The sequence below is a fragment of the Triticum urartu genome, chromosome 3A (assembly GCF_056163025.1).
Source record: "Triticum urartu cultivar PI428250 chromosome 3A, HENAU_Tu73, whole genome shotgun sequence".
In the NCBI taxonomy this organism is placed as follows: Eukaryota; Viridiplantae; Streptophyta; class Magnoliopsida; order Poales; family Poaceae; genus Triticum; species Triticum urartu.
In genome coordinates, this window is record NC_141875.1 from 723,541,759 (window position 1) to 723,613,847 (window position 72,089).

Sequence of the window (72,089 nt, forward strand, 5' to 3'; positions counted from 1 at the left end):
GACCACATACATCTGTATGTATGATTTCCAACAAATCTGTTGCTCTCTCCATAGTACCGGAGAACGGTGTTTTGGTCATCTTGCCCATAAGGCATGGTTCGCAAGTACCAAGTGATTCATAATCAAGTGGTTCCAAAAGTCCATCAGTATGGAGTTTCTTCATGCGTTTTACACCGATATGACCTAAACGGCAGTGCCACAAATAAGTTGCACTATCATTATCAACTCTGCATCTTTTGGCTTCAACATTATGAATATGTGTGTCACTACTATCGAGATTTAATAAGAATAGACCACTCTTCAAGGGTGCATGACCATAAAAGATATTACTCATATAAATAGAACAACCATTATTCTCTGATTTAAATGAATAACCGTCTCGCATCAAACAAGATCTAGATGTAATGTTCATGCTCAACGTCGGCACCAAATAACAATTATTTTGGTCTAATACTAATCCCGAAGGTAGATGTAGAGGTAGCATGCCGACCGCGATTACATCGACTTTGGAACCATTTCCCACGCGCATCGTCACCTCGTCCTTAGCCAATCTTCGCTTAATCCGTAGTCCCTGTCTCAAGTTGCAAATATTAGCAACAGAACCAGTATCAAATACCCAGGTGCTACTGCGCGCATTAGTAAGGTACACATCAATAACATGTATATCACATATACCTTTGTTCACCTTGCCATCCTTCTTATCTGCCAAATACTTGGGGCAGTTCCGCTTCGAGTGACCAGTCTGCTTGTAGTAGAAGCACTCAGTTTCAGGCTTAGGTCCAGATTTGGGTTTCTTCTCCTGAGCAGCAACTTGCTTGCTGTTCTTTTGAAGTTCCCCTTCTTCTTCCCTTTGCCCTTTTTCTTGAAACTAGTGGTCTTGTTGACCATCAACACTTGATGCTCCTTCTTGATTTCTACCTCCGCAACTTTCAGCATTGCGAAGAGCTCGGGAATTGTCTTATTCATCCCTTGCATATTATAGTTCATCATGAAGCTCTTGTATCTAGGTGGAAGTGATTGGAGAATTCTGTCAATGACGCAATCATCTGGAAGATTAACTCCCAATTGAATCAAGTGATTATTATACCCAGACATTTTGAGTATATGCTCACTGACAGAACTATTCTCCTCCATCTTGCAGCTATAGAACTTATTGGAGACTTCATATCTCTCAATCCGGGCATTTGCTTGAAATATTAACTTCAACTCCTGGAACATCTCATATGCTCCATGACGTTCAAAACGTCATTGAAGTCCCGATTCTAAGCCGTAAAGCATGGCACACTGAACTATCGAGTAGTCATCAGCTTTGCTTTGCCAGACGTTCATAACATCTGGTGTTGCTCCAGCAGCAGACCTGGCACCCAGCGGTGCTTCCAGGACGTAATTCTTCTGTGCAGCAATGAGGATAATCCTCAAGTTACGGACCCAGTCCGTGTAATTGCTACCATCATCTTTCAACTTTGCTTTCTCAAGGAACGCATTAAAATTCAGCGGAACAACAGCACAGGCCATCTATCTACAATCAAACATAAACAAGCAAGATACTATCAGGTACTAAGTTCATGATAAATTTAAGTTCAATTAATCATATTACTAAAGAACTCCCACTTAGATAGACATCCCTCTAATCCTCTAAGTGATCATGTGATCCAAATCAACTAAACCATGTCCGATCATCACGTGAGATGGAGTAGTTTCATTGGTGAACATCACTATGTTGATCATATCTACTATATGATTCACGCTCGACCTTTCGGTCTCCGTGTTCCGAGGCCATATCTGTATATGCTTGGCTCGTCAAGTATAACCTGAGTATTCCGCGTGTGCAACTGTTTTGCACCCGTTGTATTTTAATGTAGAGCCTATCACACCCAATCATCACGTGGTGTCTCAGCACGAAGAACTTTCGCAACGGTGCATACTCAGGGAGAACACTTCTTGATAATTAGTGAGAGATCATCTTAAAATGCTACCGTCAATCAAAGCAAGATAAGATGCATAAAAGATAAACATCACATGCAATCAATATAAGTGATATGATATGGCCATCATCATCTTGTGCTTGTGATCTCCATCTTCAAAGCACTGTCATGATCACCATCGTCACTGGGCGACACCTTGATCACCATCGTAGCATCGTTGTCGTCTCGCCAATCTTATGCTTCCACGACTATCGCTACCACTTAGTGATAAAGTAAAGCATTACAGCGCAATTGCATTGCATATAATAAAACGACAACCATATGGCTCCTGCCAGTTGCCGATAACTCGGTTACAAAACATGATCATCTCATACAATAAAATTTAGCATCATGTCTTCACCATATCACATCACAACATGCCCTGCAAAAACAAGTTATACGTCCTCTACTTTGTTGTTGCAAGTTTTACGTGGCTGCTACGGGCTTTAACCAAGAACCAATCTTACCTACGCATCAAAACCACAACGATAGTTTGTCAAGTTGGTGCTGTTTTAACCTTCGCAAGGACCGGGCGTAGCCACACTCGGTTCAACTAAAGTTCGAGAAACTGACACCCGCCAGCCACCTGTGTGCAAAGCACGTCGGTAGAACCAGTCTCGCGTAAACGTACGCGTAATGTCGGTCCGGGCCGCTTCATCCAACAATACCACCGAACCAAAGCATGACATGCTGGTAAGCAGTATGACTTATATCGCCCACAACTCACTTGTGTTCTACTCGTGCATATAACATCAACACATAAAACCTAGGCTCGGATGCCACTATTGGGTAACGTAGTAATTTCAAAAAAATTCCTACGCACACGCAAGATCATGGTGATGCATAGCAACGAGAGGGGAGAGTGTTGTCTACGTACCCTCGTAGACTAACAGCGGAAGCGTTATGACAACGCGGTTGATGTAGTCGTACGTCTTCACGGCCCGACCGATCAAGCACCGAAACTACGGCACCTCCGAGTTCTAGCACACGCTCAGCTCGATGACGATCCCCGGACTCCGATCCAGCAAAGTGTCGGGGAAGAGTTCCGTCGGCACGATGGCATGGTGATGATCTTGATGTTATACTGTCGCAGGGCTTCGCCTAAGCACCACTACAATATTATCGAGGACTATGGTGGAAGGGGGCACCGCACACGGCTAAGAAAACGATCACGAGGATCAACTTGTGTGTCTAGAGGTGCCCCCTACCCCCGTATATAAAGGAGCAAGGGGGGGGGGGTGCGGCCGTCCCTAGGAGGAGGCGCGCCGGAGGAGTCCTACTCCTACCGGGAGTAGGACTCCCCCCTTTCCCTAGTTGGATTAGGACTTGGGGGGAAGGAGGAGAGGGAAGAAAGGAAAGGGGGGGGGGTGCCGCCCCCCTCCTTGTCCAATTCGGACTTGGGGGGGGGGGGGAAGGGGCGCGCGGCAGCCCCTAGGCCTCCTCTCCTCTTCCTCCACTAGGCCCATTAAGGCCCATTAGGTTACCGGGGGGTTCCGGTAACCTCCCGGTACTCCGGTAAAATGCCGATTTCACCCGGAACACTTTTGATGTCCAAACATAGGCTTCCAATATATCAATCTTTATGTCTCGACCATTTCGAGACTCCTCGTCATGTCCGTGATCATATCCGAGACTCTGAACAAACTTCGGTACATCAAAATATATAAACTCATAATGGAAAAGTCATCGTAACGTTAAGCGTGCGGACCCTATGGGTTCGAGAACAATGTAGACATGACCGAGACACGTGTCCGGTCAATAACCAATAGCGGAACCTGGATGCTCATATTGGCTCCTACATATTCTACGAAGATCTTTATCGGTCAGACCGCATAACAACATACGTTGTTCCCTTTGTCATCGGTATGTTACTTGCCCGAGATTCGATCGTCGGTATCTCAATACCTAGTTCAATCTCGTTACCGGCAAGTCTCTTTACTCGTTTCGTAACACATCATCTTGCAACTAACTCATTAGTTGCAATGCTTGCAAGGCTTATGTGATGTGCATTACAGAGAGGGCCCAGAGATACCTCTTCGACAATCGGAGTGACAAATCCTAATCTTGAAATACGCCAACCCAACATGTACCTTTGGAGACACCTGTAGAGCTCCTTTATAATCACCCAGTTACGTTGTGACGTTTGGTAGCACACAAAGTGTTCCTCCGGTAAACGAGAGTTGCATAATCTCATAGTCATAGGAACATGTATAAGTCATGAAGAAAGCTATAGCAACATACTAAACGACCGGGTGCTAAGCTAATGGAATGGGTCATGTCAATCACATCATTCTCCTAATGATGTGATCTCGTTAATCAAATGACAACACATGTCTATGGTTAGGAAACATAACCATCTTCGATTAACGAGCTAGTCAAGTAGAGGCACACTAGTGACGTTTAGTTTGTCTATGTATTCACACGAGTATTATGTTTCCGGATAATACAATTCTAGCATGAATAATAAACATTTATCATGATATAAGGAAATAAATAATAACTTTATTATTGCCTCTAGGGCATATTTCCTTCATTCCCAACCGTACGTGTGTTGAACGCGGAGGTGCCGTCCATTCGGCGCTCGGTCATCGGTGATTTGGATCACGACCTCTCGTTGCTAGAAGACTCCATAGATTGATCTTGGTGATGCATAGAAAATTTTAAATTATGCTACATCCCCAACAGTGGTATCAGAGCTAGGTCTATGCGTAGTTTCTATCCACGAGTAGAACACAAGTTGTTGTGGGCGTTGATTTTGTCAATTTACTTGCCGTTACTAGTCTTATCTTGATTCAGCGGCATCGTGGGATGAAGCGGCCGGGACCGACCTTACACGTACGCTTACGTGAGACTGGTTCCACCGACTGACATGCACTAGTTGCATAAGGTGGCTAGCGGGTGTCTGTCTCTCCCACTTTAGTCGGATCGGATTCGATGAAAAGGGTCCTTATGAAGGGTAAATAGAAATTGGCATATCACGTGTGGTTTTGGCGTAGGTAAGAAACGTTCTTGCTAAGAAACCTATAGCAGCCACGTAAAAATTTTGCAACAACAATTAGAGGACGACTAACTTGTTTTTGCAGCATGTGTCATGTGATGTGATATGGCCAAAAGGATGTGATGAATGATATATGTGATGTATGAGATTGATCATGTTTTTGTAATAGGAATCACGACTTGCATGTTGATGAGTATGACAACCGGCAGGAGCCATAGGAGTTTTCTTAATTTATTTATGACCTGCGTGTCAATATATAATGTCATGTAATTACTTTACTTTATTGCTAAACCGTTAGCCATAGTAGTAGAAGTAATAGATGACGAGACAACTTCATGAAGACACGATGATGGAAATCATGGTGTCATGCCGGTGACGACAATGATCATGGCGCCCCAAAGATGGAGATCATAAGGAGCAAAGTGATATTGGCCATATCATGTCACTATTTGATTGCATGTGATGTTTATCATGTTTTTCATCTTATTTGCTTAGAACGACGGTAGCTTAAATAAGATGATCCCTCGTAATAATTTCAAGAAAGTGTTCCCCCTAACTGTGCACCGTTGCGAAGGTTCGTTGTTCCGAAGCACCACGTGATGATCGGCTGTGATAGATTCTAACGTTCGAATACAACGGGTGTAAGCCAGATTTACACACGCAATACACATAGGTTGACTTGACGAGCCTAGCATGTACGGACATGGCCTCGAAACACGGAAGACCAAAAGGTCGAGCATGAGTCGTATAGAAGATACGATCAACATGAAGATGTTCACCGATGTTGACTAGTCCGTCTCACGTGATGATCGGACACGGCCTAGTTGACTCGGATCATGTTTCACTTAGATGACTAGAGGGATGTCTATCTGAGTGGGAGTTCATTGAATAATTTGATTAGATGAACTTAAATATCATGAACTTAGTCTAAAATCTTTACAATATGTCTTGTAGATCAAATGGCCCACGCTAATGTTGCCCTCAACTTCAACGCGTTCCTAGAGAAAACCAAGCTGAAAGATGATGGCAGCAACTATACGGACTGGGTCCGGAACCTGAGGATCATCCTCATAGCTGCCAAGAAAGATTATGTCCTAGAAGCACCGCTAGGTGACGCACCCATCCCAGAGAACCAAGACGTTATGAACGCTTGGCAGCAGCGTGCTGATGATTACTCCCTCGTTTAGTGCGGCATGCTTTATAGCTTAGAACCGGGGCTCCAAAAGAGTTTTGAGCAACACTGAGCATATGAGATGTTCGAAGAGCTGAAAATGGTTTTCCAAGCTCATGCCCGGGTCGAGAGATATGAAGTCTCCGACAAGTTCTTCAGTTGTAAGATGGAGGAAAATAGTTCTGTTAGTGAGCACATACTCAAAATGTCTGGGTTGCACAACCGCTTGACTCAGCTGGGAGTAAATCTCCCGGATGATGCGGTCATTGATAGAATCCTTCAGTCGCTTCCACCGAGCTACAAGAGCTTTGTGATGAACTTCAATATGCAGGGGATGGAAAAGACCATTCCTGAGGTATATTCAATGCTGAAATCAGCGGAGGTGGAGATCAAAAAGGAACATCAAGTGTTGATGGTGAATAAAACCACTAAGTTTAAGAAAGGCAAGGGTAAGAAGAACTTCAAGAAGGACGGCAAGGGGGTTGCCGCGCCCGGTAAGCAAGCTGCCGGGAAGAAGCCAAAGAATGGACCCAAGCCCGAGATTGAGTGTTTTTATTGCAAGGGAAGTGGTCACTGGAAGCGGAACTACCCCAAATACTTAGCGGGCAAGAAGGCCGGCAACACTAAAGGTATATGTGATATACATGTAATTGATGTGTACCTTACCAGTACTCGTAGTAGCTCCTAGGTATTTGATACCGGTGCGGTTGCTCACATTTGTAACTCAAAGTAGGAGCTGCGGAATAAGCGGAGACTGGCAAAGGACGAGGTGACGATGCACGTCGGGAATGGTTCCAAGGTCGATGTGATCGCCGTCGGCACGCTACCTCTACATTTACCTACGGGATTAGTTTTAAACCTCAATAATTGTTATTTAGTGCCAGCTTTGAGCATGAACATTGTATCAGGATCTCGTTTAATTCGAAATGGCTACTCATTTAAATCCGAGAATAATGGTTGTTCTATTTATATGAGAGATATGTTTTATGGTCATGCCCCGCTGGTGAATGGTTTATTCTTAATGAAACTCGAGTGTAATGTTACACATATTCATAGTGTGAATACCAAAAGATGTAAGGTTGATAATGATAGTCCCACATACTTGTGGCACTGCCGCCTTGGTCACATAGGTGTCAAACGCATGAAGAAGCTCCATGCAGATGGACTTTTGGAGTCTCTTGATTACGGATCATTTGACATGTGCGAACCATGCCTCATGGGTAAAATGACCAAGACTCCGTTCTCAGGAACAATGGAGCAAGCAACCAACTTATTGGAAATCATACATACTAATGTGTGCGGTCCAATGAGTGTTGAGGCTCGCGGTGGCTATCATTATGTTCTCACCCTCACTGATGACTTGAGTAGATATGGGTATGTCTACTAAATGAAACACAAGTCTGAGACCTTTGAAAAGTTCAAGGAATTTCAGAGTGAGGTTGAGAATCAACGTGACAGGAAAATCAAGTTCTTGCGATCAGATCGTGGGGGAGAATACTTGAGTCACGAATTTGGCACACACTTAAGGAAATGTGGAATAGTTTCACAACTCACGCCGCCTGGAACACCTCAGCGTAATGGTGTGTCCGAACGTTGTAATCACACTCTATTGGATATGGTGCGATCTATGATGTCTCTTACCGATCTACCGCTGTCATTTTGGGGCTATGCTTTAGAGACTGTTGCATTCACTTTAAATAGGGCTCCGTCGAAATCCGTTGAGACGACACCGTATGAATTATGGTTTGGGAAGAAACCTAAGCTGTCGTTTCTAAAAGTTTGGGGATGCGATGCTTATGTCAAGAAACTTCAACCTGAAAAGCTCGAACCCAAGTCAGAAAAATGCGTCTTCATAGGATACCCTGAAGAAACTATTGGGTATACCTTCTACCTCAGATCCGAAGGCAAAATCTTTGTTGCCAAGAATGGATCCTTTCTAGAGAAAGAGTTTCTCTCGAAAGAAGTAAGTGGGAGGAAAGTAGAACTTGATGAAGTATTACCTCTTGAACCGGAAAGTGGCGCAACTCAGAAAAATGTTCCTGAGGTGCCTACACCGACTAGAGAGGAAGTTAATGATGATGATCATGAAACTTCAGATCAGGTTGCTACTGAACTTCGTAGGACCACAAGGACACGTTCCGCACCAGAGTGGTACCGCAACCCTGTCTTGGAAATCATGTTGTTAGACAACGGTGAACCTTCGAACTATGAGGAAGCGATGGCGGGCCCAGATTCCGACAAATGGCTAGAAGCCATGAAATCTGAGATAGGATCCATGTATGAAAACGAAGTATGGACTTTGACTGACTTGCCCGATGATCGGCGAGCCATAGAAAATAAATGGATCTTTAAAAAGAAGATAGACGCAGATGGTAATGTGACCATCTACAAGGCTCGACTCATCGCTAAGGGTTATCGACAAGTTCAAGGGGTTGACTACGATGAGACTTTCTCACCCGTAGCGAAGCTGAAGTCCGTCCGAATCATGTTAGCAATTTCCGCATTCTATGATTATGAGATATGGCAAATGGACATCAAAATGGCATTCCTTAATGGCTTTCTTAAGGAAGAATTGTATATGATGTAGCCGGAAGGTTTTGTCGATCCTAAGAATGCTAACAAGGTGTGCAAGCTCCAACGCTCAATCTATGGGCTGGTGCAAGCATCTCAGAGTTGGAACATTCGATTTGATGAGATGATCAAAGCGTTTGGGTTTACACAGACTTATGGAGAAGCCTGTGTTTACAAGAAAGTGACTGGGAGCTCCGTAGCATTTCTCATATTATATGTGGATGACATACTGTTGATGGGAAATGATATAGAATTCTTGGAAAGCATAAAGGCCTACTTGAACAAGTGTTTTTCAATGAAGGACCTTGGAGAAGCTGCTTATATATTAGGCATCAAAATCTATATAGATAGATCGATACGCCTCATTGGTCTTTCACAAAGTACGTACCTTGACAAGATATTGAAGAAGTTCAATATGGATCAGTCCAAGAAGGGGTTCTTGCATGTATTGCAAGGTGTGCAATTGAGCACGGCTCAATGCCCGACCACAGCAGAAGATAGAGAAAAGATGAGTGTCGTCCCCTATGCCTCGGCCATAGGGTCTATTATGTATGCCATGCTGTGTACCAGACCTGATGTAAACATTGCCGTAAGTTTGGTAGGAATGTACCAAAGTAATCCCGGCATGGAACACTTGACAACGGTCAAGAATATCCTGAAGTACCTGAAGAGGACTAAGGATATGTTTCTCGTTATGGAGGTGACGAAGAGCTCGTCGTAAAGGGTTACGTCGATGCTAGCTTCGACACAGATCTGGATGACTCTAATTCACAAACCGGATACATGTATATTTTCAATGGTGGGGCAGTAAGCTGGTGCAGTTGCAAGCAAAGCGTTGTGGCGGGATCTACATGTGAAGCGGAGTACATGGCAGCCTCGGAGGCAGCAAAAGAAGCAATCTGGGTGAAGGAGTTCATTACCGACCTAGGAGTCATTCCCAATGCGTCGGGCCCGATGACTCTCTTCTATGACAACACTGGAGCTATTGCCCTTGCCAAGGAGCCCAGGTTTCACAGGAAGACCAGGCATATGAAGCGTCGCTTCATCTCCATTCGTGAAAGTGTCCAAAATGGAGACATAGATATTTGTAAAGTACATACAGACCTGAATGTAGCAGATCCGTTGACTAAACCTCTCCCTAGAGCAAAACATGATCAGCACCAGAACTCTATCGGTGTTCGATTCATCACAATGTAACTAGACTATTGACTCTAGTGCAAGTGGGAGACTGTTGGAAATATGCCCTAGTGGCAATAATAAAATGGTTATTATTATATTTCCTTGTTCATGATAATTGTCTATTGTTCATGCTATAATTGTGTTATCCGGAAATCGTAATACATGTGTGAATACGTAGACCACAACACGTCCCTAGTGAGCCTCTAGTTGACTAGCTCGTTGATCAAAAGATAGTCACGGTTTCCTGACTATGGACATTAGATGTCATTGATAACGGGATCACATCATTAGGAGAATGATGTGATGGACAAGACCCAATCCTAAGCATAGCACAAGATCGTGTAGTTCGTTTGCTAGAGCTTTTCCGAATGTCAAGTATCATTTCTTAGACCATGAGATTGTGCAACTCCCGGATACCGTAGGAGTGCTTTGGGTGTGCAAACGTCACAACGTAACTGAGTGACTATAAAGGTGCACTACGGGTATCTCTGAAAGTGTCTGTTGGGTTGGCACGAATCGAGACTGGGATTTGTCACTCCGTATGACGGAGAGGTATCTCTGGGCCCACTCGGTAATGCATCATCATAATGAGCTCAATGTGACCAAGTGGTTGATCACGGGATAATGCATTACGGTATGAGTAAAGTGACTTGCCGGTAACGAGATTGAACGAGGTATTGGGATACCGACGATCGAGTCTCGGGCGAGTAACGTACCGATTGACAAAGGGAATTGTATACGGGATTGATTGAATCCTCGACACCGTGGTTCATCCGATGAGATCATCGAGGAGCATGTGGGAGCCAACATGGGTATCCAGATCCCGCTGTTGGTTATTGACTGAAGAGTCGTCTCGGTCATGTCTGCGTGTCTCCCGAACCCGTAGGGTCTACACACTTAAGGTTCGGCGATGCTAGGGTTGTTGAGATATTAGTATGCGGTAACCCGAAAGTTGTTCGGAGTCCCGGATGAGATCCCGGACGTCACGAGGAGTTCCGGAATGGTCCGGAGGTGAAGAATTGTATATAGGAAGTCCAGTTTCGGCCACCGGGAAAGTTTCGGGGGTCACCGGTATTGTACCGGGACCACCGGAAGGGTCCCGGGGGTCCACCGGGTGGGGCCACCTATCCCGGAGGGCCCCATGGGCTGAAGTGGGAGGGGAACCAGCCCCTGATGGGCTGGTGCGCCCCCCTTGGGCCTCCCCCTGCGCCTAGGGTTGGAAACCCTAGGGGTGGGGGCGCCCCACTTGACTTGGGGGGCAAGCCACCCCCCTTGGCCGCCCCCCATCTAGATGGGATCTAGATGGGCCGGCGCCCCCCTGGACCCCTATATAAAGAGGGGGGAGGGAGGGCTGCGCACCCAAGCCCCTGGCGCCTCCCTCTTCCCCCCGTAAGACCTTTCCCTCTCGTTAGAGCTTGGCGAAGCCCTGCCGAGATCCCGCTGCTTCCACCACCACGCCGTCGTGCTGCTGGATCTCCATCAACCTCTCCTTCCCCCTTGCTGGATCAAGAAGGAGGAGACGTCTTCCAACCGTACGTGTGTTGAACGCGGAGGTGCCGTCCGTTCGGCGCTCGGTCATCGGTGATTTGGATCACGACGAGTACGACTCCATCAACCCTGTTCTCTTGAATGCTTCCGCTCGCGATCTACAAGGGTATGTAGATGCACTCCTTTCCTCTCGTTGCTAGAAGACTCCATAGATTGATCATGGTGATGCGTAGAAAATTTTAAATTATGCTACGTCCCCAACAGGGGGGTCATACGATGGCGGAGGGGTGGGGAGATGGGCTCCAAGATAGGCTTTTGGTGGGTGACTGGTCGACTTTTCAATAGATGGGGCAGGAGCGAAGTGGAAAAGGTTCAAGGTGGGCAACTGAGGTAGGCTTTTCGGGGGTGTGCCGACATGACTGTAGATAGATGGACGTCCGATGAAGATGGTGTGTATGTGGGGGAGGGGCTATAGCCGGAGACGCCTTTTGGGGCGGGTCCAATGTGAGAGAGTCCAATGTGGCTCACGCCTAGACTCCCCCTGATTTCCACTCGAATTGGGGCCACGCTAGAAAATTCAAATGTTCGGACATGTCCTGATCAATTTGGTGATCTATGTTGAACGGCTCAAAGAGTCTGAACCGTCTGATTCGAACATTTGAGATTTATTTGAAGATCCTCACTGGACATGACCTTATTCGGCAAACCAGTATTTTGTCCTCTAACAAGTTGGGTCTACATGCAATGCCATTTTTTCTCCTCAAATGCAGTTGACCTGAACCGACCCCTTGTTCCCCCTTATGGTGGGGCAACCTCTCCATGGCGGTCATTCATCGTGCTTTTACTTCCACGTAGTTGGCGTGCTTTCCCTTTCCTCTCTCGTCTTCAGCTTGGTCGCATCATTGATGATTATGACCTGCATGAGAACGGTAGCCGTGGAGGTTAGGTCTTCCCTCAAGCAACTCAAAAGGATCACAGTATCAAGTCGGTCGTCATAATAACCACCAATATGGTGATCTGGTCCCAAAATGGCACTCTAACAGAGTCGCCATATGCATCTTAATCTGACATAAGTTTTGGAGCTGATGCCATATCTAGCCCACGAGCCTCCATATTTGGAGGCTGTGGGTGTTGGTTTGGAGCACGGGAAAGGGAAGTTTCAATCCGACATGTTCCTCCCGTGGACATCCAAGTCAATGGTGCTCCATTCGTATGGTTACCACTTACGCCGTGCCAATGGCGTAACTACTTATCCACCAGGAAGACCGCTAATTAATGACTACTGTCACGTTTCACACCGGTTTCCCAACCACACGCGACAACCCCCCTGGTTTCTCGCCAGAGTGTATCCATTCACGAATATATAAACCCCCACATAAGCATAACTCAGCTTTTCACTTCCCGAGAAGCATAACTTGTGCTTCATGTGGAACAACTGTTCGTTTTCATTTTTTGAGAAGTACATTTTTTTATTCACGCGGGAAGAACAATTTTTTTCGCATGATACACAGCTGTGTTCTTCAATTTTGGGATGCATAGTTTCTTTCACATGGTTTTATGAAAAAAGAAAAACTAAAAGAAAATAGATAGAAAAGCATTTTTGAATTTTTGAAAACCCCACCATTTTCTTGAATTTATGAAAATAGAAAAACTAAAAAAATAGATAGAAAAGCATTTTTGAATTTTTAAACAGGGTAGCTCATCCTTAAAAAAAAGGAATTTGAACAAAAAGCCAGTGCTAATGTATAGCACGTGCCAACCCGGGGGATGCAATTGCGCTATTTTTTCTTACGACTGTGCCCTCATAGGGGATCTTTTCACTGCATTTGTTTTGATCCGTGCGCACTTATCGGTGCTGGGTCACGGATGGGCTCGGAGGCCATCTTTTCATCCGTGTGCACTTTTCGATGCTGGTTCACGGGTTGGGCTCAGCGGCCTCTTTTATTTATGCGCTTTGGCATCTTTGGCAGCTGACAGCCGTGCATGATCCCCGTGTTGGCGATGCACTAGGCAGAATTCGGCCTAATAAACTGATCACATATTGATTAAACTTCCGGTACGGTACTATTCGTCCGGTGTATTTCTCGTCGCGCAAATGGGCCGGCCCATTTACTTCGTCCCTGTGCGTTGCCTCCTCTCCTTCCCGAGCCCCGACGACGCCTTCGGCCTTCCCACTCGCCGCCGGCGCCGCCACCGGGGTTGGCGCCGCCGGCCACTTCTATGCTCCCTCCAGTCTCGGAGTCTTTGACTGCCCACTGACTCTGCTCATCCCCTCACTGGAGTCGGCGCCTCCCTGGAGCACTCCGCCGTCTGTTCGTCGCCTCCCCCGAAACCCTATCCCGGCCGCGCCAGAGCTCTGGTGGCCGTGACGGCGTCGCCTGCGCCCGCGGAGGCTCCCTCGCCGGGACCTATGGTTCGGGCATCCGTGCTTGGTGCCCCGCGTCTCGAGGTCCCCGTCCTTCAGCAGGACGCCGGAGCTGCCCGCCGTCGTCCCCGTTGTTCAAGCAGGTGAGGCTCGGTCCAACCCCAACGTCAACCGTACCTGCTTCGATCTGGTTTCCCGACGAATTTGCTCCTGAATTGCCGTGTGTGCATGCCCTGTTCTAGCATACTTTCATTTGTATGGGAGGAGTAGCGAGATGTCGTGCTAACCACACAACAAATTCAAACATTAACAAGAAAAGAGTGGCGGAAAGATCAGGAGTACTGTATGCATTATTATAAAGTACTAGCAAAATGCCCGTGCGTTGCCACGGGCCTTTTAATTTGTTTTAATCCGATTGCACCTATAAATATAATGCATATCTTATCTCGTTCCCCACTCTGTCTATCAGCCTCCATCTCTATCCCTACCCTTCTATTTCCCACCCTCGCTACCTCTTTCTTTCTAGACCCCTCTATGTCTCCATGACACAATACCCTAATGACGAAACCCCCCCCCCTGCTATATATTATAAAGCAACAATCACTGCTTACATCCGATAAGACCGATACAAACACACACCGCCACCGCACTCAACACACATCCAAAGCAAGATACAAAGATGCCGACAAACCACCCCAACGACTACCAAGCATACTACGAATGAGCAAAAAAGAACCGCTTCTAGCCGACGGACCACCGCATGAGTGATCCACCAAAGAGAGGTGAGACGGCCAACGCCGTAGCGGGGACTCCAAAACGGTGCCTCCAAGAAGGGCAGGACCACTGATAGCCGCCATCATCTCATCCCGTGGATCAAGTTTTCACTCGGAGCAACACAAAGGGAGTGAGAGCACCACGACGGACCCTGCAAGGGGGAAACAACGTCTGCAGACGCCACCGCCGACGTGTAGTACAAAGATTGGGCAAGTGATGTACCCCGGTGCTCCGACCCCCTCCGTCGCACCCCTGCTCCGCCAACCACCCGCATCCATGCTGCCTGAGCGGCCTTGTCTGCTCTCCCGCTCCTGAGCCGCGCAAATCCGCCCAAGATCAACGCGCCTCCCACTGCCAGGGCCGCCACCTTGTACCCAGACCACCCTGAGAACATCAAAGGGGGTGGCTTTCAATAGCTCCTCCAAATCCAACCACCGCCGGAACTGACAACGACCGTCCAACCTCAAGCATCGCCAGAAAGAACCAGGCTGGGGAAAAGGGGAAGGGGAAGGACCGGCACACGACCACGACCGACACCCCCTATGCCAGCGACAGGCGACTCAACAACAGCAGAGCCCCGATCCCTCCTACCGACTTCCCCCTCCCCCCGAAGCACCCCTGCTTCGCCCCACCACGGCTACTGGCGCGGACTGGCGAGAGGCCACCAGCAGCCACATCTCCGCCGAAGAGGGGGATAGATCCACCGCCACCACCACCACCAAAGATGGGCACAAGAGAAGCCCGCCCGCGCCGCACGCTATCGTCCAGAAGCCGGGGAGGAAGGCCCGACCGGACTCCAGGACGCGCACGCACCTCCACCACCTCAGCCATGCCACCAACACTGCCCGACGTCCACGACCCCAGTTGGCCTCAGCCCTCGCCGCCAGACGGGCTGCCAGTGCCAGATCTGGCTGGATCAGACCAGATCCATGTTGCACAATTTGCCCGAAGGACGAAGCCCCGCCTCCACCGCACAGCCACCACGACACCGATATAGCATCGTCTGGGAGTCTCAGTTGTGAGACTCGGCAAGACTGTATCACAATCCCCTAATTACTGCCATGAAAGAAAAACAAAAAATCAGCATGCAATCCCCTAATGCCCTCGATTTGATTTGGTTGAAGCATGGAATCCAAAGAGAAGCGCGCTGCAGATAGGAAAGAAATAGAGCAAACAATTACCGGCGACATTACAGTAGAAGAAAACGGAGATATAAATGCCCGTGCCTTGCTACGGGTGAATGCTTGTAAATAAATCAAACAATAAATTATTTCGAAAAAATCAAGCAAGTGATTAAGCAACAATACTTGATTCGGACTTATACTTCACATCACAACACCATCATTTTCTCCATTGTAATCAGTCACATCCAATGTTCATATGTAACATGGATATGCATGAAAAAGAAGGTGATTTTACAAACTTATCAATTACTCATGGCTTGCCCTCTTAATTTGTGGTGAGACTACTCCACCAGAAATCGAGCTTAACAATGACCCCAATGATCATCCTCAATGAGTTTGGCATCTTCCTTGACAACGAGCTTCCAAAGCATGCACTTTAAAAACGATAGTGAACGTGAGCCTTGATAATAGGGAATATTTACAACACGATCCACTCTAGCCATGGGACCCAACTAAGCTTTCTTTCCATACCAGCTCCCTTGGTATTTCCCTCCTATCTCTCAGCTCCGACACCTCTGTCCCTCATTCCTTCTTTCTCCTTCCCTTCTCGCATGTCCACCACTCCTGCAGCTCCGCTGCCGCAGTTAGTTCCCCAACCTGTCTAGAACTTGATTGGTGGACAAATCTGGTGGATTGGACATAAAAACATACACATTGATTTTATCCCATATTTGAAAATTAAGAAAATAAAGTACATTCAATCGACATGATTTGATGCTACAACTGTACGCAATACCTACGCAAATGCCTAACATGAATACATGTCACTGTTCAAATGCAAACCAAAAAACCACAACATAGCATCATGCTCCCAGACAACAAGTAAGTTTGTGTTATCTTCATATATGTTCGCACCAACCATAGAATAAAAAGAAAACTGAAAATAATGCACAAACTAACAAAATTGTCTTAGCAGATAATGTTTATACAAAACAACACCAACTTCATTTATCTTTATTATGAAGACAATGGAGTTGAGAGACTGAGAGGCAAAATAATGTTGATAGGAGAGGCAAAATTAACTCAGATCTTCAATGGCAGGATTAACAGTTAGTCGTTGCCTCTCCAACTCTCATCTCCCCAAACTCCATGTTACACGATAACCACCCCACAACCTCGCGCCATGTCGTAGTCACCGAGCTCTGCAAACTCCACACCACAAGACGCTGATCCGCCTCCCTATGGGGCTCCCGCTGCTCCTTTCCCTTCAGATGCACCCTGATGCCCCCTCCATCACAACCGCAGACTCTCCTTTTTCACCCATGATACCTCTCTCGTGCCGCATCGATTTGGCCTCATGGTCGATGATCAAGCCGAGAGGGGACAGAAAAGCTCGTGCTGAGGTCTGACCGCCCACGGCGCTAGTGCGTCAGGATATGGTTGGGGCAACCTAGAGGAGAGTGTATAGGCGAATATGTGTCGCTGTACATCCACTTTGGGTGGGGTTCATAGAAGGATCAAGCTCTCATGCCTGTCGACACAACGAAATGCTTCGGATCCCTTTTACACCCACCCTCCCTCTTCCTTTTGGTAGCTCATTAGTTAATTGATACATAGACTAACTAATTATATGAATATCAATATTTAATTTCTTATTGATTTAAAATTTATATTTCAAACAATAGATAGTTTGTGTTGGCGCCGAGCCCTAGCTTATTCATTGTGCCGGTGCCCAGCTCCCTCTCGCTCTCTCATGAACGGAGGTAGAAGAAGAACCGGAGGAGACATCACAGAATTTTGCCAGCGACGAACGCCGCCACGGGCGCACCAACACCCTAATCTTTTCTCTTTTTAGCCAGCTCAAACCAAGCAGTACACGGGGGGTATTTATACAGGGAGTACGCACGCACGAACACCGTGCTCCACTCCTGTCCACACGCCCACGATCCGCTCGCCCGGCCGCGCGCCCGGCGCGCCACTACGCGCATGACACGGTCAGCTCCAACAGATCGACAACGGCTACCCTGTAACTCTCGACGACTCGGACGCAGCCACATACCGGCGTCCGACCGAACCAGAACACACGCACAGGGCGCACCCGCCATGGCTACGTACAACCTAGACACGCACGTACATGCTGGTCGACACCGACGCCGTGGCAAAGTTACAAACAACTAAACTACTGAAGTCTGTAAGCAAGTTACAAACAAGTAAGCAACATCTAGGAAGTATACATTACCTAGCTCTTAAATCTACACTATCCGTATGATGACACAATGGTTCAGCATAACTATTTTATCCTTAGCAAGCCATGATTATGTAAAAATATCAAAAAATAATTGAGCAGCAACATTGTATTGTTAGTTATAATAAGGTTTTCATATTTTTATTGGAAACTTGGTTGGTGGGAAAGGACGGAATAAAGTGTGCACACCAGCTAGTCATAGCCTATACTCATACGCATGAACAGAAGTTCACGACGTAATAGGCAACAATGAAATTATGTTTTGGTTTTGTGAAATATGGCGAACCAGCGTCTGTAACAGACCGTTGGTTTTTCTTAATTGGTTGCCCTCGTCAAGACACCCAAGGGGAACAATATGAAGGCTATATTATGCTGCAACTACATATCAGATAACAAAAGCAGTATTTACTTTACAATTGGCATATATATACAAGAACTTTCATGCATATATAATTGGAGGGATGTAGACCTTAGTTATGGATTTATGTGAATAACAATTCGAAACATATGTTAATTCTACAAGAAAACAACATACCATATGCGGACACAATATGTATATCTCTCCCCCACCCCAATATGCAGGCACATTCTGAACTTCTCATAGATTAATGTGACAAATATAACATCCATCATAAGAGTGAGATAATGTTCCGTTGTGAGGTTCAGATAGCAAGAAAACAATGTACCATATCCAAATGAGCTCAAGATAGACGCCGAAATAAAGGGAATAGCTTCAGGTGCCGAGTTGATTAAAATATTAAGACCCATGCTTCATATATATCAATTGACCATGAGTGTGTGGAATTTCGGCTGATTCACAACCATCCGTAGTGGAAGGAAGAACCAAAGGGCACTGAGGTTTCATGGACCAGCCCCTGCAACACAAGAAATCGACATCAATGACCATACAACGAATGGATCTGAAAACTCACAAAAATAAGAACTTGGAGGCAAACACAAATAGAAGAGAATAAGGAAACCAACTCTTCCGGTCCAATCGACCATGGGCGAGCCTCAAGTTGTTGAATCTATACGGCCTGACAAAAGAGGATGACATGGAGGACTAACGAAACAAACAAACGACCTGACAGGGACATGTATCACGGTGCCCTACAAACAGCAAAAAGTGAAGGTGTTTAGTTACATGCCATTATTTTCTCTTCCAACTTGTGTGGAAAACAGTGGAGAGACTATCAATTGCCATATTATTATTTTGCACTGATGTGCCTGAAGAAATTCACCTGTGGACTCGGCTTGCTTGTGACATTTTATCCAATAAAAACACAACTCATGCGAAAATCAGTAACTGGAACATGCCAACTTTTTTCAAGAAAATCAATATGACCAAGCATGACACACACACACACATGCTCAATGCCTCCTATGCAGAATTATAAACAAAAGATTGATTACAAAGATCAGTAATTTGAAGTTCGTTAAGTATGATGCCGAAATCATGAGGCGCGAATGCTTCTGTGTTCTCACTGAAATTTTCAGATACAAAGAAAAATTATGTTGCCGTACAACAAAGTTAGCCAAAATTGTAAGATATCGCTCCTCCTCCATCGACTTTTTCTATAACAAAACACCGAAATACAAACCAAAATTAGGAGAAACAAAACCAGAACCGAACAATGGGGTTAAGATCGTTGGTCCTGTCGATAGTCTCCTAAAGTTCTCCGTCTGAAATCTGAACCCAATGTCCGCTGCAAACAAAACCACATAAATCACACTTCAGTTAGAGCCAAATGTCCGCAGCAGTACTACTCTAGGAGAAACACAGGAATGAGAGGGGATATATGTCAAGCGTGTAGGCATGGGCATACTTCACGTTGGGTACTGGACGGAGACCCTATCCGCGGCGTCGATGAAGTCCAACGTGACGAGGAATTTCATCCCCTCCTTGCGGACCTTGAGCCACTCATCACGCGTCACCATCTTCTACAAATACACGATGGAGGTCGGGGCAGGAGTTGACTGACACCGCGATGATGGCTGCGACGGTCGTGAGAGGGAGGGATGTGTGGGGGAGGGGCAGAATTGAGGCGTCGGCGGTAGAGAAAACCAGGGACGGCCGGACCAGAGAGCCTAGCCGCCGACATGGAACACACAAGGAAGAAGCGACACGAAGATTGCGTGCGCATTAGGTTTCGGGTGAGGGCAGATACGGGAACGACAACGGCGAGGCCGGAGACGATGAACGCCCATGCGATCTGGAGAGACGGCTGCAGCCATCCCGACGGCGACGGTGGCGATCCGGACGGCGGCGATCTGAGGCGACAAGACGTTGGCGGCGATTCCAACGGCGACGGCGGCGATCCGAATGACGGCGAAGGCAGCGATCCGGGGCGGTGACGGCGGCGATCCGGAGGACGCTGGGCTGGTCGACAAGCTCCCGTGTGGCGGCGGCGCAGGAACCCTAGCGCGTGCGAGGGTACCGAGGAGAGGATGCTTGCGCGAGGAGAGGGAGGGGAGTGGTTCGTGCGTGGGGTGGTTTTTTTTGGCTGCATGAGTGGACGGGGGCAGCGGAGACGAAAAAAACCGACAAAAAAACCGTGGAGCAGGGGGGAAGCGCTGGGATGTGGGAGGTGGTCGGAGGGGCGTGTGCGGGACTCGATCGCGGGGTTTTCCTTATTTTTTCGCGGCTGAGGGGATGGTGGGAGGAAGTACCAAAGAAGTACCAAAAAAGACCGGGTGAGGTGGGACGAAAATAAAATCCGGAACGCGACCTACCAACTGAGACATTAGGAGTAGAGATTATGGAATTAACTTTCCTTTTAATTTTGTAAATCAACATTCACAATACCAAATTTTAACTTTCCTATTACATAATTTTAATTTTCTATATGTTGATATCTTTTAAATATAAATTTCGTTACATTTTATCAAATTTGACTTCGGACAAATCTTATAGGTGGCATAAAAAAGAACGTAGGGAGTAGTTTTACAAGTTTATTTATTATTACAAACCGTCTTAAGTCGATCGATGGTGTCTATTTGAGTGTTTTTTTGGCGTACATCTAAAAAATTCCTATACAATCGGTCCAAAAAATCCTATACAGTCGGTCAATCGACCACAGGGACCAGATATGTTTTTTTTTTCTTTCACTTTTCGGTATGTTCGTGACTACACCTTTGGAACATGTGTTTGGTATTATATAAACCTGGTCGGTGCATTATTACAAAAAGGGACAAAATTCTGTTTCAATAAATGATAGGTTATTCGGATCATGAATATTGCAAGCATACTACTTTGAAACAAGAAGAAAAAGAACCGATGGGACACTTGAACTGTCAAAAACGTCTTACATCTAAAAACGGAGGGTGTAGTACTTTGGAGCAAGTTAAGGTAAACATCGATAAAACCAAACACAGCAGCACGAACTTACAAGCAATGACCGAGGCTGGATTCACCATTTCTTCACACCTTCGTGCACATCAAACTTGTACACGTTACACATTCTCTCACGTTACATACTCACTACTTGTACTCGGTACATAATACTCTCTCCTTTCCAAAATATAAGACGCAATTGACTTTTTACGGTCTTTGATGTATGATTTTGACCACTTATATATATCAACCCGTGATATCTCCTCGTCGCCATCGGGAGAATTGTTGTTCGAGCCCGGGTGAAGCATTTTGATCACCCTTACGACGAACAACCCGGGCGTGTTGACGACGCTGCAATTGAGGCGGATCTCCCCCTGTGTGCCAGTCTTGGGCTCGATCTTGCCCATCTTGATCATGGCGGCAATGAATTTCTCCTTCCAGAGTGTCTCATCAGCGGCGAAAGCATCGACGGAGGCCTTCGGCATGGCGTTGTAGACAAGCTGGTCGTCGGAGAAGTGCAGGCCGAGGTTTTTTGAAATAAAACGAAATTTTATTCATTAGCAATAACCAATACATCGTTTGTGAGAAACATTACAATTTTACTAATAGACTTCTCAAACCAATCTGAAGTCAAAAAAATCTAGCTAATGTAGCAAGTTCATGTGCTACTTTATTTGCCTCTCTATTGCAATGTTCGAGTTTAGTCATGATAAAATCACAAGTATAGTGATAGCAGTCATCAAACATTGCCGCCGCCGATCCCGCTGACTGTCCTCCGTCCTGCATGGTCTCAATCACCTCCAGATTGTCAGAGTTGATGATTAGGCTATTACATCCCGCCCTTTGCGCTAAATTTAAGCCAAATTTAAAAGCTAAGGCCTCCGCCATGAGAACATCCGTGCAGTAGTCTACCATAACTGCAGGCCGAGGTTGAGCTGCACTAGCTTGCAGTAGTTGTTGTCTAGCACCGTCGGCGTGCTGAGGTCGATCATCGTCGTGACGTTGGTCACTTGGATCGTGTTCGTCGGGCACAACGCCTCCAGCAGTGATTGGTACGTCGGGCTGATGGTATCGCTCGCCAGCCTCTCGCGGTTCTTGATGATGAAGGAGTCATAGTGGGAGCGGCCCAAGGTGTGGGCGCCAGATAGTATCACCATCTCCTCGGCAGTCAGGGTCTTGTCCTTGAAACCCTATACAAGCCCATCCGTTGTCAAGTTTGGACTAGGGAGGCCAAACGCACTATCCTCAGTCGAGATGTTCCTGTGGCGGCAGCCCGCGGGGACCTAGTAGAATGCATTGCCACCGGTGAGGCTCGGGTTGTTCGGTGGTGCCTCGAGCTTCTGAAAAATTACTCCTATAGCGTGTCGGTAATGTGAAGCTGGCGGCGCTCATGGTCGATCGTACGGGTGTTCTACACGGACGCGAACACAACCGTGCTCTCGTTGACGACATCCGAGTTCATGAGGAGCTTAGCTACAACTGCATAATCAGAGCGATCCGCCTGCAGTTGAGACACCGTAGCGTTGAGCTCCTACAAGAGCGTCCGACTGAAATGCTCCTCCGTCTGTTGCATGGTGAAGATGTCGTCCCGACGCCACACTCGACATCAACGATCATCATCTCCTCCACGACGGATGCCTCCTCCTCCCGCGACCTCCACCATGGCCATGGGATCGCCTTCCTCCTCATCCTCAACTCTTCCTCCTCCAAGATCTACTCTAGAGAGCTCGAAGGTTGGCATGCCTCACCACACTAGAGGCCGGCCCAGCCTAGCCGGACACCACCCCTAGCCCGCGCCGTCGCGGCCCGCGACCCCTGTCGCCGGGATCTGACGAGGAAGCCCCGAAGCAGCCAGCCACACCTCGTCCGTCCCACGCCCAAGCCCGCGCCTCCAGAACCACGCAGCCGCCGCCGCTCCGCCGCACGGCCGCACCACCGGCACGCCGCCCGGGTCGTCGCCGCTCCGTCCCACGCGAACGACGCGCTCCTCACCACGGCCCTGCGTCCCGCGCCGCCGGAAGCCATGGGAGAAGGGGAAGAAGGCCCCGCCGCCACCCACGCCAGTCGGGCTTCGCCCGGTGGCGCACTCCGGTGGTGGCAGGGGGGAGGGAGGGCTGGGGGTCGCTGGCCAGCGGCGGCTAGGGTTCGCCCTGCCGCCTGCGAGAGCGGCACGGGCGAGGTCTCTCTCTCCCCTTCTTACCTGTCCCGTGTGGTACCTATTGAATTGTTATTGTATATGTTAATATTTTTGTCTATAAATTTAATCAATGTTTACAAAGCTTGACTTTGTTCAAAGCTAATACGCAGAGTAAATAAAAACAAAAAATATATTAAAAAAGAGGTACATATGTGTCGACCATACGCACATGCTACATACTCCGGGGTCATGCATGCTAAGAGCATCTCCAGCCGCGCCCCCAACAGGCCTCCACAGGCCACTTTTTCGGCGCCGGCGCCGAAAAACTGCCCAGTCGTGCCCCAGGACGCCGAAAATCGCCGGTTCGGCCCTTTTTTCCGCCCGGCAGTCACAGGCTAAACCCGGCGCACTGGGGAGCAGTTTGGGGCTCCGGCGCAAGGGAAAAGCGTGGCTGGCCCACACCGTCACGGGAAAAGTCAAGGTTTTCTTCCCCGACTCGCCTCCCACCCCCCGCGCCCTCAGCCACAAGTAGCTATATCCCGGCGCCGCCCACTGCCCTACACCGCAAGATAGCCATTCCCCGCCGGAAAAATAGCAGCGCTTCGCCGCGGCAGCCCCTCCAAGAGCAGCTGGGCGTTTCCGGCTGCCGTTTTCGGCCGCGGAGGCGCGGTTTAGCGGCGGGTACACGCCCACCGAGCTCAAGGTGTTCGACGATTTGCCTGCCTCGGCGATGGACTCGGATGACGAGGAAGCGCTCGCCGCGCTGCTGGAGGAGGAAGCCGAGGCCGACGTCCAGGAAGAAGAGCATCTCATGGTGCTCGCCGCCCTCGCCCAGCTGCTGGCGAGCAATGAAAAGCCGTGGCGATGTGTCTCGGCGCCTGGGCGGGTGAAAGTAAAGAACTGGCATCGTCTCGAAGGCTACTGCATGCTCTACTCCGACTACTTCGCCGATGCTCGACTTCACGGCGAGAAAACATTTCGGCGCCGTTATCGGATGAGCCGAAAGCTCTTCCTCAGGATTGTGAATTCTATCCGGGAGTTCAACAACTACTTCAAGTGCAAGATGGATTGCACCGGCGTTCTTGGGTTCATCTCCATCCAGAAGTGCACGACAGCGATGAGGATGCTTGCATACGGAGCTCCCGGTGATGAAATATGAGTTTTTATTTGTTGAACCATATAATTTGTATTGAACACTATTTTGTTGAAGTATTTGATATTTTTGTGATGAAATATGTGATAAAAAAATTTATGTGCATAATTCAAAGCCGAACAAGGGTGAACCACGCCGAATATGGGCCTATTGTCGCCCACATGGGCCCTTTATTCGCCGAAATGGGGCTGAAAAGTGGGCCAATTTCGACACCTGGGGCCGAGCTGGGGGCGATGACTGGGCGCGAAACCGCCCCCAGCGCTGATTGCATCGCCGGCTCGCCCCCAGGGGACGCTTTTATGCGTCCTGGGGGCCGAACGGCTGGAGATGCTCTAAACACGTATACGGGTGCATGCTAAACACGTATACGTTTTCCCCTCTCTCCTACCCCTCCGTTCCTAAACAAAAATGCTACACCTACGAAGAAAACCTAGGAACTCTTACGTAAATTTCCTAACTATAACCTCTCCGCCCCCAGATTTCGGGAAGAAAATTTCGTGGACACCGGCTGCAAAGCCCATCTTGTGCGTACCCCTGCCCAGATTCGTCCACGTGTCCCCTACTTACATCCGACCGCTGCCGTTCGTTCCGATCCGTTCGCTCCTTCCGTCGGCTCGGGAGCGCTCGCTCGGCTCCAAACACGTGCGATCCCGGCTCCCTGGGCTCCGCTTGGCTGCAAAAACTGCAGGCAATCAGCTCCCGTCGTTATGACTTTTCAATCAGATACGCATACTTGTGATTGATAGCATCTGCTTCCCTTGAATAGCGGCGATCTGATCATGGCAGATTAGACTGGTGGCGGCCGAGGGAACCCTGGTCCGGCACTCACTCCGCCGGGGGAGAGCACAACTATGTTTGCCTCACGCCCAAACACATCTTCATCCTCTCCTTTGCATGGCCGCATCAGCCTAGAAGGATATTCATAGCCGCCGCAGTTTGAAGCTGCAGTACCGTCGAGAAGGACGGGAGCGGCCATGACGGACCACGGTGGCACTGCCGACGACTTGTCCCGCATAAATCTCGTGGATGAGAATGGTTGTGCGCACGCCATGAACTTGCAGGCCCCACACGTCATGTCAGGAGGAGGAGTCCGGGAGGATACGACCACCGCCATGATAGGAGAAGGAGGTCAACAGGACGACGGGGTCGCCGATGTAGAGCAAAGAATGCAGGTACGAGTTGAAAAGCGATATCCTATTCAGACAGTCGGCATAAGATCATCGTACTCTAGTACTGTACTATGCACTGATTACTTGGCAAATGACTGCTCAAAATTAATATGTGTTCTTCAGTAAGCTTAGGAAAACAAATTCACAAAGTGCATGAGAAAAACATTTTCCCACATCACATTATGGTAATATAAATTTAACTCTGGACTCATTGTATGGCAGGCGATTGATAAAGTTGGACAAACGTTGATTGTTCCAAAAGTTGGATTGGCTTTCGATTCAGAGGACAGCGCTTATGATATGTACAACGCATATGCCGCTAAGGTTGGGTTCAGTGTCAGAAAAAGTCACAGAAAGCGACGAGGTGATAAAAGTATATCTCAAAAATATATAGTTTGCAGTAACGAAGGCCATCGAGAAACCCAATCATCTAAGGACACTACAAGGACAGGTTGTGAGGCTCGTATTCAATTTATTGTCAACAAGGATGGTATTTGGACAGTGCAAAAGCTTATAACCGAGCACAATCATTATCTTGCTAGTCCCAATAAGGTGCACAAGATGAGGTCCCAAAGACGTGTTATAGAAGCGGATAGACATCTAATTGGCCAGATACGGGAAGCCGGGATGAAGCCATCCCAGGTATATGACTTTATGGTAGCATTTTACGGAGGACCCGACAAAGTACCATTCTCAAAGATGGACTGCAATAATGAGATTGGTCGCGAGCGCAAGAAGTATTTAGAATCAAATGATGCACAAACACTGTTGGAATACTTGAAAAATAAGCAAAGAGAGGATCCTACATTTTTTTATGCCATTCAGATAGATCAAGTTGATGGCCAGATAGCTAATTTCTTTTGGGCAGATGGTCAGTCTATCATGGATTACGCATGTTTTGGGGATGCTGTATCATTTGATACCACCTTTCAGACTAACAAGTTTGAAATGCCTTTTGCTCCATTCGTTGGTACCAACCATCACAAGCAGACAGTAATTTTTGGTGCCGCGCTGATATTTAATGAGAGTATCGATTCATTTGTTTGGCTCTTTGAAACATTTTTAACAGCGATGTCAGGCAAGCATCCGAGCACTATTTTCACTGATCAGGACAAGGCCATGGACGGAGCAATTGCATATGTGTTCCCAAATACAAGTCATCGGCTTTGTTTGTGGCACATTTATCTTAATGCTGCAAAACATCTTGGGCATGTAATTCATGAGCATCCTGAGAAGTTTTTACCTGATTTTAAGAAATGTGTCTACGAAGATAGGTCAGAATTTTACTTCAATAAAAAATGGTTCGAATTGTTGGATCAATACAACCTTAAGGACAATGAATGGATGAAAAAGCTGTATGAGTTGAGGGAAAAGTGGGCTGCTGTCTATCGTGACTCTTTTACAGCTGATATGAACTCGACTCAAAGGAGTGAAGGTATGAATAATGTATTCAAGCAAAGATTTCGTAGGAGACTTGGTCTTTCAGAACTCCTTGTAGAATGTGAGAAGGTTTTTGGAAGTCTTCATGAAAATGAGTTGGATGAAGATTTTAGTTCGCGTCGAAAGAAACCTGTTGCTTACAGTCCAAATTTTCCTTTGCTAAAGACTGCATCTGAATCATATACAAGGCGGATGTATTCAGAATTTGAAACAGAATTCAAAAGGCAATTTTCATTCTCTTGTAAACTATTACAAACCGACGGTCCGGTGTTGACATATATGGTCACACATATGAACAGCGAGCATGGAGCAAAAGTTATATTCAATACCACGGACACAACTATTACATGTTGTTGTAGAAAGTTCGAATCCATAGGTATATATACACAATTTATGATGCAATGTGCTCTGTAATACAACTTGATGAAATATGACATCCATATCTTGCAGGTATATTGTGCAAGCATGCATTCAAAGTCTTCAATATGAATGACGTTTTCATTTTGCCACCACAATATATACTAGGAAGATGGACAAAATATGCGAAAAGAGGATTTTATGTTGAAAAACAAGGATCCGAGGAGGAAAGCTTGAAAACACAAGCTGCACGTATCTCAAGGAAGGCTACATCAGTTGCATTGAAGTGTACTCGGTCAAAACAACTTCTTGATGATTTCAAGAAAGCTATAGATAAGTTAGACTTGGAAGCAGATAACACTCTTAGCAAGATGGAGGAAAAATCCAGCGAGGTTCCGCTAGTTTCGGCTGAGTGTGCTACAAACACAATAAATGGTACAATATCATTCAGAGTTCCGCAGGTGGTGAAAGGCGCAAAGCGTAAACGGGCAACCATCTCCCTCGAAGAAAAGAAAGGGAAGAAAAATAAAAGTGCTAAAAAGAAAGGTACCGATCCTACCCATTCTAGCAAGCCTTTTTCCATTCTATACTTCTATTGTTAATCCTTTTACTTTTCTTTCAATTCATATGTTTGACTTTAGGAGAAGATCGAAAAAATGTAGTACAGAATAGGGATGGCGGCATTGATCCGAAGGAAATGATGGTAAACCATTTGACTCAGAGTCAGTATCCCCTTTTCATATTTGACTTGCATGTTTTATGAACAATTTCATATTCTATGATATAGGATGTGAATGCTGGTAGTATTGACATTACTAGTACCATGCCAAAATTTTCAAATGATGTCTATGGGCAAGGGCGATATTCGATCATGGCTGCACCGTTGATCCAAGGCAGATATGCTAATGCCACAATGCTAACCTTTGCAAATGATGTGTATGGGCAACCTTCAACCATGTCTGCTCCATCTATCCAAGGCGGATTTACAAGTCTTTTACTTGGGGTTGAGCAGGATGCCACATTGTCCTCGGCTGCTAGAAAGTTACCTTTTGATGATTAGTATTACGGGCAGCCTATAAGGAGTACAATTTTTTTGATGTCATTTGGTGTATCTATGAATTATAATTGATGCACTGTAGTAGACTGAATTTTTTCTTCATTTAGAATGTTTTGGTATAATTATGTACTACACTGAGTATGGTTTTTCATCATTTCTGGATTTCTGTGAGATTGCATTGATTATGCGAGTGTTAAATCTTCAAGGCCGAGCACCTGCAATAGTTTCAGATTTTCAGACCTCTGATTTAAATCTTCGAGGTCGAGCACCTCATTCATATATATCTTAGATGAAAAAAGATACAGTGTACAACTGTACATTGTAGTTGGAAATTGTCAGAGAGAGCAATCAGCTATATACTAGTACACGATTTGTCACGAAGTCTACTCCAGATTTGTAATATCTCAAAATCCTACTTTTATGTCTACTCATCAGGAATTATTGATGTTGTTTCCATGGCATCAGTTGTCTTGTTCCAGCGGTGTACTTCGGGGTCTTCGTCCAGTAGAATGATGGCGAAGCATGACTGTTACATGAGTAGGTGACCTCCTGTTTGCTCTTTGTTCCCTTTTCTACCATCTTAGCTAGTTGGACCAGGGGAATCCTTGCCAATTTGAAAACTTCTCTTTCACGACTGCAAAGACATGCACAAATCGCATTGAATTATTAGCATGTGAGTTTGGTTAGATAGTTGTCAGACGTATAGCAAAATAATGTAAAGTTCGTCCTCCTGTAAGATAAACACCCTTCGATCTGAAACTACACTTTCTTTACTCTGAAACTAGTGATGGAATTGATTTTGTAGCTCGACTGAGCGAAACAAACGATCCGATCAAGTACGAGCTTGCTAGGTTGCACTTCGTTCGTCCCAGTTTAATCAAAATATGTGATTAACATGTGGTCATGTATGATTAGGAAATCAAACCTCTTACCTGAAGGAGCTAATTGCATGCTAACAGCCAAAAGGAAACACAAACTTTCAGACTTGCAAGGGAGGGGGTCACCAGTTCTGAACTGGGCGAGATGGAGGTGCGTGTGGGGGAGTGAGAGGCCGGCGCCGGAGACGGGATCACCTTGGTTTGGGCACACCATGCCCTCCATCAGCGGCGGCGGCGGCGGCGGACGAAAGACGCAGAGGCTTGAAACCGGGCGACTGTGAGACAAAAGGGCCGACTATGTGGGCCTCCGCTTCAGCCGGCCTTGCCTCGTGAGGGAGCCGGGATCGCACGTATTTGGAGCCGAGCGAGCGCTCCCGAGCCGACGAAAGGAGCGAACGGATCGGAACGAACTGCGGCGGTCGGATGTAAGGAGAGGACACGTGGACGAATCTGGGCAGGGGTACGCACAGGATGGGCTTTGCAGCCGGTGTCCATGAAATTTTCTTCCCCGGCGCAAGGGAAAAGCGTGGCTGGCCCACACCGTCACGGGAAAAGTCAAGGTTTTCTTCCCTGACTCGCCTCCCACCCCCCGCTCCCTCGGCCACAAGTAGCTATATCCCGGCGCCGCCCACCGTCCTACACCGCTAGATAGCCATTCCCCGCCGGAAAAAAAGCAGCGCTTCGCCGCGGCAACCCCTCCAACAGCAGCTGGGCGTTTCCGGCCGCCGTTTTCGGCCACGGAGGCACGGTTTAGCGGCGGGTACACGCCCACCGAGCTCAAGGTGTTCGGCGATTTGCCTGCCTCGGCGATGGACTCGGATGACGAGGAAGCGCTCGCCGCGCTGCTGGAGGAGGAAGCCGAGGCCGACGTCCAGGAAGAAGAGCATCTCATGGTGCTCGCCGCCCTCGCCCAGCTGCTGGCGAGCAATGAAAAGCCGCGGCGATGTGTCTCGGCGCCTGGGCGGGTGAAAGTAAAGAACTGGCATCGTCTCGAAGGCTACTGCATGCTCTACTCCGACTACTTCGCCGATGCTCCACTTCACGGCGAGAAAACATTTCGGCGCCGTTATCGGATGAGCCGAAAGCTCTTCCTCAGGATTGTGAATTCTATCCGGGAGTTCAACAACTACTTCAAGTGCAAGATGGATTGCACCGGCGCTCTTGGGTTCATCTCCATCCAGAAGTGCACGACAGCGATGAGGATGCTTGCATACGGAGCTCCCGGTGATGAAATATGAGTTTTTATTTGTTGAACCATATAATTTGTATTGAACACTATTTTGTTGAAGTATTTGATATTTTTGTGATGAAATATGTGATAAAAAAATTTATGTGCATAATTCAAAGCCGAACAAGGGTGAACCACGCCGAATATGGGCCTATTGTCGCCCACATGGGCCCTTTATTCGCCGAAATGGGGCTGAAAAGTGGGCCAATTTCGACGCCTAGGGGCGAGCTGGGGGCGATGACTGGGCGCGAAACCGCCCCCAGCGCCGATTGCATCGCCGGCTCGCCCCCAGGAGACGCTTTTTATGCGTCCTGGAGGCCGAACGGCTGGAGATGCTCTAAACACGTATACGGGTGCATGCTAAACACGTATACGTTTTCCCCTCTCTCCTACCCCTCCGTTCCTAAACAAAAATGCTACACCTACGAAGAAAACCTAGGAACTCTTACGTAAATTTCCTAACTATAACCTCTCCGCCCCCTGATTTCAAATGGGTAGGGCCCTCCCCCTTATTTCCTCCAACCAAAAAGAAGCCACCGAAGCCATTACGTATGAATCAGTACGTAGGTCTAGCATTGCTGGTTCCTAAATATAGCACCCGTGCGGCGTAGCCATGCAAAAGCAAGCAGGCATATATATTATAGCTGCAGCCTGCAGCTGCTTCTGATCCTATGCGACACGTACCTCGACGAAGCAGTCCTGGAAGTGGAGCCGGATGAGCCCGGCGGCGACGCCGGGGTCGGTCGTGAAGGCCGCCGTGACGGCGCGCCGGACGATGGCCTCGGTGTTGGGGCAGGTGGTGCTGTAAAAACCCACCTGCAGCTGCCCCTCCACGCGGCTCGCCGTCAGGCACAGGCCGCACAGCACGGCGATGACCAGCACCGCCATGCTGCTGCTGCTGCTCGCCATGATCATACGTCCTGGCTGGTCAGGCTTTAGCAGTAGAAGAGTATTTATAGAGCGAGCCAGCCAGGAGTGCTGATCGATTGCATTCGTTTGACAAGTGGTGCAGTGCTAGACACGGTGCGTCGACGGCGGGATCGAAAAGGAATAGCACCTAGCCCAGGCGACACGAGGTCGTCTGGCCCCCGCCATGGGCGCTGAAGTCAAGGTGAGGAGAGGTACTGTAGGGACCCGGCGGATGGATGATGGATGGGTGGCTGCGCGGTGACAGGGAGACGACAACTTTTTCTTTGGAATGGCGATGCGCCTAGATGGGGACGACAAGGCTTCGGTCAGAACTGTCGTAGATGAATGTTACTTATCGATCCACTGGTCCAGTTGGTGCCAAGCTCCCTCCCCAGCTTGGGACCAGTGGCATGAAGTCAGTCACCTTGGCTTGGCCTATGGCAACCGGAATTGCATACCTAGGACGCAAGCCAGCAAGGTCAGCACTCGCATTCTGCTCGTCGCTTGAGAGGGTGAGGCGGGAGGAAGATGACAACGAGGGCAAAGATTTGTCGATTCCATCCGCTGCTTGTTGTGCCAAGCAAGTGTCTGACTAGTCTTTGCCTGCTTGGTTTCATTTGTCTGAATCCTTTGATCCATTCGCCCGGCCGGTCGTTTGCTTGTGCGAGGATGATGTCATCAACGGCCGGAGGTGCAACACCACCTCGAATTTGTCAAAAAAATCTTCATCCATACTAGGGATTTCGATGATTTGTATCTATCCCATTCCTAATGCGCCACCAAAGCGGCTCACCAAACTGACCACATCAGAATATCCATGGACATGTTCGGACATCCGACCAGATGAAAGACCATCCAACCATATGTAACGCCCTTGATGCGGCTATGTCTCCTACGTGTCGAAGCACGACTTAGAGGCATAACCGCATTGAAAGCAATGTCGCAAGTGAGGTAATCTTCACAACAAGCCATGTAATACATTAAGGGAAAAGGATACATAGTTGGCTTACACTCGCCACTTCACACAATTACAAGAATAAATCAATACATCATCCAGATACACTCAAGGTCTGACTACGGAACCAAAATAAAAGAAGACTACCCCAAATGCTACACAGATCCCCGATCGACCCCAACTGGGCTCCACTACTGATCAACTGGACCGAAACAACACAAAGGACAAGATCTTCATCGAGCTCCTCCTTGAGCTTGGTTGCGTCACCTGCATGGCATCATCGGCACCTGCAAACTGGTTTTGGAAGTATCTGTGAGTCACGGGGACTCAGCAATCTCACACCCTCGTGATCAAGACTATTTAAGCTTATAGGACGGGTAAAAGGTATGAGGTGGAGCTGTAGCAAGCGTCTAGCATATATGGTGGCTAACATACGCAAATGAGAGCGAGAAGAGAAGGCAAGGCACGTTCGAGAAACTATGATCAAGAAGTGATCCTAGAACAACCTACGTCAAGCATAACTCCTACACCGTGTTCACTTCCCGAACACCGTCGGAAAGAGACCATCACGGTTACACACGCGGTTGATGCATTTTAATTAAGTTAAGCTTCAGGTTTTCTACAACCGGACATTAACAAATTCCCATCTACCCATAACCGCGGGCACGGCTTTCGAAAGTTCATAACCCTGCAGGGGTATCCCAACTTAGCCCATCACAAGCTCTCACGGTCAACGAAGGATATTCCTTCTAGCGGGAAGACCCGATCAGGCTCGGAATCCCGGTTACAAGACATTTCGACAATGGTAAAACAAGACCAGCAAAGCCACCCAGATGTGCCGAAAAATCCCGATAGGAGCTGCACATATCTCGTTCTCAGGGCACACCAGATGAGCCAGACGTCGGGTAAGCCAGCCCAGGGTTGCCCCTGGTAGCCTCGGACATCGCTTAGTTGGACCAACACTTAGAGAAGCACTGGCCCGGGGGGTTAAAATAAGATGACCCTTGAGCTGGCCGACTCAAGGGAAAGAAAAGGCTAGGTGGCAAATGGTAAAACCAATGTTGGGCCTTGCCGGAGGAGTTTTATTCAAGGCGAACTATCAAGGGGTTCCCATTATAACCCAACCGCGTAAGGAACGCAAAATCCGGGAACATAACACCGATATGACGGAAACTAGGGCGGCAAGAGTGGAACAAAACACCAGGCATAAGGCCGAGCCTTCCACCCTTTACCAAGTATATAGATGCATTAATTAAATAAGAGATATTGTGATATCCCAACAAGAATATCCATGTTCCAAACATGGAAGAAGCTTCAATTTCACCTGCAACTAACAACGCTATAAGAGGGGCTGAGCAAAGCGGTAACATAGCCAAACAACGGTTTGCTAGGACAAGGTGGGTTAGAGGCTTGGTTCAACAATATGGGAGGCATGATAAGCAAGTGGTAGGTATCGCAGCATAGGCATAGCAAAAGAGCGAGCATCTAGCAAGCAAAGATATAAGTGATTTCGAGGGTATGGTCATCTTGCCTGAGATCCCGCAAGGAAGAAGAAAGAGTCCATGAAGAATACAAACGGACGTAGTCGAACGGGTCCTCACAATCACGACGTTACCGGATTACCGAGAAGAAGTACACCGGAAAAAAGCAAACAACATAGTAAACAACCACCACATAAGCATGGCACGATGCGCAAACAAGTATGATGCATGTCCGGTTTAATGAGGCATGGCATGGCAAAGTGCACAAACAATCCTACAAATTAAGTGGAGCTCAATATGCATCGGGGTGCATATTGACGGAACACCACATAACTTATTTAGTTCTCTCTCGTTTATGTACCCAACAATATTAAATCTTGTTAGCATGGCAAGAGGTGAAGCATAATGAAAGTATCTATCTAGGCAAGTTTAAATGAGGCCGGAACAACAAAACAACAAGTCTGGAAACTCCTCATGTGCATGTTTTAAGGTTTGGTACCGTTCTGCCCTAAACACAATTTTAGAGTTTTTAAACATGCAAAGTGATGCCACCATGTTAAACTAGGCATTTTTCTACCCCATTTACATATAAAGTTTGTTAGGTTTGGAGCTACGGTTATTTAGTTATGAAATAAAGCATTTTAGCATGGCATTTAAGCAAATTTAAACAAACAACATTTCAAACATAGATGAAAGTGGCAAATTATTAATCTACACAAAATTCTAAGCAAGTTTCATATATAACTTATTTTAATCTGATGCACAGTTTGTGAGATACTAAATGCATGAACTCTAGGGACTATTCTGCAAATCTGGCAAAAAAACAAGGCACGGGCCGAAACTGCTGGGCGCTGGGGCGCTCACCATGGGCCTAGCCCGGTTTAGACAGAGAGGGAGGCCTGCAGGGGAAAACTAGCGGTGGGCCGGCTCGGGCGGACTCCGTCAACGAAACAGGAGCGCTGCGCTCGTCTCCCTCGCGTGGATGAAGCAGAGACTGGGCGCTGCCCTAGGCGAACGAAGCATATGGCAGGGTCAATGGCGAGGCATCCGGCGGTGCTCCGGCGATGGAGGGAGGCGGAGCTCACCGGGGATGGAGGGATCCGGGCGCGGGGTCCCCGGATCCGGCGACGAGGGATGCATCTGGCAGGACGAGAAGAGCAGGTGGAACTTGGCACAACTCCAGCGAGGGTCGACAGGAACGCAGGGACGGTGCGGAGGCAGGTTGCGGGCGCGGCCGGAGGGACTTGGCGCGGGATGTGTTCCACGCACGCGGTCAACGACGCTGCTGGCTCGGGCGGGTGCTCGTCGTCTTCGACAGAGCATGGCAGCGGCTGGAAACGGGCGAGGACGCGGTCTCCGGTGAGACGCCAGATCCAGGCAGCTGCGAGGGAGCTCCTGGGGCTGTCCATGGTGGCCTGCGACTCTGGCCGACGGCGGGCACACGCGGGCGGGGAAGACGAGCTCCGGCAGCCACTGTCCATGGTTGGGCTCGGAGACGCCATGGCGAGACGAGAGGGAGTTGAGGTCGGGAACGGCAGGGAGGCTCCATGGCTTCGGAGGAGGTCGAGGTTCGCCGGGGCAGACGTTGCTCCGGCGGTTGACGCAGGGTGGCGCTGCTCCCGATCCACCCTGGATCGAGGCACGGGAGGAGGGAACAAGGTGCTCGGGACCTGCAACAGATGAAATACAGAGAGAGTGGGAGATCGTGAGAGAGAGCTGGGGAGCACGAGGAAAAACAGAGGGGAGGAGGGAGAGGAAGGCCACAGTCCTGCTGGTCCGGTGCTGCCCATCACCGGCGGGGATGGCTGGCTTGATCCGCTCGGGGTCGAGGTGAGTGCCTCTGCAGGAGGAGGCAGATCGGGAGGACATAGTGGATGGTTGCGTGCGGGTGGATTTGGATCGAGGCTGCCGATTGGGGATTGGTTTGGCGCTGAAACCAAGGGAGAGAGTGGTGGCGGCGGACACGGGATGGATGGGATAGATCCCTAGTTTCTAGGGTTTCATCTGTGTATAAATAGCAGGTGGGTTAAATTAGGGGCTATCCGGTCCCTTCGATCGTAATCGGACGATCGCGGATAATATAGATAGGGAGCCCAAATGAGAAAACGGAGACATTTTGTAGATGTTTGGGGATGATCCGGACACGATGGTGACAACTGCTCGGGTCGGGTCCGGGACAATTTTCGGACGCGCGCGCGAGGAGGGCCGCGGGCTGATGAGAGAGGTTAGGTTGGACCTGGTGGTAGGTAGTGGGCTGTGTAGACGGTCTCGAGCTGAGATAAGAGAAGAGAGGGAGGCCTGGCGACTGTTTCCGGAGACCGAAAACGTCCGACGTTAGACCGGCTATATTGCTGCTATAGTTATCCGTTGGGGCGTCAAACGGACTCCGATTGCGATGAAACTTGGGAGGCGGTCTACCTACACTATAACAAGACCACAAGCCAACTCTCATCCCATTCCGAGAACATTTTCCGGCCACTTATAAAATACTTTTCGGACATGCCGCGGGCGTGTGCAAGTGTGGTATGGGCTCAGAAAGGACAACGGGGAGAACTGGGATAACCCGGACGAATGCAAGTTTTGAAAACATGATGATGCAATGCACATGATGACATGGCAAGATGCAACACGCAAGCAAATGACAAGGCAACACCAACGAAACACCGGAAGATACCTGGCGCAACGGTCTCGGGGCGTTACAACACTCCACCACTACGAGAGGATCTCGTCCCGAGATCTAGAATGGCACCGGAGGGAAAAACGGAAGGGAAAGAGAAGAGGTAAAGCTAAGTTGCTTCTTTGACAAACGCGTGAAACCAAAGAACCTTGAAAAGGTTAAGCCATTTCGAGAAAAGAATACAATGGAGATGAACGAAGTTGAAAGCACTCCGTTAAGAAAGAGGAAAAGAAAGAACCGATTTTGGTAGCACTTCGGTTGAAAAAGAGAATGAAAGACTTGATAAAATGAAAGAGCTTGAGCAAAAGGACACAACACTACGGTTAAATGGATAAACCAAGAAAAGAACACGATCCTAACAAAATGGAAAGATGGGTTGAAGACAGCAACATCACAAAGCCTCCGGAACAAAAGTAAGAATGGAATGGAATGAACGAAGGGAAACAAGATCTTGAGGGAGCACGCTTACAACAAATGCTATAACGGAGTTGTTGGAAAACCAACAACGAAAAGAATAAGCTTGATATGGTCTTATGGAATATATCTCAAATATATGAGGTGACAACCTGCCACTCACAGGAAAAAGAATTGGATTGATAAGAACAAGGAGACGAGAAACTTATCTCACCGGAAGGATAAATGAAGAACTTGGATCATTTATAAGCACCATAATTAGCAACAATCCTTAGGGAAGGCTTTAGGTGAAATATAACCCAAGATAACTCCAATGACGAGATTGATGGATTTAAAATAACTCACTCTTAACAACATGTGAATCATGAAACATGAACTCAAATTATCAAGAATGACATAATACCACCTCAAATGATACGGTAGAAAGGATTGCACTCCGGGTTGCAAGAAGAAGGAAACTTGAGCTCCTCTGAAAAGAATATTGATGAACACTTCAAGAAGGAATTAAATCCTTGATGAACCATCATGTAGAACCTTCATGAAGAACTCCGGTAACAAAAGGATGATCAAACAGGAAGGAAAGAGAAGTTGAAACACAAGGTGAAGCCTTGTAATGATTTAGAAGAATCTCCGCGACGATATAATGCGGAAAAGCTTGGAACTCCGGAAAAGAAAGATGAAACAAATGAAACCGATAATTTGATGAGCCTGCGGAATAGGGAATTGAGTTCACTCGATGAAACAAGAATAAGAATTACTTTATGCTTATCCTTCATCAATTAAATTGATGATAATCAACGGATTTGACACATTACTTATTCTCGTAGAAAGGATTAATAGAGATATCGATAACTTGATAAGGTCTTCAACGAAACACCGGTAGAATTGAAACAACGAATGAATCTGTATGATAACGAAAGAGAAGCACTCTTGAACGAACCACCGTAAGAATTGAAAAAGAACGAATAAAACATGAAGAAATGCCAGCAAGGATTAGCAAATAAACGAAGATGCTTGAGAGAATTTAGAAGCATGAGAACGAAGGAATCACGACTGATTAGAGATCACTTGAACGATGCACCAGTAAGATTTAGAGAACGAGAGCTGAAAGCTGGAAATGAATAATTCTGAGATTATGGGCTTCAGAGAAACAAACTTAAAGACTCCTGAATTGCTCCGGATGAGTGAAAAGAAATTTCACAATCAAAAACAATTATGAGAGGATGGCAACAAGCTAGAATGATGAATCTTTGAGAGAACGGATAAGATTTGGAGGAAAACTCTTCTTCGGCCTTCATGTGCAGAGAATGACGATGAGAAACACCACCATGAATTGTTGAGATACTCCGGGATGAAAATAAGAAAGGTTGAACCAACGATAAAAAGAATTTGAAAGATCTTGGAGAAAGACATAATACTGATGATAATGCATTCTTACGTCAAACTTTGAAAATAATTTAAGAATACCTCCGGGAAAATAAGAAGAGTCAGGTAAGATCCTGGGAAAAGACCTGTGGGTTAGGGCCCACTCAAAAGAAACACCGTTGAAATGATTTAAAAGAGAGGCTGCACCGGTTGAATAAAAAGACTTGAATGAGATAACAGGCTCGAGATATCTTGAACACTCCGGAACAATTGAATAGCGAGAAATGGAAGATTATGAGGTGCACCGGCATAAGAAGGTATTGAAACGAGGAAAAAGGTATGATCAACAAAACTTGACTTGAATCCACCGGAGAAGAAAAGAACAAATAATGATGAACTTGTAGAGCATCTTCACGAGAACCACCGGGGAAGAACGTTGATTAAAAAAATAATGAGGAGACTTCACATGAATAAAATGGATACTTGTTTATGAAGTCTGAGTCCTTGAATGAAAAGGGTGGGTGGGTGGGAAAAAACAAAAGCAACTTGGGGACAGATGGAACGAACAACGTTGGGAAAACCGAGAGGTGATCTTGCGGATGTTGAAATGATCGGATCCACTTGAAGGAAACACGTCGGTTGAAAAGAAATTAAGATGACAAACTCGATGATCAAGAAGGATTAGTATCACATAGGAACATGAGAACACCGCTTAGGAAAGGTATGGAATCAACACTGGACTTCGAAGCAACCTCGAATACCACAACTCAAAAGCAGAACAAAGGATTGGCTTGCCGAATAAGCCGGAACAAACATATCATAGAGATTTCTTCCGAAGTTTTCATGGTGGGGCCTACACGGGCTCGATCGTACAACACCATCATGTACAAGGCAGTGCACATGACATACGAAGCGTCCCCGAGTCGGCATAGCCAAGGACTCTTTAAGACACAGCGAGACCACTGTAAAACCAACCGTGGATAGGCGGACCACTAGACATCGAACCCCAATTTCATATCATACATCTGTCGGAAAGATATCCTAAGATCTACTTGAATTCCCACTTATCAAACTCCCGAAATTTTTCGGTTATGCAATCAGGTGTTGGGGATACAGGGGAAGCATAATATCTCACCCAAAACTAACAAATCCTACATCCAGCTGTATCCATCCTTCAACACATAACCAAGAAACCTTTGAAAATCATTTACCTCAACCTTCGAAAAGCATCCATTATACTAGTTATGGCAATACTGCCGAACTCCCGCCCCAGTACTGGGTGGCGTCGAGGTTATCTCACCAACAACTGCATAAAAGAGATTTTCGATGTCAGCGAAACTAAACTCAGGTATTCCAGAACTGCAACGATAAAATTGTGACGACAACACCTCAGAGCTCAACTCCCCGGGACACTGCCACAACCCCTAAATGTCAAGAGGCACCAAGAACAATGTTCTCGTCACAAAACCATCGGAACGATTCCAAGATACCCGCGTGATCCTAAAAAAATTAGTGAAATTTGAGAAGAGAAGAGTCAAAACTCTACTTCAGGATGCCTCACCAGAGCGACGAAGGGACTGAGGAGTAAAAAGAATTCCTAACTCTCCGATATATATAATCCTATAAGACTCAAAACATTTTTCTAGACTCAACAACGCCAGCGATTCGATCAAGCAGGGGGCTCCTAAGGTCGGGGAAGGCTCTGATTACCAACTTGTAACACCCTCGATGCGGCTATATCTCCTACGTGTCGAAGCACGACTTAGAGGCATAACCGCATTGAAAGCAATGTCACAAGTGACGTAATCTTCACAACAACCCATGTAATACATTAAGGGAAAAGGATACATAGTTGGCTTACACTCGCCACTTCACACAATTACAAGAATAAATCAATACATCATCCAGATACACTCAAGGTCCGACTACGGAACCAAAATAAAAGAAGACTACCCCAAATGCTACACAGATCCCCGATCGACCCCAATTGGGCTCGACTACTGATCAACTGGACCGAAACAACACAAAGGACAAGATCTTCATCGAGCTCCTCCTTGAGCTTGGTTGCGTCACCTGCACGGCATCATCGGCACCTGCAAACTGGTTTTGGAAGTATCTGTGAGTCACGGGGACTCAGCAATCTCACACCCTCGCGATCAAGACTATTTAAGCTTATAGGATGGGTAAAAGGTATGAGGTGGAGCTGCAGCAAGCGTCTAGCATATATGGTGGCTAACATACGTAAATGAGAGCGAGAAGAGAAGGCAAGGCACGTTCGAGAAACTATGATCAAGAAGTGATCCTAGAACAACCTACGTCAAGCATAACTCCAACACCGTGTTCACTTCCCGGACACCGCCGGAAAGAGACCATCACGGTTACACACGCGGTTGATGCATTTTAATTAAGTTAAGCTTCAGGTTTTCTACAACCGGGCATTAACAAATTCCCATCTACCCATAACCGTGGGCACGGCTTTTGAAAGTTCATAACCCTGCAGGGTGTCCCAACTTAGCCCATTACAAGCTCTCACGGTCAACGAAGGATATTCCTTCTAGCGGGAAGACCCGATCAGGCTCGTAATCCCGGTTACAAGAAATTTCGACAATGGTAAAACAAGACCAGCAAAGCCACCCAAATGTGCCGACAAATCCCGATAGGAGCTGCACATATCTCGTTCTCAGGGCACACGGATGAGCCAGACGTCGGGTAAGCCAGCCCAGGGTTGCCCCTGGTAGCCTCAGACATCGCTCAGTTGGACCAACACTTAGAGAAGCACTGGCCCGGGGGGGTTAAAATAAGATGACCCTTGAGCCTGCCGACTCAAGGGAAAGAAAAGGCTATGTGGCAAATGGTAAAACCAATGTTGGGCCTTGCTGGAGGAGTTTTATTCAAGGCGAACTGTCAAGGGGTTCCCATTATAACCCAACCGCGTAAGGAACGCAAAATCCGGGAACATAACACCGATATGACGGAAACTAGGGCGGCAAGAGTGGAACAAAACACCAGGCATAAGGCCGAGCCTTCCACCCTTTACCAAGTATATAGATGCATTAATTAAATAAGAGATATTGTGATATCCCAACAAGAATATCCATGTTCCAAACATGGAACAAGCTTCAATCTTCACGTGCAACTTACAACGCTATAAGAGGGGCTGAGCAAAGCGGTAACATAGCCAAACAACGGTTTGCTAGGACAAGGTGGTTTAGAGGCTTGGTTCAACAATATGGGAGGCATGATAAGCAAGTGGTAGGTATCGCAACATAGGCATAGCAAAAGAGCGAGCATCTAGCAAGCAAACATAGAAGTGATTTCGAGGGTATGGTCATCTTGCCTGAGATCCCGCAAGGAAGAAGAACGAGTCCATGAAGAAGACAAACGGACGTAGTCAAACGGGCCCTCACAATCACGACGTTACCGGATTACCAAGAAGAAGTACACCGGAAAGAAAGCAAACAACATAGTAAACAACCACCACATAGGCATGGCACGATGCGCAAACAAGTATGATGCATGTCCGGTTTAATGAGGCATGGCATGGCAAAGTGCACAAACAATACTACAACTTAAGTGGAGCTCAATATGCATCGGGGTGCATATTGACGGAACACCACATAACTTATTTAGTTCTCTCTCGTTTATGTACCCAACAATATTAAATCTTGTTAGCATGGCAAGAGGTGAAGCATAATGAAAGTATCTATCTAGGCAAGTTTAAATGTGGCCGGAACAACAAAACAACAAGTCCGGAAACTCCTCATGTGCATGTTTTAAGGTTTGGTACTGTTCTGCCCTAAACACAATTTTAGAGTTGTTAAACATGCAAAGTGATGCCACCATGTTAAACTAGGCATTTTTCTACCCCATTTACATATAAAGTTTGTTAGGTTTGGAGCTACGGTTACTTAGTTATGAAATAAAGCATTTTAACATGGCATTTATGCAAATTTAAACAAACAACATTTTAAACATTTCAAACATAGATGAAAGTGGCAAATTATTAATCTACACAAAATTCTAAGCAAGTTTCATATATAACTTATTTTAATCCGATGCACGGTTTGTGAGATATTAAATGTATGAACTCTAGGGACTATTCTGCAAATCTGGCAAAAAAACAAGGCACGGGCCGAAACTGCTGGGCGCTGGGGCGCTCACCATGGGCCTGACCGGGTTTAGATGGAGAGGGAGGCCTGCAGGGGAAAACTAGCAGCGGGCCGGCTCGGGCGGACTCGGGCAACGAAACAGGAGCGTTGCGCTCGTCTCCCTCGCGTGGATGAAGCAGAGACTGGGCGCTGCCCTAGGCAAACGAAGGAGATGGCAGGGTCAACGGCGAGGCATCCGGCAGAGCTCCGACGATGGAGGGAGGCGGAGCTCGCTGGGGATGGAGGGATCCGGGCGCGGGGTCCCCGGATCCGGCGACGAGGGATGCATTTGGCAGGACGAGAAGAGCAGGTGGAACTTGGCACAACTCCGGCGAGGGTCGACAGGAACGCAGGGACGGTGCGGAGGCAGGTTGCGGGCGCGGCCAGAGGGACTTGGCGCGGGATGTGGCCTACGCACGCGGTCAACGACGCTGCTGGCTCGGCCGGGTGCTCGTCGTCTTCGACAGAGCAGGGCAGCGGCTGGAAACGGGCGAGGACGCGGTCTCCGGTGAGACGCCAGATCCAGGCGGCTGCGTGGGAGCTCCTGGGGCTGTCCATGGTGGCCTGCGACTCTGGCCGACGACGGGCACACGCGGGTGGGGAAGACGAGCTCCGGCAGCCACTGTCCATGGTTGGGCTCGGAGACGCCATGGCGAGACGAGAGGGAATTGAGGTCGGGAACGGCAAGGAGGCTCCATGGCTTCGGAGGAGGTCGAGGTTCGTCGGGGCGGACGTTGCTCCGGCGGTTGACGCAGGGTGGTGCTGCTCCCGATCCACCCTGGATCGCGGCATGGGAGGAGGGAACAAGGTGCTCGGGACCTGCAGCAGATGAAATACAGAGAGACAGGGAGATCGTGAGAGAGAGCCGGGGAGCACGAGGAAAAACAGAGGGGAGGAGGGAGAGGAAGGCCACAGTCCTGCTGGTCCGGTGCTGCCCATCGCCGGCGGGGACTGCTGGCTTGATCCGCTCGGGGTCGAGGTGAGTGCCTCTGCGGGAGGAGGCAGATCGGGAGGACGCAGTGGCTGGTTGCGTGCGGGTGGATTTGGATCGAGGCTGCCGATTGGGGATTGGTTTGGCGCTGAAACCAAGGGAGAGAGTGGTGGCAACGGACACGGGGTGGATGGGACAGATCTCTAGTTTCTAGGGTTTCATCTGTGTATAAATAGCATGTGGGTTAAATTAGGGACTATCCGGTCCCTTCGATTGTAATCGGACGATCGCGAATAATATAGCTAGGGAGCCCAAATGAGAAAACGGAGACGTTTTGTAGATGTTTGGGGATGATCCGGACACGACGGTGACGACTGCTCGGGTCGGGTCCGGGACAATTTTCGGACGCGCGCGAGGAGGGCCGCGGGCTGACGAGAGAGGTTAGGTTGGACCTTGTGGTAGGTAGTGAGCTGTGTAGACGGTCTCGAGCTGAGAGAAGAGAAGAGAGGGAGGCCCGACGACTATTTCTGGAGACCGAAAACGTCCGACGTTAGACCGGCTATATTGCCGCTATAGTTATCCGTTGGGGCGTCAAATGGACTCCGATTGCGATGAAACTTGGCAGGCGGTCTACCTACACTATAACAAGACCACACGCCAACTCTCATCCCATTCCGAGAACATTTTCCGGCCACTTATAAAATACTTTTCGGACATGCCGCGGGCGCGGGCAAGTGTGGTATGGGCTCAGAAAGGACAACGGGGAGAACTGGGATAACCCGGACGAATGCAAGTTTTGAAAACATGATGATGCAATGCACATGATGACATGGCAAGATGCAACACGCAAGCAAATGACAAGGCAACAACAACGAAACACCGGAAGACACCTGGCGCAATGGTCTCGGGGCGTTACACCATATCCCTCCAATAAGGCAAACATCGATTTTCCCTAATGGAAAAGATCTCTGAAAACAACTAAAAAACTAATCTACTCCTCCCGGTCGGAGGCGAGGTTGATGACCCCCGCACAGGAGCCATCGGCCTCGTTGTCGTTGGCGGTCATAGCCATATGCCTCTTTTCGCAGCGTTGTCGTGCTTATGCGGCGCCTCATCATCCTTAGCCTCGAGCTTCTCGAAAAGTTACTCCCATAGCACGTCTTTGATGCGAGCTGGCGGCGCTCGTGGTCAATCATACGGGTGCTCTACACGTACATGAACACAACCGTGTTCTTGTTGACGACATCCGGGTTCACGAGGAGCTTCGCTACGCCTGCATAATCCGTGTGTTGCGCCTGCAGTTGAGACACCGTAGCGTGGAGCTCCTACAAGAGCGTCCGATTGAAATGCTCCTCTACCTGTTGCATGGTGAAGATGTCGTCCGCCGCGCCACCCGCGATATAAGCGACCATCATATCCTCCTTCGGCACGGGTGCCTCCTCCTCCTGCGACCTCCACCATGGCCATGGGATTGTCTTCCTCCTCGTCCTCCATCTCGTCCATAGATCTCGAAGGTTGGCAGCATCAATGTGGGGCCAACGTCGGGCTTCTGCAACGTGGACCTCCGATGTGATTTTGGCGCAGTGCTCCGGAGTCAACATCTTGTACCATGTGATTTTGGTATGGACCATGGCAATGGTAGATGCGAACTAAGGGGGGGGGGTCATAAGATGGCGGAGGGGTGGGGAGATGGGCTCCAAGGTAGGCTTTTGGTGGGTGACTGGTCGACTTTTCAATAGATGGGGCAGGCGAAGTGGCAAAGGTTCAATGTGGGCAACTGATGTAGGCTTTTCGGGTGGCGTGCCGACATGACTGTAGATAGGTGGACGTCCGATGAAGATGGTGTGTATGAGGGGGGTGTCTATAGCCGGAGACGCCTTTTGGGGTGGGTCCAATGTGTCAGAGTCCGACGTGGCTCACGCGTGGACTCCCCTTGATTTCCTCTCGAATTGGGGCCAGGCTAGAAAATTCAAATGTTCGGACATGTCCTGATCAATTTGGTGATCTGTGTTGAACGGCTCAAAGTGTCTGAACCGTCTGATTCGAACATTTGAGACTTATTTGAAGATCCTCACTGGACATGAACTTATTCGGCAAACCAGTATTTTGTCCTCTAACATGTTGGGTGTACGTGCAATGCCATTTTTTCTCCTCAAATGCAGTTGACCTGAACCGGCCCCTTGTTCCCCCTTATGGTGGGGCAACCTCTCCATGGCGGTCATTCATCGCGCTTTTACTTCCACGTAGTTGGCGTGCTTTCCCTTTCCTCTCTCGTCTTCAGCTTGGTCGCATCATTGATGATTATGACCTGCATGAGAACGGTAGCCATGGAGGTTAGGTCTTCCCTCAATAAGCAACTCAAAAGGATCGCAGTATCAAGTTGGCCGTCATAATAACCACCAATATGGTGATCTGGTCCCAAAATGGCACTCTAACAGAGTCGCCATATGCATCTCAATCTGACATAAGTTTTGGAGCTGATGCCATATCTAGCCCACGAGCCTCCATATTTGGAGGCTGTGGGTGTTGGTTTGGAGCACGGGAAAGGGAAGTTTCAATCCAACATGTTCCTCCCATGCACATCCAAGTCAATGGCGCTCCATTTGTATCGTTACCACTTCCGCCGTGCCAATGGCGTAACTACTTATCCACCAGGAAGATCGCTAATTAATGACTACTATCACGTTTCACACAGGTTTCCCACCCACACGCGATAACCCCCTTGTTTCTCACTGGAGTGTATCCATTCGTGAATATATAAACCCCCACAGAAGCATAACTCTGCTTTTCACTTCCCGAGAAGCATAACTTGTGCTTCACGTGGAACAACTGTTCTTTTTCATTTTTCGAGAAGCACATTTTTCTATTCATGCGGGAAGAACAATTTTTTTTCGCATGATACACAACTGTGTTCTTCAATTTTGGGATGCATAGTTTCTTTCACATGGTGTGCTTCATGCAATTAAAACTAGAAAAACTAAAAAAATCATTTTTCCCTAGAAAAACATAGGGAAAATTAAGTGAAATCCGAAACCCCAAAAAATAGTGGAAAAAAATCCTTGGCAAAACCGTGCAGGAAAAAAACTGGGTTTCCGTGATGCCCCCAACACGCGATACGTGGCGATTGAAGCGCTCGCGCGCGTCTGCTAGGAAGCCCCCGAGGGGGTATCCGTGGACTAGTTAGTCCCTGTTTTGGCAACCAAGCAAATATTAGCCAAAATATTGGCATTCAAGCGAAGCAAGGCCATATTTATTGGGAGCTCCTATATGATGCTCCTTGTGCAAACAGTAGTCGGCCTTCCGCACAAGGAGAGCCCCGATTGAGCCGACCCATATAGCTACTATGGCGATTAGTTTTTTTTAATCCGGCTTTAAAAAGCATGGATTTTTTAGAAAAAGTCCATACATTTTTTGAAACCGCATAGTAGAAATTCGGAACATTTTTGAATTATTTTCGAAATTTGGGAACATTTGTTTTAAAAATACTATTTTTGAATTATCGAACAGTTTTGAAAATGGGAACAATTTTTGGAATTCCAAAGCAAATTTGGAAGCATGAATTTTTTTGAAATTCCTATTTTCTTGAATCTGCAAACAAATTTTGTAAACAGGAACATTTTTTTGTAACTCCGAACAAAACTTGAAAACAAAAACATTTTGAAAACCCCAACATTTTCTTGAATTTATGAAAATAGAAAAACTAAAATAAAATAGATAGAAAAGCATTTTTGAATTTTTAAACAGGGTAGCTCGTCCTTAAAAAAAGGAATTTGAACAAAAAGCCCAGTGCTAATGTATAGCACGTGCCAACCCGGGGGATGCAATTGCGCTATTTTTTCTTACGACTGTGCCCTCATAGGGGATCTTTTCACTGCATTTGTTTTGATCCGTGCGCACTTATCGGTGCTGGGTCACGGATGGGCTCGGAGGCCATCTTTTCGTCCGTGTGCACTTTTCGATGCTGGTTCACGGGTTGGGCTCAGCGGCCTCTTTTATTTGTGCGCTTTGGCATCTTTCGCAGCTGACAGCCGTGCATGATCCCCGTGTTGGCGATGCACTAGGCAGAATTCGGCCTAATAAACTGATCACATATTGATTAAACTTCCGGTACGGTACTATTCGTCCGGTGTATTTCTCGTCGCGCAAATGGGCCGGCCCATTTACTTCGTCCCTGTGCGTTGCCTCCTCTCCTTCCCGAGCCCCGACGACGCCTTCGGCCTTCTCACTCGCCGCCGGCGCCGCCACCGGGGTTGGCGCCGCCGGCCACTCCTATGCTCCCTCCAGTCTCGGAGTCCACTGACTCTGCTCATCCCCTCATTGGATTCGGCGCCTCCCTGAAACACGACCTCCGCCATGTGTTCGCCGCCTCCCCCGAAATCCTATCCCAGCCGCGCCCGAGCTCTGGTGGCCGTGACGGCGTCGCGTGCGCCCGCGGCGGCTCTCTCGTCGCCGGGACCTAGGGTTCGGGCATCCGTGCTTGGTGCCCCGCGTCTCGAGGTCCCCGTCCTCCGTCGTGAGGCATGCTTCGATCTGGTTTTCCCGACGTTTTGTGGCGAATTTGCTCCTGAATTATCAGGTGTGCATGCCCTGTTCTAGCATTCTTTGCTCATTTGTAAGAGATGAGTAGCGGGATGTCGTGCTAAACACACAACAAATATACTTGAACATTAACAAGAAAAGAACGGCGGAGAGATATTAGGATTTAGGAGTAGGGAATGTGGTTGTTCAGTGTGCAAGTGTCACGTCGATGTTCGTAGTCACTGCCATAAACAACGAACCCGCATGATCAACCAGGTTCCTGTAGAACTATGCGGAGAATCTGGTAGTATTGCATACCTGGTTAATTTTAATGCTCCTGTGTTTAGTACTCTCTTTCTAGGCATTGCTCTTAATTTTGAATAATGTGTTAGTGACGCCGAAAGTACTATAATCTAGAGACTAGAGATGAATTAATTTTGTTAATATTGTACTTGCTCTCGTAAACACCCTAGCTCTGTGAATTGGTCATTTCATTAGGTTCTGATTTCATAACTGTATAAAGTACATCTTTTTTTTTTTTGTTAATTCCGCAGTTTATGCCCAAGCTGTCTAGTTGGAGAGGAGAAACGGGAATATAAACCAATTATGTAATGATACTATCTCCATTATTATCCTTAAAGGCCAGTTTTCTACGCAACTCAGGGAAAACTCATGGGTCCCCATCCTCTGTTTTTGTTTATCAATCATAGTTAGAAACCTCATGACAAACATAGCATTGAAACTATCCTGCAGATCTCGTGTCAGAGAATGAAACTACTCGGTATATCTTTATTTATGTAGTTTCTCCATTCTCGTCTAGATTTTGTAGTCTTCCTTTCAAATATGTGTTAATGACGTGGGTAAGAGTGAACTAATTCAGCTGTATATTCTACCATTTCAGATGCATTAGAATCCCTTAATTCTGGATTCGGAAAACCATCCAGGTCATGATGGAGTATTGGCCGCTTGAGCTTATTTCGCAAGATTACTTTGTAGAAAAGTTTCCTCCTATATCTACTGATTTTAAGTAGGTAAACTGAGCTTCCGTTTTCTGTATTTGATCGCACAAGTACTTTACAGAAGACTGGAAATTTCTGTGGTTGAGTTCTCTGCGAGATGACATGTGTTTCTGCATTTCTTTGCTGCATGTGTTTCCTAGTGGACATTAGACCAATAGTATTTTCTGAACCAGTTTGTGTTATACGCCATGAATCACATGTTTCCTAATTGATTTAGTTGATGTTTACACATATTTCTTCAGCTTGCTTTCAAAATAAGTAGTGCAAGTAAGCAACGAAAAGGGCTACTAACTGAGTTTACCAGGTTTCCTGTTCTATCTGTGATATGCTATTACACAAGATTAAATGTGCAATGCTAGGGCTATCTGTTTAGATCTTATAAATTTTACATTCTGCTATGAGCAATGCTTATCAAATACTTTCTCTTTTTCATATAATCTTATGTGAGCAATGCATATTCCTTGTGTTCTAATATATATATATATATATATATCTGAACTTGTTGTTTTATGTGCAGTAAGAGGAGGTTACAGGTCTTAAAATAATGATACAATTAGTTAGAATTTGACTCTACATGCACCGGCTAGAATGGAATAGCAAATGAAGCAACTGTTCTCCTGTTTTGCCATCATGATGAAATGCAATGAACATTTCCAGGTTGCTTATCCATGTGTTGTACATATATAATGAAACTAGTAAGCAAAAAGGATAATGTTTGTTCTCTGATTATGATAATTCTGACATGACTAAGGCTCTTATTATTTGGCTACAGAGATCTGGTTAGGACTATCCCAAAGAACTATTTCTGTTGGTCAAAGATGCTTAAAAATGACGAGTTGATATATGATGTTGCTTCAGTTGATAGCTGTGCAAATATGGAAGTTATATACGACGCTGTTTTGCTTGATAGCTGTGCAAATATCCATGTCGAAATCAGTTTCAATGGGAACCGATGGCTTTGTAATCGGTTCGAAAAACCGGCTATAGGAGTTCAGACCCGATGCTGATGCTGTTTCTGTAGTAGTGAACAAATATATATTTGTTGTAACACCGTGAACTTCTTTTTCCTTACCTGTAATGTTATTACAGCGTAGACTGTTCTAAATCTTCTTTTCCAGAGGAAAATATAGTTTGAAGCATGGGTTGGGGGAACTGCTAATGCATTTATCTGTTTTAATTAGTTAGCTATACTTACTATATCTTTTGTGTTTTTTAGGTAACCATCATCTACGTTCTTGATCATTGATCAATAAGCATTCATTTGCAGAAGAAAAACTACCCGACATGCTTGATCTATGGTGGAGCGCAGATGATCTAGAGCACCTATATGAAGCGTAGTGAAAAATATCGGAAGAGGTTGTTTTATGCCCTGTTTTGTTGTGGAATGGTATTGCTTTTAGTAGGCAGTTGGAAACCACTTGTTTAGACAAACCACAAACCAGAAACCAGATGAGAGGAAAACATTCTTTTCGTCTGTTGTTCACACGAGTACCCAAGAAATTTATTGTATCAAGTAGTAGTATTGTCTCTTGCCAAAAAAAAGGTAGTCGACTCTGTGACCTTGTTGCCCATAAGGTTTTTTTTTGCTGCTTGGAAGGTTTCATAAATTGTGACCTTTGTGGAGTGCCCTGCCTCAGTGATAATTTCGGTTTCATTGTGTCAAATAGACTTCCTATGAAGTTAACCTTCGTTGTAATTATGAGCATGTGAGCAAGTATTCATTCCCAGCTTGGTTCTTTTGCAAGAATTCTTGGTATTGTTTTCAGCTTCTGGTTTCCTCTGAATCCTAGAGAGATAAAATATGTTTCCTGTTTTCTTTACCCGATCACATTTTAAAATCTCAGCTAGGTAATCTGATTGGAATTTCAGCAACTACATGATCAATTTGTGTTGCGGTTATCCTATTTCCAGTTGTCTTATGTTTTAAAGTGGGTGTCATCTGTTGAGCTGCATGGTATTTTTTTCTGTAATATTATTATTGATTTTGGTCCCCTGCCCTACGCTGAAATCCTTTCAATATCCTCAGCTTCCATGCCCCGACCACACTGCAGTCCGTAATGTACATGAAGGGGAGGAGGAGGTGCATTGACAATAGTTTGAATCAGCTCGGGCAGCCGCCATAGTTGGTGATGCTGTGGAGTGGAGGAACTATGGCAGATGGCACTTCCCCTATACAGTTGTGAACTGCAGTAGACTGATGGCACCGTGGTTCACCTTCCATATATGTCTGGAATTTGCCAGGCAAGTAACTCATTATTCTTAAATCCCTGCTCCATTCTCCAGTCCAAATTCAATTAAAGCAAATAAATCGGACTAATCTTTAATGCTGATCAAGAAAAATGTGCATTGTAGAGATGTCCGTCTACCAGGACTGCTTCATGACCAGACTGCATCATAAGGGTTAGAGAAGAACCGGCAGGGGTGGTCTGCATCATCTCTAGTGGTAGCATGCAAGCCTTGATCTAGTTGCTAGCCAACATAATTAGTTCATGTTTTGTATGGATAAGATTGGAGCTCTTCTATTGCTTCTTCTTAATACAGGCTAAATCACTGATTATCTTCATGGTATGTCTAATCATGCATTCTGTCTTCTGGCATTAAGCAAAGTTATTAGGCCTAGGCTTCGCACATTGAATTGATAATCTCTCTGAGTTTCTAGCTCTTTGAATTTCTATTCATGTTCCCGCACGAGTATATAATCGTATTCATAAATATGGGTATTCACTGTGCTTAAGGATAGGGGGAAAACCAAGTGTATTTTTCAGAGGAGTGTTTATGAGATTTGAGGTGCTGCATGATTTCTCTGTATAAGTTTATATGCTCCTATTTGTGTTCTGTACCGATTCTTCCATTATTTTCTTAATAGGATCTGGCTAAGTAAAGTTTGCTATTGAAAGCCCACCTGACATTGGTAGGCAATTCTCTTGAATGGAAGGTTTAATCGAGGATTGAATTGACCACAAACTACTATAGCAGATGCAAGGCGTCAATCAGCTCAGAAGAAATGCCAAATGAACTTAATTAGTTTCTCATTGATATCACTAACAGTAATGAGTTTGTGCGATTTCTGACCTGCAGGCTGTAACATGAGTAAAAGCTAACCAATGTATTATTACCTACTCCCTTCGTAAAGAAATATAAGAGCATTTAGATCACTACATTAGTGATCTAAACACTCTTATATTTATTGAGTATCTGGATGTATATGTTACTCCTGTTTTTATTTACTCTGCATATTAGAGTTAACTGAAGTTAAACTTCTTAAAGTTTTACCAATTTTATATAACCAAATATAAATAGATTTCATAACAAATTTATATGATGTGAAAGTACACTCAACACATTGGTATGAATCTAATGGTGGTGAATTGTTATGAATCGGTATTTTGAAAAAATCAAAAAGCATATTTAAAAGTTCCAAAAAAATCTGAAAAAAATAGCATGAAAACTTATATGTATTCCGCAAGAACGTGTTAAATTTCGTCGAAAAATGTTGTGATTTGTAGGCTGTACAAAAATAACAAATTTCTGGCCCAATAACTAAAATAAAAGGCCCATTAAAAATGTGTATTTGTCTTTTTCCTGTATGCCAAATGTAAACGTATAATACTGTGAAATTTTGCATGTACATAGTATACATGTGCATGTGTGTTCAAAAAATAAATTTGGAATTTTTCGCGCTCAAAAAAATAAAAATTGAAAACGAGCTCACTGGAGCTCGGCCTCCATTGGCATTTTCCGCAGCCTGCAGCTGCTTCTGATCCTATGCGACACGTACCTCGACGAAGCAGTCGTGGAAGTGGGGCCGGATGAGCCCGGCGGCGACGCTGGGGTCGGTCGCGAAGGCCGCTGTGACGGCGCACCGGATGATGGCCTCGGCGTTGGGGCAGGTGGTGCCTGCAACTGCCCCTGCGCGCGGCTCGCCGTCAGGCACATCACGGCGGTGACCCGCGCCGCCGCCATGCTGCTGCTCCTGCTCGCCATGGTCGTACATCCTGGCTGGCCAGGCTTTAGCAGTGGAGTATTTATAGAGCGAGCCAGCCAGGGGTTCGAGTGTTGATCGATTGCATTTGTTTGACAAGTTGTGCAGTGCTAGACACGGTGCGTCGACGAAGGGGTCGTCTTGATCCGAAAATACTTGTCATCAAAATGGATAAAAAGAGATATATTTAGAACTAAAATACATCTAGATACATCCTCTTTTATTTATTTTCATGATAAATATTTCCGGACAAAGGAAGTAGTACCTAGCCGAGGTGACACGAGGTTGTCCGGCCCCCGCCATGGCCGCTGAAGTCAAGGTGAGGAGAGGTACTGTAGGCACCCAGCGGATGGATGATGGATGGGTGGTTGCACGGTGACAGGGAGACGACAACTTTTGCTTTGGAATGGCTATGCGCCTAGATGGAGACCACAAGGCTTCGGTCAGAACTGTCGTAGATGAATGTTACCTATCGGTCCACTGGTCCAGTTGGTGCCAAGCTCCCTCCCCAGCTTGGGACCAGTGGCATGAAGTCACTCACATTGGCTTGGCCTATGGCAGCCGGAATTGTATACCTAGGACGCAAGCCAGCAAGGTCAGCACTCGCATTCTGCTCGTCGCTTGAGATGGTGAGGCGGGAGGAAGATGACAACGAGGGTAAAGATTTGTCGATTCCATCCGCTGCTTGTTGTGCCAAGCAAGTGTCTGACTAGTCTTTGCCTGCTTGGTTTCATTTGTCTGAATCCTTCGATCCATTCGCCCGGCCGATCGTTTGCTTGTGCCAGCAAGCAAGCCTACCTACCCCGCCTGTCTGCTTGTACGAGGATGATGTCATCAACGGGCCGGAGGTGCAACACCACCTTAGATTTGTCAAAAAATCATCATCCATACTAGGGATTTCGATGATTTGTATCTATCTCATTCCTAGTGCGCCTCCAAAGCAGCTCACCAAACTGACCTCATCAGAATATCCATGGACATGTTCGGACATCCGACCGGACGAAAGACCATCCAACCCTATCCCTCCAATAAGGTAGACATCGATTTTCCCTAATGGAAAAGATATCTGAAAACAACTAAAAAAACTAATCCACTCCTCCCGGTCGGAGGCGAGGTTCAATGACCCCCGCACAGGAGCCATCGGCCTCGTTGTCGTTGGCAGTCAGAGCCATATGCCTCTTTTCGCAGCATTGCCGTGCTTATGCGGCGCCTCATCATCCTTAGCCTCAAGCTTCTCGAAAAGTTATTCCCATAGTGCGTCGTTGATGCGAGATGGCGGCGCTCGTGGTCAATAGTACGGGTGCTCTACACGGACATGAACACAACCGTGTTCTTGTCGACGACATCCGGGTTCACGAGGAGCTTCGCTACGACTACATAATTCGTGTGTTGCACCTGCAGTTGAGACACCGTAGCGTGGAGCTCCTACAAAAGCGTCCGATTGAAATGCTCCTCTACCTGTTGCATGGTGAAGATGTCGTCCGCCGCGCCACCCACGACATAAGCGACCATCATCTCCTCCTTCGGCACGGGTGCCTCCTCCTCCCGCGACCCCACCATGGCCGTGGGATTGCCTTCCTCCTTGTCCTCCATCTCTTCCATAGATCTTGAAGGTTGGCCAACATTAATGTGGGCCTGACGTCGGGCTTCTGCAACGTGGACCTCCGTTGTGATTTTGGCGCAGTGCTCCGGAGTCAACATCTTGTACCATGTGATTTTGGCATGGACCATGGCAATGGTAGATGCGAACTAGGGGGGTGCTGGAAATATGCCCTAGTGGCAATAATAAAATGGTTATTATTATATTTCCTTGTTCATGATAATTGCCTATTGTTCATGCTATAATTGTGTTATCCGGAAATCGTAATACATGTGTGAATACATAGACCACAACACGTCCCTAGTGAGCCTCTAGTTGACTAGCTCGTTGATCAAAAGATAGTCACGGTTTCCTGACTATGGACATTAGATGTCATTGATAACGGGATCACATCATTAGGAGAATGATGTGATGGACAAGACCCAATCCTAAGCATAGCACAAGATCGTGTAGTTTGTTTGCTAGAGCTTTTCCGAATGTCAAGTATCATTTCCTTAGACCATGAGATTGTGCAACTCCCGGATACCGTAGGAGTGCTTTGGGTGTGCCAAACGTCACAACGTAACTGAGTGACTATAAAGGTGCACTACGGGTATCTCTGAAAGTGTCTGTTGGGTTGGCACGAATCGAGACTGGGATTTGTCACTCCGTATGACGGAGAGGTATCTCTGGGCCCACTCGGTAATGCATCATCATAATGAGCTCAATGTGACCAAGTGGTTGATCACGGGATAATGCATTACGGTATGAGTAAAGTGACTTGCCGGTAACGAGATTGAACGAGGTATTGGGATACCGACGATCGAGTCTCGGGCGAGTAACGTACCGATTGACAAAGGGAATTATATACGGGATTGATTGAATCCTCGACACCGTGGTTCATCCGATGAGATCATCGAGGAGCATGTGGGAGCCAACATGGGTATCCAGATCCCGCTGTTGGTTATTGACTGAAGAGTCGTCTCGGTCATGTCTGCGTGTCTCCCGAACCCGTAGGGTCTACACACTTAAGGTTCGGCGATGCTAGGGTTGTTGAGATATTAGTATGCGGTAACCCGAAAGTTGTTCGGAGTCCCGGATGAGATCCCGGACGTCACGAGGAGTTCCGGAATGGTCCGGAGGTGAAGAATTGTATATAGGAAGTCCAGTTTCGGCCACCGGGAAAGTTTCGGGGGTCACCGGTATTGTACCGGGACCACCGGAAGGGTCCCGGGGGTCCACCGGGTGGGGCCACCTATCCCGGAGGGCCCCATGGGCTGAAGTGGGAGGGGAACCAGCCCCTGATGGGCTGGTGCGCCCCCCTTGGGCCTCCCCCTGCGCCTAGGGTTGGAAACCCTAGGGGTGGGGGCGCCCCACTTGACTTGGGGGGCAAGCCACCCCCCTTGGCCGCCCCCCATCTAGATGGGATCTAGATGGGCCGGCGCCCCCCTGGACCCCTATATAAAGAGGGGGGAGGGAGGGCTGCGCACCCAAGCCCCTGGCGCCTCCCTCTTCCCCCCGTAAGACCTTTCCCTCTCGTTAGAGCTTGGCGAAGCCCTGCCGAGATCCCGCTGCTTCCACCACCACGCCGTCGTGCTGCTGGATCTCCATCAACCTCCCCTTCCCCCTTGCTGGATCAAGAAGGAGGAGACGTCTTCCAACCGTACGTGTGTTGAACGCGGAGGTGCCGTCCGTTCGGCGCTCGGTCATCGGTGATTTGGATCACGACGAGTACGACTCCATCAACCCTGTTCTCTTGAATGCTTCCGCTCGCGATCTACAAGGGTATGTAGATGCACTCCTTTCCTCTCGTTGCTAGAAGACTCCATAGATTGATCATGGTGATGCGTAGAAAATTTTAAATTATGCTACGTCCCCAACAGGGGGGTCATACGATGGCGGAGGGGTTGGGAGATGGGCTCCAAGATAGGCTTTTGGTGGGTGACTGGTCGACTTTTCAATAGATGGGGCAGGAGCGAAGTGGAAAAGGTTCAAGGTGGGCAACTGAGGTAGGCTTTTCGGGGGTGTGCCGACATGACTGTAGATAGGTGGACGTCCGATGAAGATGGTGTGTATGTGGGGGAGGGGCTATAGCCGGAGACGCCTTTTGGGGCGGGTCCAATGTGTCAGAGTCCAATGTGGCTCACGCCTAGACTCCCCCTGATTTCCACTCGAATTGGGGCCACGCTAGAAAATTCAAATGTTCGGACATGTCCTGATCAATTTGGTGATCTATGTTGAACGGCTCAAAGAGTCTGAACCGTCTGATTCGAACATTTGAGATTTATTTGAAGATCCTCACTGGACATGACCTTATTCGGCAAACCAGTATTTTGTCCTCTAACAAGTTGGGTCTACATGCAATGCCATTTTTTCTCCTCAAATGCAGTTGACCTGAACCGACCCCTTGTTCCCCCTTATGGTGGGGCAACCTCTCCATGGCGGTCATTCATCGTGCTTTTACTTCCACGTAGTTGGCGTGCTTTCCCTTTCCTCTCTCGTCTTCAGCTTGGTCGTATCATTGATGATTATGACCTGCATGAGAACGGTAGCCGTGGAGGTTAGGTCTTCCCTCAAGCAACTCAAAAGGATCACAGTATCAAGTCGGTCGTCATAATAACCACCAATATGGTGATCTGGTCCCAAAATGGCACTCTAACAGAGTCGCCATATGCATCTTAGTCTGACATAAGTTTTGGAGCTGATGCCATATCTAGCCCACGAGCCTCCATATTTGGAGGCTGTGGGTGTTGGTTTGGAGCATGGGAAAGGGAAGTTTCAATCCGACATGTTCCTCCCGTGGACATCCAAGTCAATGGTGCTCCATTCGTATGGTTACCACTTACGCCGTGCCAATGGCGTAACTACTTATCCACCAGGAAGACCGCTAATTAATGACTACTGTCACGTTTCACACCGGTTTCCCAACCACACGCGACAACCCCCCTGGTTTCTCGCCAGAGTGTATCCATTCACGAATATATAAACCCCCACATAAGCATAACTCTGCTTTTCACTTCCCGAGAAGCATAACTTGTGCTTCATGTGGAACAACTGTTCGTTTTCATTTTTCGAGAAGTACATTTTTTTATTCACGCGGGAAGAACAATTTTTTTCGCATGATACACAGCCGTGTTCTTCAATTTTGGGATGCATAGTTTCTTTCACATGGTTTTATGAAAAAAGAAAAACTAAAAGAAAATAGATAGAAAAGCATTTTTGAATTTTTGAAAACCCCACCATTTTCTTGAATTTATGAAAATAGAAAAACTAAAAAAATAGATAGAAAAGCATTTTTAAATTTTTAAACAGGGTAGCTCATCCTTAAAAAAAGGAATTTGAACAAAAAGCCTAGTGCTAATGTATAGCACGTGCCAACCCGGGGGATGCAATTGCGCTATTTTTTCTTACGACTATGCCCTCATAGGGGATCTTTTCACTGCATTTGTTTTGATCCGTGCGCACTTATCGGTGCTGGGTCACGGATGGGCTCGGAGGCCATCTTTTCGTCCGTGTGCACTTTTCGATGCTGGTTCACGGGTTGGGCTCAGCGGCCTCTTTTATTTGTGCGCTTTGGCATCTTTCGCAGCTGACAGCCGTGCATGATCCCCGTGTTGGCGATGCACTAGGCAGAATTCGGCCTAATAAACTGATCACATATTGATTAAACTTCCGGTACGGTACTATTCGTCCGGTGTATTTCTCGTCGCGCAAATGGGCCGGCCCATTTACTTCGTCCCTGTGCGTTGCCTCCTCTCCTTCCCGAGCCCCGACGACGCCTTCGGCCTTCCCACTCGCCGCCGGCGCCGCCACCGGGGTTGGCGCCGCCGGCCACTTCTATGCTCCCTCCAGTCTCGGAGTCTTTGACTGCCCACTGACTCTGCTCATCCCCTCACTGGAGTCAGCGCCTCCCTGGAGCACTCCGCCGTCTGTTCGTCGCCTCCCCCGAAACCCTATCCCGGCCGCGCCAGAGCTCTGGTGGCCGTGACGGCGTCGCCTGCGCCCGCGGAGGCTCCCTCGCCGGGACCTATGGTTCGGGCATCCGTGCTTGGTGCCCCGCGTCTCGAGGTCCCCGTCCTTCAGCAGGACGCCGGAGCTGCCCGCCGTCGTCCCCGTTGTTCAAGCAGGTGAGGCTCGGTCCAACCCCAACGTCAACCGTACCTGCTTCGATCTGGTTTCCCGACGAATTTGCTCCTGAATTGCCGTGTGTGCATGCCCTGTTCTAGCATACTTTCATTTGTATGGGAGGAGTAGCGAGATGTCGTGCTAAACACACAACAAATTCAAACATTAACAAGAAAAGAGTGGCGGAAAGATCAGGAGTAGTGTATGCATTATTATAAAGTACTAGTAAAATGCCCGTGCGTTGTCACGGGCCTTTTAATTTGTTTTAATCCGATTGCACCTATAAATATAATGCATATCTTATCTCGTTCCCCATTCTGTCTATCACCCTCCATCTCTATCCCTACCCTTCTATTTCCCACCCTCGCTACCTCTTTCTTTCTAGACCCCTCTATGTCTCCATGACACAATACCCTAATGACGAAACCCCCCCCCCCCCCCCCGCTATATATTATAAAGCAACAATCACTGCTTACATCCGATAAGACCGATACAAACACACACCGCCACCGCACTCAACACACATCCAAAGCAAGATACAAAGGTGCCGACAAACCACCCCAACGACTACCAAGCATACTACGAATGAGCAAAAAAGAACCGCTTCTAGCCGACGGACCACCGCATGAGTGATCCACCAAAGAGAGGTGAGACGGCCAACGCCGTAGCGGGGACTCCAAAACGGTGCCTCCAAGAAGGGCAGGACCACTGATAGCCGCCATCATCTCATCCCGTGGATCAAGTTTTCACTCGGAGCAACACAAAGGGAGTGAGAGCACCACGACGGACCCTGCAAGGGGGAAACAACGTCTGCAGACGCCAGCGCCGACGTGTAGTACAAAGATTGGGCAAGTGATGTACCCCGGTGCTCCGACCCCCTCCGTCGCACCCCTTCTCCGCCAACCACCCGCATCCATGCTGCCCGAGCGGCCTTGTCTGCTCTCCCGCTCCTGAGCCGCGCAAATCCGCCCAAGATCAACGTGCCTCCCACTGCCAGGGCCGCCACCTTGTACCCAGACCACCCTGAGAACATCAAAGGGGGTGGCTTTCAATAGCTCCTCCAAATCCAACCACCGCCGGAACTGACAACGACCGTCCAACCTCAAGCATCGCCAGAAAGAACCAGGCTGGGGAAAAGGGGAAGGGAAAGGACCGGCACACGACCACGACCGACACCCCCTACGCCAGCGACAGGCGACTCAACAACAGCAGAGCCCCGATCCCTCCTACCGACTTCCCCCTCCCCCCGAAGCACCCCTGCTTCGCCCCACCACGGCTACTGGCGCGGACTGGCGAGAGGCCACCAGCAGCCACATCTCCGCCGAAGAGGGGGATAGATCCACCGCCACCACCACCACCAAAGATGGGCACAAGAGAAGCCCGCCCGCGCCGCACGCTGTCGTCCAGAAGCCGGGGAGGAAGGCCCGACCGGACTCCAGGACGCGCACGCACCTCCACCACCTCAGCCATGCCACCAACACTGCCCGACATCCACGACCCCAGTTGGCCTCAGCCCTCGCCGCCAGACGGGCTGCCAGTGCCAGATCTGGCTGGATCAGACCAGATCCATGTTGCACGATTTGCCCGAAGGACGAAGCCCCGCCTCCACCGCACAGCCACCACGACACCGATATAACATCGTCTGGGAGTCTCAGTTGTGAGACTCGGCAAGACTGTATCACAATCCCCTAATTACTGCCATGAAAGAAAAACAAAAAATCAGCATGCAATCCCCTAATGCCCTCGATTTGATTTGGTTGAAGCATGGAATCCAAAGAGAAGCGCGCTGCAGATAGGAAAGAAATAGAGCAAACAATTACCGGCGACATTACAGTAGAAGAAAACGGAGATATAAATGCCCGTGCCTTGCTACGGGTGAATGCTTGTAAATAAATCAAACAATAAATTATTTCGAAAAAATCAAGCAAGTGATTAAGCAACAATACTTGATTCGGACTTATACTTCACATCACAACACCATCATCTTCTCCATTGTAATCAGTCACATCCAATGTTCATATGTAACATGGATATGCATGAAAAAGAAGGTGATTTTACAAACTTATCAATTACTCATGGCTTGCCCTCTTAATTTGTGGTGAGACTACTCCACCAGAAATCGAGCTTAACAATGACCCCAATGATCATCCTCAATGAGTTTGCCATCTTCCTTGACAACGAGCTTCCAAAGCATGCACTTTAAAAACGATAGTGAACGTGAGCCTTGATAATAGGGAATATTTACAACACGATCCACTCTAGCCATGGGACCCAACTAAGCTTTCTTTCCATACCAGCTCCCTTGGTATTTCCCTCCTATCTCTCAGCTCCGACACCTCTGTCCCTCATTCCTTCTTTCTCCTTCCCTTCTCGCATGTCCACCACTCCTGCAGCTCCGCTGCCGCAGTTAGTTCCCCAACCTGTCTGGAACTTGATTGGTGGACAAATCTGGTGGATTGGACATAAAAACATACACATTGATTTTATCCCATATTTGAAAATTAAGAAAATAAAGTACATTCAATCGACATGATTTGATGCTACAACTGTACGCAATACCTACGCAAATGCCTAACATGAATACATGTCACTGTTCAAATGCAAACCAAAAAACCACAACATAGCATCATGCTCCCAGACAACAAGTAAGTTTGTGTTATCTTCATATATGTTCGCACCAACCATAGAATAAAAAGAAAACTGAAAATAATGCACAAACTAACAAAATTGTCTTAGCAGATAATGTTTATACAAAACAACACCAACTTCATTTATCTTTATTATGAAGACAATGGAGTTGAGAGACTGAGAGGCAAAATAATGTTGATAGGAGAGGCAAAATTAACTCAGATCTTCAATGGCAGGATTAACAGTTAGTCGTTGCCTCTCCAACTCTCATCTCCCCAAACTCCATGTTACACGATAACCACCCCACAACCTCGCGCCATGTCGTAGTCACCGAGCTCTGCAACCTCCACACCACAAGACGCTGATCCGCCTCCCTATGGGGCTCCCGCTGCTCCTTTCCCTTCAGATGCACCCTGATGCCCCCTCCATCACAACCGCAGACTCTCCTTTTTCACCCATGATACCTCCCTCGTGCCGCATCGATTTGGCCTCATGGTCGATGATCAAGCCGAGAGGGGACAGAAAAGCTCGTGCTGAGGTCTGACCGCCCACGGCGCTAGTGCGTCAGGATATGGTTGGGGCAACCTAGAGGAGAGTGTATAGGCGAATATGTGTCGCTGTACATCCACTTTGGGTGGGGTTCATAGAAGGATCAAGCTCTCATGCCTGTCGACACAACGAAATGCTTCGGATCCCTTTTACACCCACCCTCCCTCTTCCTTTTGGTAGCTCATTAGTTAATTGATACATAGACTAACTAATTATATGAATATCAATATTTAATTTCTTATTGATTTAAAATTTATATTTCAAACAATAGATAGTTTGTGTTGGCGCCGAGCCCTAGCTTATTCATTGTGCCGGTGCCCAGCTCCCTCTCGCTCTCTCATGAACGGAGGTAGAAGAAGAACCGGAGGAGACATCACAGAATTTTGCCAGCGACGAACGCCGCCACGGGCGCACCAACACCCTAATATTTTCTCTTTTTAGCCAGCTCAAACCAAGCAGTACACGGGGGGTATTTATACAGGGAGTACGCACGCACGAACACCGTGCTCCACTCCTGTCCACACGCCCGGCCACGCGCCCGGCGCGCCACTACGCGCATGACACAGTCAGCTCCAACAGATCGACAACGGCTACCCTGTAACTCTCGACGACTCGGACGCAGCCACATACCGGCGTCCGACCGAACCAGAACACACGCACAGGGCGCACCCACCATGGCTACGTACAACCTAGACACGCACGTACATGCTGGTCGACACCGACGCCGTGGCAAAGTTACAAACAACTAAACTACTGAAGTCTGTAAGCAAGTTACAAACAAGTAAGCAACATCTAGGAAGTATACATTACCTAGCTCTTAAATCTACACTATCCGTATGATGACACAATGGTTCAGCATAACTATTTTATCCTTAGCAAGCCATGATTATGTAAAAATATCAAAAAATAATTGAGCAGCAACATTGTATTGTTAGTTATAATAAGGTTTTCATATTTTTATTGGAAACTTGGTTGGTGGGAAAGGACGGAATAAAGTGTGCACACCAGCTAGTCATAGCCTATACTCATACGCATGAACAGAAGTTCACGACGTAATAGGCAACAATGAAATTATGTTTTGGTTTTGTGAAATATGGCGAACCAGCGTCTGTAACAGACCATAGGTTTTTCTTAATTGGTTGCCCTCGTCAAGACACCCAAGGGGAACAATATGAAGGCTATATTATGCTGCAACTACATATCAGATAACAAAAGCAGTATTTACTTTACAATTGGCATATATATACAAGAACTTTCATGCATATATAATTGGAGGGATGTAGACCTTAGTTATGGATTTATGTGAATAACAATTCGAAACATATGTTAATTCTACAAGAAAACAACATACCATATGCGGACACAATATGTATATCTCTCCCCCACCCCAATATGCAGGCACATTCTGAACTTCTCATAGATTAATGTGACAAATATAACATCCATCATAAGAGTGAGATAATGTTCCGTTGTGAGGTTCAGATAGCAAGAAAACAACGTACATATCCAAATGAGCTCAAGATAGACGCCGAAATAAAGGGAATAGCTTCAGGTGCCGAGTTGATTAAAATATTAAGACCCATGCTTCATATATATCAATTGACCATGAGTGTGTGGAATTTCGGCTGATTCACAACCATCCGTAGTGGAAGGAAGAACCAAAGGGCACTGAGGTTTCATGGACCAGCCCCTGCAACACAAGAAATCGACATCAATGACCATACAACGAATGGATCTGAAAACTCACAAAAATAAGAACTTGGAGGCAAACACAAATAGAAGAGAATAAGGAAACCAACTCTTCCGGTCCAATCGACCATGGGCGAGCCTCAAGTTGTTGAATCTATACGGCCTGACAAAAGAGGATGACATGGAGGACTAACGAAACAAACAAACGACCTGACAGGGACATGTATCACGGTGCCCTACAAACAGCAAAAAGTAAAGGTGTTTAGTTACATGCCATTATTTTCTCTTCCAACTTGTGTGGAAAACAGTGGAGAGACTATCAATTGCCATATTATTATTTTGCACTGATGTGCCTGAAGAAATTCACCTGTGGACTCGGCTTGCTTGTGACATTTTATCCAATAAAAACACAACTCATGCGAAAATCAGTAACTGGAACCTGCCAACTTTTTTCAAGAAAATCAATATGACCAAGCATGACACACACACACATGCTCAATGCCTCCTATGCAGAATTATAAACAAAAGATTGATTACAAAGATCAGTAATTTGAAGTTCGTTAAGTATGATGCCGAAATCATGAGGCGCGAATGCTTCTGTGTTCTCACTGAAATTTTCAGATACAAAGAAAAATTATGTTGCCGTACAACAAAGTTAGCCAAAATTGTAAGATATCGCTCCTCCTCCATCGACTTTTTCTATAACAAAACACCGAAATACAAACCAAAATTAGGAGAAACAAAACCAGAACCGAACAATGGGGTTAAGATCGTTGGTCCTGTCGATAGTCTCCTAAAGTTCTCCGTCTGAAATCTGAACCCAATGTCCGCTGCAAACAAAACCACATAAATCACACTTCAGTTAGAGCCAAATGTCCGCAGCAGTACTACTCTAGGAGAAACACAGGAATGAGAGGGGATATATGTCAAGCGTGTAGGCATGGGCATACTTCACGTTGGGTACTGGACGGAGACCCTATCCGCGGCGTCGATGAAGTCCAACGTGACGAGGAATTTCATCCCCTCCTTGCGGACCTTGAGCCACTCATCACGCGTCACCATCTTCTACAAATACACGATGGAGGTCGGGGCAGGAGTTGACTGACACCGCGATGATGGCTGCGACGGTCGTGAGAGGGAGGGATGTGTGGGGGAGGGGCAGAATTGAGGCGTCGGCGGTAGAGAAAACCAGGGACGGCCGGACCAGAGGGCCTAGCCGCCGACATGGAACACACAAGGAAGAAGCGACACGAAGATTGCGTGCGCATTAGGTTTCGGGTGAGGGCAGATACGGGAACGACAACGGCGAGGCCGGGGACGATGAACGCCCATGCGATCTGGAGAGACGGCTGCAGCCATCCCGACGGCGACGGCGGCGATCCGGACGGCGGCGATCTGAGGCGACAAGACGTTGGCGGCGATTCCAACGGCGACGGCGGCGATCCGAATGACGGGGAAGGCAGCGATCCGGGGCGGTGACGGCGGCGATCCGGAGGACGCTGGGCTGGTCGACAAGCTCCCGTGTGGCGGCGGCGCAGGAACCCTAGCGCGTGCGAGGGTACCGAGGAGAGGATGCTTGCGCGAGGAGAGGGAGGGGAGTGGTTCGTGCGTGGGGTGGTTTTTTTTGGCTGCATGAGTGGACGGGGGCAGCGGAGACGAAAAAAACCGACAAAAAAACCGTGGAGCAGGGGGGAAGCGCTGGGATGTGGGAGGTGGTCGGAGGGGCGTGTGCGGGACTCGATCGCGGGGTTTTCCTTATTTTTTCGCGGCTGAGGGGATGGTGGGAGGAAGTACCAAAGAAGTACCAAAAAAGACCGGGTGAGGTGGGACGAAAATAAAACCCGGAACGCGACCTACCAACTGAGACATTAGGAGTAGAGATTATGGAATTAACTTTCCTTTTAATTTTGTAAATCAACATTCACAATACCAAATTTTAACTTTCCTATTACATAATTTTAATTTTCTATATGTTGATATCTTTTAAATATAAATTTCGTTACATTTTATCAAATTTGACTTCGGACAAATCTTATAGGTGGCATAAAAAAGAACGTAGGGAGTAGTTTTACAAGTTTATTTATTATTACAAACCGTCTTAAGTCGATCGATGGTGTCTATTTGAGTGTTTTTTTGGCGTACATCTAAAAAATTCCTATACAATCGGTCCAAAAAATCCTATACAGTCGGTCAATCGACCACAGGGACCAGATATGTTTTTTTTTTCTTTCACTTTTCGGTATGTTCGTGACTACACCTTTGGAACATGTGTTTGGTATTATATAAACCTGGTCGGTGCATTATTACAAAAAGGGACAAAATTCTGTTTCAATAAATGATAGGTTATTCGGATCATGAATATTGCAAGCATACTACTTTGAAACAAGAAGAAAAAGAACCGATGGGACACTTGAACTGTCAAAAACGTCTTACATCTAAAAACGGAGGGTGTAGTACTTTGGAGCAAGTTAAGGTAAACATCGATAAAACCAAACACAGCAGCACGAACTTACAAGCAATGACCGAGGCTGGATTCACCATTTCTTCACACCTTCGTGCACATCAAACTTGTACACGTTACACATTCTCTCACGTTACATACTCACTACTTGTACTCGGTACATAATACTCTCTCCTTTCCAAAATATAAGATGCAATTGACTTTTTACGGTCTTTGATGTACGATTTTGACCACTTATATATATCAACCCGTGGTATCTCCTCGTCGCCATCGGGAGAATTGTTGTTCGAGCCCGGGTGAAGCATTTTGATCACCCTTGCGACGAACAACCCGGGCGTGTTGACGACGCTGCAATTGAGGCGGATCTCCCCCTGTGTGCCAGTCTTGGGCTCGATCTTGCCCATCTTGATCATGGCGGCAATGAATTTCTCCTTCCAGAGTGTCTCATCAACGGCGAAAGCATCGACGGAGGCCTTCGGCATGGCGTTGTAGACAAGCTGGTCGTCGGAGAAGTGCAGGCCGAGGTTTTTTGAAATAAAACGAAATTTTATTCATTAGCAATAACCAATACATCGTTTGTGAGAAACATTACAATTTTACTAATAGGCTTCTCAAACCAATCCGAAGTCAAAAAAATCTAGCTAATCTAGCAAGTTCATGTGCTACTTTATTTGCCTCTCTATTGCAATGTTCGAGTTTAGTCATGATAAAATCACAAGTATAGTGATAGCAGTCATCAAACATTGCCGCCGCCGATCCCGCTGACTGTCCTCCGTCCTGCATGGTCTCAATCACCTCCAGATTGTCAGAGTTGATGATTAGGCTATTACATCCCGCCCTTTGCGCTAAATTTAGGCCAAATTTAAAAGCTAAGGCCTCCGCCATGAGAACATCCGTGCAGTAGTCTACCATAACTGCAGGCCGAGGTTGAGCTGCAATAGCTTGCAGTAGTTGTTGTCTAGCACCGTCGGCGTGCTGAGGTCGATCATCGTCGTGACGTTGGTCACTTGGATCGTGTTCGTCGGGCACAACGCCTCCAGCAGTGATTGGTACGTCGGGCTGATGGTATCGCTCGCCAGCCTCTCGCGGTTCTTGATGATGAAGGAGTCATAGTGGGAGCGGCCCAAGGTGTGGGCGCCAGATAGTATCACCATCTCCTCGGCAGTCAGGGTCTTGTCCTTGAAACCCTATACAAGCCCATCCGTTGTCAAGTTTGGACTAGGGAGGCCAAACGCACTATCCTCAGTCGAGATGTTCCTGTGGCGGCAGCCCGCGGGGACCTAGTAAAATGCATTGCCACCGGTGAGGCTCGGGTTGTTCGGTGGTGCCTCGAGCTTCTGAAAAATTACTCCTATAGCGTGTCGGTAATGTGAAGCTGGCGGCGCTCATGGTCGATCGTACGGGTGTTCTACACGGACGCGAACACAACCGTGCTCTCGTTGACGACATCCGAGTTCATGAGGAGCTTCGCTACAACTGCATAATCAGAGCGATCCGCCTGCAGTTGAGACACCGTAGCGTTGAGCTCCTACAAGAGCGTCCGACTGAAATGCTCCTCCGTCTGTTGCATGATGAAGATGTCGTCCCGACGCCACACTCGACATCAACGATCATCATCTCCTCCACGACGGGTGCCTCCTCCTCCCGCGACCTCCACCATGGCCATGGGATCGCCTTCCTCCTCATCCTCAACTCTTCCTCCTCCAAGATCTACTCTAGAGAGCTCGAAGGTTGGCACGCCTCACCACACTAGAGGCCGGCCCAGCCTAGCCGGACACCACCCCTAGCCCACGCCGTCGCGGCCCGCGACCCCTGTCGCCGGGATCTGACGAGGAAGCCCCGAAGCAGCCAGCCACACCTCGTCCGTCCCACGCCCAAGCCCGCGCCTCCAGAACCACGCAGCCGCCGCCGCTCCGCCGCACGGCCGAACCACCGGCACGCCGCCCGGGTCGTCGCCGCTCCGTCCCATGCGAACGACGCGCTCCTCACCACGGCCCTGCGTCCCGCGCCGCCGGAAGCCATGGGAGAAGGGGAAGAAGGCCCCGCCGCCACCCACGCCAGTCGGGCTTCGCCCGGTGGCGCACTCCGGTGGTGGCAGGGGGGAGGGAGGGCTGGGGGTCGCTGGCCAGCGGCGGCTAGGGTTCGCCCTGCCGCCTGCGAGAGCGGCACGGGCAAGGTCTCTCTCTCCCCTTCTTACCTGTCCCGTGTGGTACCTATTGAATTGTTATTGTATATGTTAATATTTTTGTCTATAAATTTAATCAATGTTTACAAAGCTTGACTTTGTTCAAAGCTAATACGCAGAGTAAATAAAAACAAAAAATATATTAAAAAAGAGGTACATATGTGTCGACCATACGCACATGCTACATACTCCGGGGTCATGCATGCTAAGAGCATCTCCAGCCGTGCCCCCAACAGGCCTCCACAGGCCACTTTTTCGGCACCGGCGCCGAAAAACTGCCCAGTCGTGCCCCCAGGACGCCGAAAATCGCCGGTTTGGCCCTTTTTTCCGCCCGGCGGTCACGGGCTGAAACCGGCGCACTGGGGAGCAGTTTGGGGCTCCGGCGCAAGGGAAAAGCGTGGCTGGCCCACACCGTCACGGGAAAAGTCAAGGTTTTCTTCCCCGACTCGCCTCCCACCCCCCGCGCCCTCGGCCACAAGTAGCTATATCCCGGCGCCGCCCACTGCCCTACACCGCGAGATAGCCATTCCCCGCCGGAAAAATAGCAGCGCTTCGCCGCGGCAGCCCCTCCAACAGCAGCTGGGCGTTTCCGGCCGCGGAGGCGCGGTTTAGCGGCGGGTACACGCCCACCGAGCTCAAGGTGTTCGACGATTTGCCTGCCTCGGCGATGGACTCGGATGACGAGGAAGCGCTCGCCGCGCTGCTGGAGGAGGAAGCCAAGGCCGACGTCCAGGAAGAAGAGCATCTCATGGTGCTCGCCGCCCTCGCCCAGCTGCTGGCGAGCAATGAAAAGCCGCGGCGATGTGGCTCGGCGCCTGGGCGGGTGAAAGCAAAGAACCGGCATCGTCTCGAAGGCTACTGCATGCTCTACTCCGACTACTTCGCCGATGCTCCACTTCACGGCGAGAAAACATTTCGGCGCCGTTATCGGATGAGCCGAAAGCTCTTCCTCAGGATTGTGAATTCTATCCGGGAGTTCAACAACTACTTCAAGTGCAAGATGGATTGCACCGACGCTCTTGGATTCACCTCCATCCAGAAGTGCACGACAGCGATAAGGATGCTTGCATTCGGAGCTCCAGGTGATGAAATATGAGTTTTTATTTGTTGAACCATATAATTTGTATTGAACACTATTTTGTTGAAGTATTTGATATTTTTGTGATGAAATATGTGATAAAAAAATTTATGTGCATAATTGAACGCCGAACAAGGGTGAACCATGCCGAATATGGGCCTATTGTCGCCCACATGGGCCCTTTATTCGCCGAAATGGGGCTGAAAAGTGGGCCAATTTCGACACCTGGGGGCGAGCTGGGGGCGATGACTGGGCGCGAAACCGCCCCCAGCGCTGATTGCATCGCCGGCTCGCCCCCAGGGGACGCTTTTATGCGTCCTGGGGGCCGAACGGCTGGAGATGCTCTAAACACGTATACGGGTGCATGCTAAACACGTATACGTTTTCCCCTCTCTCCTACCCCTCCGTTCCTAAACAAAAATGCTACACCTACGAAGAAAACCTAGGAACTCTTACGTAAATTTCCTAACTATAACCTCTCCGCCCCCTGATTTCGGGAAGAAAATTTCGTGGACACCGGCTGCAAAGCCCATCTTGTGCGTACCCCTGCCCAGATTCGTCCACGTGTCCCCTACTTACATCCGACCGCTGCCGTTCGTTCCGATCCGTTCGCTCCTTCCGTCGGCTCGGGAGCGCTCGCTCGGCTCCAAACACGTGCGATCCCGGCTCCCTGGGCTCCGCTTGGCTGCAAAAACTGCAGGCAATCAGCTCCCGTCGTTATGACTTTTCAATCAGATACGCATACTTGTGATTGATAGCATCTGCTTCCCTTGAATAGCGGTGATCTGATCATGGCAGATTAGACTGGTGGCGGCCGAGGGAACCCTGGTCCGGCACTCACTCCGCCGGGGGAGAGCACAACTATGTTTGCCTCACGCCCAAACGCATCTTCATCCTCTCCTTCGCATGGCCGCATCAGCCTAGAAGGATATTCATAGCCGCCGCAGTTTGAAGCTGCAGTACCGTCGAGAAGGACGGGAGCGGCCATGACGGACCACGGTGGCACTGCCGACGACTTGTCCCGCATAAATCTCGTGGATGAGAATGGTTGTGCGCACGCCATGAACTTGCAGGCCCCACACGTCATGTCAGGAGGAGGAGTCCGGGAGGATACGACCACCGCCATGATAGGAGAAGGAGGTCAGCAGGACGACGGGGTCGCCGATGTAGAGCAAAGAATGCAGGTACGAGTTGAAAAGCGATATCCTATTCAGACAGTCGGCATAAGATCATCGTACTCTAGTACTGTACTATGCACTGATTACTTGGCAAATGACTGCTCAAAATTAATATGCGTTCTTCAGTAAGATTAGGAAAACAAATTCACAAAGTGCATGAGAAAAACATTTTCCCACATCACATTATGGTAATATAAATTTAACTCTGGACTCATTGTATGGCAGGCGATTGATAAAGTTGGACAAGTTGATTGTTCCAAAAGTTGGATTGGCTTTCGATTCAGAGGACAGCGCTTATGATATGTACAACGCATATGCCGCTAAGGTTGGGTTCAGTGTCAGAAAAAGTCACACAAAGCGACGAGGTGATAAAAGTATATCTCAAAAATATATAGTTTGCAGTAACGAAGGCCATCGAGAAACCCAATCATCTAAGGACACTAAAAGGACAGGTTGTGAGGCTCGTATTCAATTTATTGTCAACAAGGATGGTATTTGGACAGTGCAAAAGCTTATAACCGAGCACAATCATTATCTTGCTAGTCCCAATAAGGTGCACAAGATGAGGTCCCAAAGACGTGTTATAGAAGCGGATAGACATCTAATTGGCCAGATACGGGAAGCCGGGATGAAGCCATCCCAGGTATATGACTTTATGGTAGCATTTTACGGAGGACCCGACAAAGTACCATTCTCAAAGATGGACTGCAATAATGAGATTGGTCGCGAGCGCAAGAAGTATTTAGAATCAAATGATGCACAAAAACTGTTGGAATACTTGAAAAATAAGCAAAGAGAGGATCCTACATTTTTTTATGCCATTCAGATAGATCAAGTTGATGGCCAGATAGCTAATTTCTTTTGGGCAGATGGTCAGTCTATCATGGATTACGCATGTTTTGGGGATGCTGTATCATTTGATACCACCTTTCAGACTAACAAGCTTGAAATGCCTTTTGCTCCATTCGTTGGTACCAACCATCACAAGAAGACAGTAATTTTTGGTGCCGCGCTGATATTTAATGAGAGTATCGATTCATTTGTTTGGCTCTTTGAAACATTTTTAACAGCGATGTCAGGCAAGCATCCGAGCACTATTTTCACTGATCAGGACAAGGCCATGGACGGAGCAATTGCATATGTGTTCCCAAATACAAGTCATCGGCTTTGTTTGTGGCACATTTATCTTAATGCTGCAAAACATCTTGGGCATGTAATTCATGAGCATCCTGAGAAGTTTTTACCTGATTTTAAGAAATGTGTCTACGAAGATAGGTCAGAATTTTACTTCAATAAAAAATGGTTCGAATTGTTGGATCAATACAACCTTAAGGACAATGAATGGATGAAAAAGCTGTATGAGTTGAGGGAAAAGTGGGCTGCTGTCTATCGTGACTCTTTTACAGCTGATATGAACTCGACTCAAAGGAGTGAAGGTATGAATAATGTATTCAAGCAAAGATTTCGTAGGAGACTTGGTCTTTCAGAACTCCTTGTAGAATGTGAGAAGGTTTTTGGAAGTCTTCGTGAAAATGAGTTGGATGAAGATTTTAGTTCGCGTCAAAAGAAACCTGTTGCTTACAGTC

At 47.6% G+C, this 72,089-nt stretch overlaps 2 protein-coding genes and 1 long non-coding RNA gene across 3 annotated transcripts in view; all 3 read left to right on the forward strand.

Moving 5' to 3' along the window:
- Positions 1-25,477: 25,477 nt before the first annotated feature.
- Positions 25,478-28,529, forward strand: LOC147982210 (protein FAR1-RELATED SEQUENCE 5-like). The gene is made up of 5 exons (XM_087516239.1): positions 25,478-25,675; positions 25,895-27,488; positions 27,563-28,015; positions 28,111-28,172; positions 28,257-28,529. Exons 1-5 carry the CDS (start codon positions 25,478-25,480, stop codon positions 28,527-28,529), a joined length of 2,580 nt encoding a protein of 859 aa, XP_087372365.1.
- A 19,139-nt stretch (positions 28,530-47,668) lies between these two features.
- LOC147982211 (uncharacterized) lies at positions 47,669-51,133 on the forward strand. The gene is made up of 4 exons (XR_015600006.1): positions 47,669-48,088; positions 48,932-49,061; positions 50,266-50,405; positions 51,076-51,133. It is a non-coding gene; the product is annotated as an uncharacterized LOC147982211 (long non-coding RNA).
- Positions 51,134-70,311: 19,178 nt separating this feature from the next.
- The window catches only part of LOC147982212 (protein FAR1-RELATED SEQUENCE 5-like), a 3,050-nt gene continuing 1,272 nt past the window's right edge, over positions 70,312-72,089 (forward strand). The window contains exons 1-2 of the mRNA XM_087516240.1: positions 70,312-70,628; positions 70,729-72,089. The exon at positions 70,729-72,089 is cut by the window's right edge and continues 231 nt beyond it. Of these exons, the coding sequence (XP_087372366.1) occupies positions 70,312-70,628; positions 70,729-72,089 (1,678 nt within the window). The remainder of the gene's footprint in view (positions 70,629-70,728) is intronic.

Coding starts and splice junctions, on each gene's coding strand:
- LOC147982210 (XM_087516239.1), top strand. CDS start 25,478: ATGACGGACCACGGTGGCACTGCCGACGACTTGTCCCGCATAAATCTC. Junction 27,489..27,562: donor TAGAAAGTTCGAATCCATAG/GTATATATACAC, acceptor CATATCTTGCAG/GTATATTGTGCAAGCATGCA. Junction 28,173..28,256: donor TTGATCCGAAGGAAATGATG/GTAAACCATTTG, acceptor TCTATGATATAG/GATGTGAATGCTGGTAGTAT.